General features: G+C 24.5%; 5 protein-coding genes and 4 long non-coding RNA genes across 10 annotated transcripts; 3 read left to right on the top strand and 6 right to left on the bottom strand.

The window, feature by feature from the left end:
- The first annotated feature begins 4,031 nt into the window (after window positions 1-4,031).
- On the top strand, window positions 4,032-5,499 carry LOC135121035 (uncharacterized). Its single transcript, XM_064045345.1, has 3 exons — window positions 4,032-4,066; window positions 4,159-4,379; window positions 4,443-5,499. The coding sequence occupies exons 2-3, from the start codon at window positions 4,165-4,167 to the stop codon at window positions 5,497-5,499; spliced, it is 1,272 nt and encodes a 423-aa protein (XP_063901415.1). The 5' UTR covers window positions 4,032-4,066; window positions 4,159-4,164.
- A 1,718-nt stretch (window positions 5,500-7,217) lies between these two features.
- LOC135121044 (uncharacterized) lies at window positions 7,218-9,611 on the bottom strand. 2 transcript variants are annotated; one of them, XR_010278835.1, is made up of 5 exons: window positions 9,364-9,611; window positions 7,907-7,975; window positions 7,762-7,824; window positions 7,634-7,700; window positions 7,218-7,332 (listed from the first exon to the last, which is right to left on the bottom strand). It is a non-coding gene; the product is annotated as an uncharacterized LOC135121044 (long non-coding RNA). The 2 variants fall into 2 exon arrangements; XR_010278834.1 differs by lacking the exon at window positions 9,364-9,611 and adding an exon at window positions 8,121-8,270.
- An 8,062-nt stretch (window positions 9,612-17,673) lies between these two features.
- On the top strand, window positions 17,674-19,124 carry LOC135121040 (polyamine-transporting ATPase 13A3-like). The gene is made up of 5 exons (XM_064045349.1): window positions 17,674-17,859; window positions 17,921-18,077; window positions 18,139-18,557; window positions 18,620-18,982; window positions 19,053-19,124. Exons 1-5 carry the CDS (start codon window positions 17,688-17,690, stop codon window positions 19,094-19,096), a joined length of 1,155 nt encoding a protein of 384 aa, XP_063901419.1. The 5' UTR covers window positions 17,674-17,687; the 3' UTR covers window positions 19,097-19,124.
- A 570-nt stretch (window positions 19,125-19,694) lies between these two features.
- On the bottom strand, window positions 19,695-21,653 carry LOC135121034 (protein lifeguard 1-like). Its single transcript, XM_064045344.1, has 11 exons — window positions 21,556-21,653; window positions 21,316-21,428; window positions 21,221-21,260; window positions 21,101-21,161; window positions 20,947-21,005; window positions 20,831-20,890; window positions 20,734-20,777; window positions 20,349-20,436; window positions 20,197-20,294; window positions 20,027-20,143; window positions 19,695-19,775 (listed from the first exon to the last, which is right to left on the bottom strand). The coding sequence occupies exons 1-11, from the start codon at window positions 21,620-21,622 to the stop codon at window positions 19,695-19,697; spliced, it is 828 nt and encodes a 275-aa protein (XP_063901414.1). The 5' UTR covers window positions 21,623-21,653.
- A 5,788-nt stretch (window positions 21,654-27,441) lies between these two features.
- Window positions 27,442-44,750, bottom strand: LOC135121041 (ubiquilin-like). The gene is made up of 12 exons (XM_064045350.1): window positions 44,670-44,750; window positions 44,454-44,606; window positions 44,258-44,332; window positions 44,027-44,207; window positions 42,496-42,592; window positions 39,768-39,858; window positions 35,299-35,372; window positions 33,707-33,818; window positions 31,427-31,550; window positions 29,111-29,239; window positions 27,776-27,816; window positions 27,442-27,628 (listed from the first exon to the last, which is right to left on the bottom strand). Exons 2-12 carry the CDS (start codon window positions 44,569-44,571, stop codon window positions 27,453-27,455), a joined length of 1,218 nt encoding a protein of 405 aa, XP_063901420.1. The 5' UTR covers window positions 44,572-44,606; window positions 44,670-44,750; the 3' UTR covers window positions 27,442-27,452.
- A 2,216-nt stretch (window positions 44,751-46,966) lies between these two features.
- Window positions 46,967-48,297, bottom strand: LOC135121019 (uncharacterized). The gene is made up of 3 exons (XR_010278827.1): window positions 48,225-48,297; window positions 48,032-48,100; window positions 46,967-47,030 (listed from the first exon to the last, which is right to left on the bottom strand). It is a non-coding gene; the product is annotated as an uncharacterized LOC135121019 (long non-coding RNA).
- A 92-nt stretch (window positions 48,298-48,389) lies between these two features.
- On the bottom strand, window positions 48,390-52,675 carry LOC135121033 (nucleolar complex protein 2 homolog). Its single transcript, XM_064045343.1, has 10 exons — window positions 52,509-52,675; window positions 50,636-50,714; window positions 50,468-50,571; window positions 49,994-50,125; window positions 49,665-49,783; window positions 49,497-49,608; window positions 48,988-49,101; window positions 48,608-48,778; window positions 48,443-48,556; window positions 48,390-48,395 (listed from the first exon to the last, which is right to left on the bottom strand). The coding sequence occupies exons 2-10, from the start codon at window positions 50,706-50,708 to the stop codon at window positions 48,390-48,392; spliced, it is 945 nt and encodes a 314-aa protein (XP_063901413.1). The 5' UTR covers window positions 50,709-50,714; window positions 52,509-52,675.
- An 891-nt stretch (window positions 52,676-53,566) lies between these two features.
- On the bottom strand, window positions 53,567-53,983 carry LOC135121013 (uncharacterized). The gene is made up of 4 exons (XR_010278823.1): window positions 53,943-53,983; window positions 53,857-53,887; window positions 53,749-53,800; window positions 53,567-53,691 (listed from the first exon to the last, which is right to left on the bottom strand). It is a non-coding gene; the product is annotated as an uncharacterized LOC135121013 (long non-coding RNA).
- A 2,491-nt stretch (window positions 53,984-56,474) lies between these two features.
- On the top strand, window positions 56,475-60,239 carry LOC135121047 (uncharacterized). The gene is made up of 6 exons (XR_010278838.1): window positions 56,475-56,615; window positions 59,004-59,067; window positions 59,149-59,213; window positions 59,766-59,874; window positions 59,929-60,092; window positions 60,154-60,239. It is a non-coding gene; the product is annotated as an uncharacterized LOC135121047 (long non-coding RNA).
- Window positions 60,240-60,532: the final 293 nt, after the last annotated feature.

Here is a 60,532-nt window from a genome sequence, read left to right as displayed (position 1 = left end):
TGTGCATACTTTATGGAGCTCTTCCCATACTTTACAATCTTTTGTTCGGTCCTGACAAGATGCTTGTCTTCTTCGCCTTGACTTAGGCTCATACTTTTTGGTTGGCACAACTGCTGGTGCTTGCTCGGGCAAAGGAAACGTTTCGTTCCAAATAGGACACACCATTCTAAGCCAATTCATTATCTTTATAAATAGTTTTAATACCATTAGTGTGTTCATTATAATAAATATTTTCATACAAATAAAATTTACCTCTTTCAAATCAGTACTGAATTTATTTTCCACTACTGCCATATCAACTTTATAAGGTTTTTTTGAAGTACACCCATGCTCTTCGGGGCAGGAGTTATAAAGTGGCAGGTGGCTATCCGATTCTATAAATTTTAAGCCCATTACATCGGGACCTCTTTTGAAAGGGCTTTCTTGAAAGTATCCCGGTAGCGTAGGCCTCACCTAGTTAACAAGAAAGAAAAAAAAAAAAAAGAAATGATCCCTGTTGCCCTGAAACCTCTATTATCCCCGCTATTTTATTAGTAAATATTAAATTTTTGAGTTGGGAGGAGTGGGGCGAAATTAATAGCCCAAAGTTTTGAAAAACAGAAATCTGTTCTTCCGGAGTCGAATTGCTGCTAACGGTCACGTTCTCATAGGATGTTATCCCTTCTCTTCTAAATGAACTTTCTAATTCCTTTAAGTGGTTTATTTTCTTCAATTACCCTTAAAATAAGTATAAAGTCTAGACCTCATAATTAATAATTTTTCTCAATCCCGAGCCTTCTACTCGATACAGCACCTTTACCACAGGAGGTGCGCACTCCATGCTTTCTGAAGGAGTATTATTAAATTGATACTGCTTGCTTGCAAAATCAAGCCATTCTTTATGTTGCATTTTATTGTAGAAGAGACGCTCCAATGAACCTATAAATATAAATGCTAAGTATCAAGAAGACTGGTTTATATAACAGCACGTGATAATGCTTACTAACCGCTTAGAGGGTATATAAAAATAGAGGTTTAATATATTTCCCTCGTAACATCCTTACTCGGATTGTAAAATAATATACATTATAACAAATACGTAATGTTTAAGTAATATTACAATTAACAATATTCAGCTAAAGTTAAATAAAACTAAAAAAGCGCATCTTTAGTAGAGTTTACGAAGTTTTTTTTTTAATAATAGTACAATGAAGCAGTTAATGTAGTCTAGGGTAATGTTGTAATCTGAAGGACCTTAAACTAAGTCAAAAGTTATACCCCAATCAAGTTCGACAGCTTTTCGCATGCAGATCCACTTTGCTTTCGTTTTGTTTTGCACTTGTTCGAGTAAATCCTTGGATCGCCACCATGAACTATTATATAATGGACCAGCTACCAACTTTATTAGCCTTTTTAAATGTTCGCTGGCAACTGGAAATTCCTGTCTGGAACTCACGAGGTGATCAAATTTTCCTACTATTATTTTTTAACTTTGTTTTCATTATTTATATATATAACATTGCCTTGTACAACGCTTTCCATAAAACCGGTATCTCTTTGTAGATGGAATAAATTTATTAAGCGATTTATCATATGCCCAAATTGTTCTACTTTTTGGTGGGTGTTCCACCAATAGGTACTTCCTTCTAACCAATAAAGGTTTTTATTGGTAACGTCTTCTTCCCTCCAAATTTTATACTCGTAGTCTTTGTTGGCTGCTAAACTTTTACATGACGCCTCTAGACCTAAAAAATTAGTATATTTCACCAAAAATTTGTTATACATTGCATTTTATAGCTCTTATCTAGCTAATAACAACAAAATTATTATATTATTAACCAACATCCTCACAAGATACATTATCTTTAGTTATAGTTGAAGCTGTCTCCAACTCAAACTGAGGGCAGCATAACTGCAATTGAGATAAATTATTCTCGTCCGCACCAATAAGACGCACTTTATCAGTCGTAACACATATATTTGGATGAATATGAAAGGTGGCGTTATAATGGGTTATAAACGTTCCTTTTAGTTAAAAAAAATTCAAAATAAAACATAAAAACGAGATCAAGAGGCAATTGTAACCTGAGTTGTAAAATAGCTGGCTATAAATGTTTCCGTTAGTAAATAGTTGAGGTAATTGATCGTCTGTGTTGAAGAAGTATGTTAAAAATATTAGCGATAGACATTTTATAATAATAATATTTAGTATTTAGTCTCTCTATGTGCACCTTGATCAGTCGTATTTTTTATATACTCCTCGCTATCCGTTTGATTAGTAATGCTTTCATTAAAACTACAATTCGTGAATATAACAACCCCTAAAGTAACTAATACGCCGAACCTTAGCATTTATTATAAAAACTTTTACACTAACATTTGACTTCCCCTTTAAAAATATCTTTTCTTTTATATTTTTCTACAAATGGAAATAACTTTAATATATTTTATTTTAACCTTATTGAGACAAAGATATGGTAGCATAATTTAATGTTTGGTTAAATTACTAAAAAACAATAATAAAATACACTTATAGTGTTATAAAGAGCGTGTGAGCCATTGCTAAGAGTGCTATCCTTCTGGCCTACTATTTCGAAAAAAAACGCTACAGTTAATTTATTATAAGAAGTTGTGTAAATTGATATATTAGAAGTATCGAATGATGACTTATTTAAAGAAGCTTTTTGTGGTCAGCACCTGAAAAACTTTAAATAACCAAGCAAAGAGCAGTACAATATATAAATGCGGAGGGCCCCTTTATTTTTTTTAATTTATAAATTGTATCAATACAATAAATTATCATTGACGCTTAATTTACTTTATATTTTAAATTAGGTTTTGACACCCTTTACAAAACAATTATATATACGATCCAACCAGTAGAAGACCCAATAGCAACTAAATATAAAGTTATAAAAAAAGTACAATTAAACACAGTTTTAAACACAACTTTAATCACTCAAAAGTTCGCTGTTTTTATGTGCTTATAAAAATTTTAATGAATTTAGTAGCCCTCCAAGTCTACTTTTTTTTGACTATAAAAACGCTTATTAATATTATAAAAATAGGTTTTATTAACCATTCTTGTATTTACAAGGTATAAATATTTATATCTAATATATACCATATGAGTGACTTTAAGACCGTAAATAGTATTCTTTAATAATAACTTACTACGCTTACTTGCGCGCTAAAGAGGGACAACAAACATCGAAAAAACTGCGGAATGATATGAGTTGGGCCAAACTTTGCACCCCCTTCCATAGTACGTGCGGTTAAATTGTAGCAAGAAACTTCGAATTTCTTTTACTGAAGAGCTTTAAGCCAGCACCAGAGTTTATGTTTTTATACGTGTTAACATACTTTACGTACTTCTTTATATTATCAATTTTATTAGTATGTTAACAAAGGAAAAAATTAGTCATCAAAAGTTAAATTGGTAAATGCTAAGGCTAGATTAAAAATTACCAAAAGGTATAAACGTAAATTTGGAATTAAAAATTAACATAATAGCAAAAGATTGTAGAGAGCTTTTCTGCGGGTTCTTTACGGTTAGTTCGTAAATGTATTATGAATGTGAGTATAGTTTCTCTTACGACATTTATTATTAACACAACTTGGGTTCACATTAACAATCTTGGATAGTTAAAAAGACTTGCTTGTTTAGATACGAAAGGGTCAAAAATAATTAAGAAAATAATATCAATATGTTTTGAAATGAAAAGAAGACCAAAGAACTTCAACTACTTTAATTTAACCCAAAATATTTTTGCTTTTTTTTCTAATTTACTTTTAAAGGGGAATCAATATAAGTGGAAATTTTTTTTAAATAAACATTTTTTTGCGCTAAATAATTAACTATTTGATATAAAAACTCTACAAGTAGCTTAAATTTGCGAGAAGTTCAAATAATATAATACAATGTTCACTTTTATTCGTTTATATAATTCTGGACTTACTCAAAATGCTTGGCTACAATTTAAGTTCTGTGACGCCCTTGACTTTGGCCCTCCTTTTTCGTTATAATCCCGGTCAGGGGCCCCACCATTTGTTAACTTTGATAACGACCTTTCTGTTTCATACTCAGGTTAGCTTTGGTGCATTTGTATACGTTTTTAGTATCTTAAAGAATAATGTTTTACGTACATATAATACTTTTATATAACTGTTCCATAATAGGTGAGAATGTGCTTGCCTTGTAAAACTGATTTTGACAATAACAATGAACATTGTGGGCGTTCACATATGAATTGCTATCAATATTTGCATTCTTCCCTTTCTGGGTCTTTGTTTAATAAAATAGAAAATTCTGATTATGAGCAATCTTTAAACACTGCTGCAGGGTCTTTAGTGCAACATCATTTAGATGCCGAGCCGTTGATACTTTCTTCTAATTTAAGGTCTTCTGCATTTAGTGAAAATTACAAACATTATAATTACAATCGTTTTAACAATATCTGTAGCCCTAGATCCAGCAAATATCAAAGAAGATTTGTTCCTGTTTGCCCTAATAATAAAGTTATATCCAGTCACAACCCATACGGTAGTAACATTAACAGTATAAGTACTACTTGTATCAAAAACTTTCGCAATAGTTTAAAAACTCCCGATATTTTTTACGATACAGAATTAAGAAGAAAAAATATTGAAGATGTCAATATAGCTCTAGAAACTATTAAGTCAGGGAGTGTTTCACTTGATAACCTCACCCAAACACCTGCCAAAGATGTTTTTTTTGGCTCTGATAATAATCTTTTAACTTTTCTTGGCAGTCAAATTAAAGATATTTGTTATAATAATGTTAATAATGTCAACTTGAGCATAAATGAAGAAATAAGTGAAGAAAGAAGTACTTCTCTCAAGTCACACGGAAAAAGAAAAAGGTTTAAAAAGAAAGCTAGCGACATGAAACCCGAGGAATTAGCCCATGTTAGGGCTTGCAACCGAAACAGTGCAAGGAAAAGTAGAGAAAAGAAAAGATTAAGAGAGCTTGCCCTGCAACATTTATGCGAAAAACAAATTTTGTTATTGAAAGCACAGGAGAATAAGATTATAGACTTGGAAGCAACGGTCGAGAGTCTTTTTAAAAAATTTAATCTATCAAGCAAAGATTTCAAGGCTCCGGGCAATGTTGGCCGCTTTAAAGAAAGTCAATGCATGAAAAAGGTGGGAGTTGACAGGGAACCATTTAACCATTTTAAATTTGAGGAACACTGTAATAAAAAGTCGGAAGAAAAACTAAAAATTAATAACGATAACTACCAGTATAACAATGCTGGTAACCACGAGGTTGCTAGCAGTAATAAAACTGATAAGGGGATTACTATAGAAACAAAAGTTAGCATAAATAGTGATCTTCAAAGTGACTTTGTTAGCCTAAAAGATCTTCAAAATAATGAATCGTATGGATCTGAAGGAATGGGAGTATATGCAAATAAAAAGCCCTTTGACGACAATGAAATGCTAGACTTGTTAACTAGTATTTACATGCCTGTTAGTTGGATCCCTTTTATGGACTAAACATTAAAACGGTAAAAAAAACGACCAGAGTTGGCAATTTTATATATATGTATTTCTATTTTTAGGTTTATGTATACCTACTATCCAATTTAAATAACTAATTATTTTAGTTACAATAAAAAGTTAAACAAAAGTTTATAGATAAGATTAATAGAAATAAAAATTATTGTAACTTTTACATAATTTAATTAATTTTTAATAACTAAAAACGTTAAAATTAATAAAGGTACTTTCCCTACTTTTTCTGTAAAATGCTTGAAATAAAGTAGCTCATAGTATATCGCGTAAAGCCTCTTGCTCTACAGTTCACAGTGTAATGATAAAAACAGCCAAGGAGACTCCTTTTTGTTCCAACTCATATATATGTATATTTAAACTTGCTGAAACACTTAATTCTTTACCTGCATCTAAAATTTTTAGCTGAAGTAAATACTACTATACGTGTCCAACATAAAACTACTGAGCTAAAACTTACAAATATAAAAACCTTTATAAAAAACTTTGTTTGATGTTATCAATAAGTTTTTTCAAAATATTTTAAGTCTGCTCATTAAATATTTTAATTTCCTACTTGAAGAGTTCCAAAATACCGCAATCCCGCAGACAACAAATAAAACGCCCTTTAAAATTGCTTCCCAAACCTTGAGCATGCACAGTCTTTAACGTCACGCATTATAAGTTAAAAGTGTTCATTTAGTATACACTTGGCTCGCGAGTATAGTAGGTTGTCAGGAAGTGATACATGATCTAAGTGGCGGTGCCAGGTTAACTATATCATAAGTCAAGCAAAAAACAGCAATAGCAAGAGTATATTTAATTTTACAGGAAATAATTCTTATATATCCTAATTATAATTTAGACTTGCTAAAAATTCGATTTCGATTTCTGTTGTATTAATTTTTTTTTTACGTCTAATTTATTTATTAGGAGAAGGGGTGCGTATACTTTTTAGTTTGTTATCAATTTAATTTATGCAAGGTTTGGGGGAAGCAGTATAGAATTTATTGACGTAAAATAGTTCTACAGTTAAGTAGAGATGTTAAAAATTTTTGTCATTTGCTCTATACTTGTCGGACAAACCAGGCCCGAAATTACGGATCGCGGTATACCGCTTTAGTAACTTTGAAACAAACGCAAACATATGTTACTGCTCAATTACAAAATGATCTGCTAAAGATCCAAGCTATTCTCGAGTCAAAAGACAAGATTCAATTAAAATGCTATAATGCCTTAAAAGCAGCTATCCTTTTAAACGGAAATCCAATACTAAAGGGTATAAATCCATAAGCATATTCAAGGCGCCAGCAGGTTAACTACCTCATCAACACTGTTAGCGGCTAAAAAACTTTCTTATCTTAGAAGTAGTACGGAGCAAAAATTAAAAATTCTCTAAAAATAATAAATAAGTCATAGAGCGGTCGTATGATAGTCATCTAAACATAAAGCGGACTCAAGCGATACGAAAGTGATTGTGGCAACTAAATACAGAAGCTATTTGCGAGATGCTCAAATGGAATGAGTCGAAAAGTTGAGGACGCTCTCTTATTATTATCAACACAGCAATAAAAAGCTATGAAATATACTTGACTCCTTAAATGAATTATTCGCTCAAAACAATATTATTTTTTATTCCTTATATTTATGTTTATACATATAATTTATTAATAAGCATATAAACTATACATTTTATTTCTGTTTCGTACATTAAGGTATATTCTATAACACAAGTGTTTACCTTCTAATTGCCTAAAAGTAAAAAACTTCATACTTGCTTCACAAATTAAACTAAGCAGAATTCTCATCTCTCATAAGAGCCCGGTCGTAATATGCCAACTTTGTTATTAATTAAATAAAAAATATATATACCGTAGTTATTTACTATAGCAACTAATAATATTTAATTAGATACTTCAGCTAGCATCTTCGACTGTTCCGAAAAATTAAGATGCTAGCCTGCTATTATCTGCAAAACTAAACTGAATATCAACTTAAAAAAATTAAAGCTTCGCTTTAAAAGTTTTTATTAACGTAAAATCTTTATTATTTTTTTAATTCTGTAAAAACCATAAACGTTAAGACATTGAATAATTAAAATAGTTTAATAATAAAAAATAACTCGCAAACGTCTAATTACTCTTCAAACAATTCCGCATATAAACCTGAACAGTCTAGAGACTCGTGCTGTAAAAAAATTTCCAGCTCTAAAAATTAAAAAAAATAGTTTAGGCGTCCTAAAAAAAATATATAACTAAAGTAAACAACAGGTTTTAGCCAAACTCAAAAGAGACTAAACACAGTTTTTTAAGATCTTAACACAAGCGTAACCTATTTAAAATATTAGGAGTAAAAAGTTACAAGAAAAAAAAAAGACGAGATAAAAAATCAATAAAAACACAAATATAACTACCTATAAATTGGAAAAAGGCTTCTGCTTTACATGTGGCCCAAATATGAAGTAAGACGGCCAAATAAGTATCTGTTAATGAATAACAAAAATATAAATTTATTTAATAACTTAAAAATAAGTTCAAGTAAAATTACTAAAAAAAACTGACAGAATAAGGTAAATGAATTATGCGTTACCAAAAATCGTATTAGAATAAAAAATTTTATAAAGCTACTTAGAATAGAGAAATGTCTGCAAGCTACTATCAGAAAACTATCCACGGTACTGGAAGCTGTCAGCGAAACTCGCAATAACTTTAAAAAATTAATTTCCGCCCTCAATGAAACAAACGCAGCATTAGCATAAATAAAGCGAGCGTTTGAGATTAACAGAAGGGCAGCGAAAAAGTAAAAAATAAAAGGTGCAAAAAAACGGAGAACCGCGAGAACCAAAAAAGCGCCAGCCACAAAGGAAACAGAAAATTTTTTTAATTAGTACATAAAGGAAAGGAGCACGTGGTAGCTCTTGCGTGCATTATTTATTGACCATTTAAAAAAAATAAATATGCCACCACAAAACATTGGAGTAACGTAGATTAAAAAACTTGTAATTTTACTTGTAACGTCTGTACGCCTGTAGCGTGGCATTGCAATAATACAATAATTACGTTTTTTGTTTTTCTCTCTTTAACTTTTTATTTTGTGTATCTATCTTAGATTATACTGGTTTTTCTTTAGACTTTGTTTAAAAGGACTGTAAAACGTAATTACAGCTTGAACGGTGCATAATTGAAATCGTTGCTATTATAGTAAGTATCAGATTTACTTTAGTGTTGACTTAAAATTTAGAACGTGTAAATTACTCTTCTGATATGTAGGATATACGTCATAATAGGCTCAGAGTTCTATTATAATAGCCTACTAGGAAACAAAGGGTTGTTATATTTATAATTATTGACTAAGCGAAAGCCACCCTGGGATGAATTTAAGTTTAAAGAAATTTATATTTCACTGGTCGAAAATTTTTTAGCTCTAGTAATTAATTTAGGCGGTGTCTAATATAATACGATATAGAAAACTCTAGAGGTGACCTTGCCAATTGCGACCCAGTTTTTCTCTGTCGGAATTTTTTTGCGAGCAATTAGGTCTTTCATCAGGCTAAAATTTATATTACCGCGAGGCGCCTTTTTTTCAATTTTCTTTATTATTAATGTTTTTTGAAAATAAACTTATCCAAATTCATACATGTATATATACACGCAACTCAATTTATATTTTATTGTACTCTTAAACCAGCCTCATTTTTTATAAAATTATTTATTAATTAATAATATTAAACCTATTACTTAACAAATGATAAAAAGTTTTTATAAGGATAATTACTGAAAAATAATAAATTTTGACTAAAATATGATGATAAAGTTTTTATAAAAAACTATTAATAAACAATAATAATTAATTAATAATTGTAAAACTGACCGGAGCTCTAAAAGATCTATTTATCGCCTCTCTTAAGTCAAGCTCGGTTAAGGCATTCAGTTTTACGTAGACCCTCTTCATCGGCACGGTGGCTTCTTTTTAAAACAGTTTCTAAAGATTCAAATAGTTATAGTGCTGGGCGGTTAGAGGGGAGCTTCACGTTCTAGCTTTTCATAGCCTTAGAGCGTAGTAAAAAAATTATATATAGAAAGTGCAGTGTACGCCAGCTATCATGCCTTATAGAAAAAGTACACAACACTACATATTTTATTTCCAGGCTTGACACAGTTATAATAATAGGTGTAATAGTTGTGGTTATTACCAAGTGAACGGCGCTAATATTAACATAGTTCGCGATGGTTATGTTAATTATAATTTTTAAACCTGTAAGAGAGTGTCCTTACTACCAATTAATAAAAGGTAAAGAACATAACAGAGATTATTTGTCGGAATACTCCAATAAGAGGAGATAATTAAGAGTTATCAAGAGAGTATGGGACTGGCAAAGGTGTATTTAAAATAGCACGCATACGCTAAGTTTCTGAAATGGAGACCTAAGTCAACGATCCTGTGTACATAGAGCTATAAGGCTACGTCAACCGGAGTCTTCAGTCCTTTGATGTCGGCGCAAGCTAACTTATCTTGCTTTCCCTTAAGTGTTACGTTAAAGACGCTACAGTTCATCACTGACAACTACGCGTATTAGAGCTAGAAATAACAAACCTAAAACTTTAAATATTTTAAAACCACACTTAATGAAAAACAGTTAGAAGACCAACAGGGCTTAAACCTAAATTAAAAATAATTTGAAAAGTAAATTTTAGGGACTGAATGTAAAAATATAATAAGGCTGAAGATGCTTACATCCATTGGTAAGGCGTAGCTTTCAATATTATGCTCTGGCTTAAGTCTTTACTGAACTAGAAATCATCCTAACGGTCGTTAGTAAAATAGAAAACATCAATTCTTTTTACAAAAAGAACTTACTTGACTTCAAACAATACATGCATTACATTTTATTTGTGTTAGAGAAGCAAACACGGTAATTGTCAACTTAATTTACTTTTTACTTCAATAGATTAAAAGACGTGAATTGAATCTTTAAAGACGTACCATTAGGAATTTACTTAACTCAAGTGGTGGCCTAAACCTATTCAAGACAGACGACTATAACACCTCTTTTCCGTCATTCCTGCGCTTTGTAGCATTACCCAAAAACTACACAAACACGAAATATAATATTTTCTTTTAAATGCTATATTACATTTTGCTTGAAGCCGACCCACCATCTTTTAATGAGTTTTTCTTTTCCATGTTCGTGGATGCTCGGTAAGTCAAGAGCAGAGCGCTAAGACTTAACGCCCGAATACCCCTCTTAAGATTACCACAACTGCCCTGCAGGACTTGGGAGTGTGCCCATCCGTTCTGAGCTCCTGCCAATCGGAGCAGGGAAGTGGAAAACTATTTAACAAATTTAACAATTAATACAGAGAGAGCGACCGCGAGTACTAGACCCAGGTTTTCATCGGCCCACATTACTGCCATTCAGGCTTCTGCGATTACGAACTCTACTCAGAGATGTGTCCTTATAGTGAGCTTTCTTACTAAATTGATGTATAAATACTATGACCTGAAGAACCATTTTTTTCGTTAACCACTAGAAAGCGTAGCGATCTATGGTAAATCGTCAAAGTATAGTTTAGAGTGCATCTTGGATGATACTTTGCTTCGCCTTTAGTTCTATAAAATTAGCTAGATTCCCGAGAACTTATAAATTGTATATATTAACATTTCTTTGCGTGTTCTTTTTTTAGACTAGTGTAAGGTACGCAATATTAACATCATTTAGCAGTGTATTCCAAATATTTTTATTGTGCATAACACTTTCTTTCTATAATAACTACTTCTTTTTTGTAATTGCGGTTGTTATTACCCGAAAAAAGAGTTTAATTATTATCTCAATTCACAAGTAATTTTTTAAAAACAAGGAAAGATTTAGTAAAGAAAAAATTAACTAACGTTCTGGTCTTAAAGTAAATGATCTAAGAACACTAGGAAGACTACTAAACGGCAGGTTATGAGTAGAACAAAGTAGCTAAGGAGACTTTTCACAGAAAAATCATGGTAGCCTGCTTACTAGAATTATCGGAATTTTGTTTGAAGGGGAGTTGTACGCGTAACTATCAAACCAGAAAAATGCAAGTTATCACCGACGGGAGTTGAACCCGCGACCTTGAAGCTTCGCGGCAAGCGCCCTAACCACTGAGGTACGGTGGCAACCCACATATCCGGTCGATAAGTTACGCATATAACTTTTGTTAAAAATAATTTGTTAGGGTATTTAAACTTTTAAACACTGGTATCAAACCTTTACTTGCTGGTATTTCAACCTTTAAGTCCTCCTAAGCACACACGTAGGAACGCAAGCAAAAAAAAACGATAACAAAATTGAACTTGACCTCGACTTTTTTTTTTAGCACTGGCATCAACTATGGCTGGTTTTCTTACTAAGGCCTTAATCTGAATTCCCCTTTTCTGCAGGGGTTGAAGCACGAGTGCCTACCAGTGCATGCTCTTTATAGAGCTACAATGAATGACTGTCCGGAAGGACTGAAAAAGCGGAAAATATCGGGCCAGACCTCCCGCCATTCGACCTGGTGGAGTGGAAAACCGCTATAAACCACAGAGAGAAGCAACCTTAGGCACAAGACCAGAAGCCGCCTTGGACACCGGCCAGTCAGGCCTCCGATTTGAACGGGACCTCAACGATTTTTATTGATAATTTAAACTGTTATATATAACGTTAAAATGGTTAAATAATCTAAGCGTAAACATAAATATGTATGCGTTTCTAAATTCTTAAACTAATCTAGTACTTAACACATTTTTTTAACTCTTTTGTACAAATTAAACATAATGATTTCTGGCGCTATAAAAGTGATATAAAAAATTTATACGAAAATGGTGTTTTAAAATCTTGGTATAAAAAATTATTGATTTGTTTAGATTCTTAAAATAATTTTTGGTTTTTATCATGGTGGGTAATAAGCAACGATCATTAAAAAAATCGGTTTTCTTGCTCTATAACTCTCACATTATGAACTTAGTTTTCTTTTCCGACACCGACGGGCCCTGTACTAAAGGACTTCAGCACAAGTAAAATTTTTAAATTTTTAAGGGCTTGGGTTGTACTGCAAGCCTTAAGCTTAAAGAGCGTTGAAAAACCGAGAAGTGAACACAGAGATAAAACCAAGGTCTTCCGAGAAAGATCTACATTGCTTACCATACTGGCATCACCGACACTTCATACCACTCTTAAAACTTTTCTTAATTTTACGTCATTAATTTGGAATATAAACTCAAAGATTTCGTTTAAGAAGTCAAACGCCATAATATATTTTCATAGTATGTCTTTTTGGTTGAGAATCATGCAACCAGTATTTGATCAGAGTAGTCAATCGAAATTTACAGAATATCATAACTAATGCTTTATTTATTTAGCTTTAAAAATGCCTTACGCAACCTACTTCACTATTTTATAAAATTTTAGCCCTAAATCTTTAATCATTAATATTCAAACTTCTCCGCTTGAGATCACCATAAATTGAAGGGAGGCCCCACTTCTGGTTGGTAAAAAAACCCAACTTTAAAAAAATTGTTTTGTATGTGCTCGCGATGCATTGGATGAAAGAAAAATTTAATAAAACTTAGTTACCTAATTAGCAATTAAAGTCGTTACTAAATTAGCAAAAATACTTTATACTGTTTTATTTTTGTAAAAGGGCCCAATATTTTATATGGAGCAGATAACTAGCACAGCCCTTAATATTACTTGCTAAGCGCAGTTTCGCCTCTGTACTGTCTATGCTTATGTGTATATACATAAAGTAGTGGTAAAAATTCTTTTTATAATGAATAGTTATTTAAGAACAATTTTTCCTTCACTAACACTGTCTCGTCCGCGCTATCTTTAAACTTCGTTAGTACTGTCTGTAATTATCTCCCAACTATTGGCCTTTACTACTCTGTAAAATGGCATAACTTCAGAGTAATTAGCTGGAAACCCATTCATTTGATGGAAAATCTTGTTGAATAACAGAAAATTTTCTTACATTCTTATATTCCTTAAATGGTAAATAATTTCTAATTAAAATACTTGCTATAAGTATTTACCAATAATAATTGTGTTAAACTATAAAATCTATATTAGGAAATTGAAGTAGACTTAGCACGAATAAAAAGCTTGGACTTCATCTTGATAACCACAAATTTATTCAAGTTTATTAGATACTCCTTCACGAGTTACTGCGGGACCCCCTCCATAAATAGCTTAAAAAAAATGAAAACATAAGTCCATTAATAGTTAACGTTGCTATAAAGTTGTAGGTGCTATAATTCTGTTAAGAAATTATAATCTCTTGTTGAGAGCTATGAGCGATGACATTAAATATTATCACATAAATCCTTTGGTAAGTTGAGTGTAAGGGTAATTTCAAAATTCAACAGAAATGAAAACTACATAGTAAGCTTATTCAATCTAATTTTAAAATATGTAGGATTGTAAAATATCTCCAGGCTGTACTCCATGGATTGAAAGTTTTTTAGAACCCGGTAACATATTAACATTGATTTTTCATCTCTGCTTCGTGCCCCACTTTATAAAAGATACAGTTTAACCTAATGTTTAAAATTCTTGCTTTTCAAAGGTCTAATTGCATTATACTCTTACTGGGGTGCTGTGATTGTTACTCTTTTGTTTTTCGCAGGTATTAAGTAGGAAAATAATTATCTTAAAAATATTCTAAATTGTACTTTTTTCTTTTTTTGGACAAATATTTTAAGTATGGAGAAAAAGAAAAGAAATATCTTTGAATGTTGTTCCTGTTGGAATTGGCAGAAGACAACCTACTCTATCTGAGACTTACCCATCTTCTACTTTTCGGGCTGGTTTCGATAAAATTGGCGAAGATACGCAGGCTGTTATGAGTGATTCTGATTCAGCAGAGGAAAGCTGCAATCGAAAAGTTTTATATATCAGCAAAAAAAAATTATCAAAAATCTCTAATTATTTTAAATATCACTTAGGATTCAGATAAAAATAAGATGGATGAAAAACAAAAACTGATTTTAAAAGCCATTAATATAAAGGTACTTTAAATAATGGTTAACATGAATTATCTTTATGATACTAATAAACATGATTTTAGGGCACAAAATTTTATCATAGTGATCTACAGTTGAGAGGTTTTAAAAATAATTTATTTGGGAATATTTGTTATTATATGGCCTTAAGCATTTCACTGTTGTGGGTCGCCTTGCTGATCCTTAATTTGGTGGATTTTTACCACAATTGTAGTATTACTGGAATAGATGACTTGTGTTTTTATGGTGACTTTTTTATATTTGGAAATTTCGAAGTCAATTCTGTAGTCTTTTTTATACTTTGGCTCGCTTCAACAATATGGTATTCAACGTGGCTAGTGTTCCAAGATGAGGTATTTTATTTAATGTAGAATGCGTATAAATATCTTTTACCCACAAATAATATAATTTATATAATTTTTACTTATTACTATTTTACAAAAAAAAGTATATTATTATAAAATTTATTATAAATTCCTACAGGTTCAAAATTGGTTCAGATTACCTTGTGTACCGAAAAGAGCAGATTATATATGGATTTGGGTTCATGATGACGAAGAATTACTGAGCTCAAGTTCTTTTAAAGCTGTTAAACTTTTAAGAAATTTAAAAAAATTACTTCGAATTGAAGGGCCTCCTGGTCGGACCACCACCGTAGAGGTTAATTCTAAAAGTTCACTAACTATATATTATTATTACCTTTATTTTCCTTTCAGGTGCGCAACATTGTAACTACTGCTGGTGAATCTTTTCGCTACTTTAATCACGAAGGCTCTCGCTTTGTTTTAAAAGACGATCAGTTTGAAGCACCTTCTATAAAACTTGGAACGATGTATTCCGAGTTTCACTTATTAAAATCAGGGTTACCTTCAGCAGTGGCCCTTGAGCGCTACGAGTATATTGGGCCCAATATAATACCTTTTAGCGTAGATTCAGTTCCTACTCTTATAATAAACGAGTTTTTTACTTGGTTCTATTTCTATCAGTGGGTCATGTACACTGTTTGGTAAGTGTATTTCATTTTAGGTTTGTGAAGTATATTCGTCAATATTATTCTTTATATCCAAGGTTTTGGTTTAGCTACTTATTCGTAGCTGCTGCAGAGGCAAGTGTAGTTCTTTTAAGTGCAGTAGCTAATATTATAGTTTCCTGGTCGAATCAAAGAACAGTTTCCAAGCTTACAGACTGCCACTCAGAAGTAGAGGTTTGTGAACTCTAGTTTTAACTTCTACTGACCCTACAGAATTTTCTCCTCGAAAGGTCCTGCGAAGTGGCAAATGGCTCTCGGTGTCGACTACTAAACTCGTTCCTAGCGATATTATAGCGATTACTACCGGGCTGAAATTGCCTTGCGATTTAGTGTTATTAGACGGTTCCGCTGTGTGCAATGAAAGTGCTTTAACAGGAGAGAGTATGCCCGTCCAGAAAGTGCAGGTAACTTGTCGTAGTTGTATTAATTATATATACAGTTAATTTCCGTTTGAGTGCCCAAACGAAAACCGTGTCTATGATAGCTTGCAGTCTGGAAGCCGTTTTACTCTTTTCGCCGGGACCACTGTCCTGCAGGCGCCCTTATATTTTGCTTTCACTCTTTAAGTATTCAAAAATTCTTATAAGGCTAAAGCGTCTGAGGATAACAAACCAGTACTGGCTGTTGTAACCAGTACAGGAATTAATACCTCTAAAGGTTTTTTTTACTCTGTGGATGAATGTTTGCTAACCGTCGAATTTTCATCTAAAATATATATAATTAGGGGACTTGGTATCAAGTATTCTTTACCCCCAGAAAATTTCATTTAAGTACGACGAAGAATTTGGAGTGGTTGTTTGTATCCTTTTGTGCTATGGCTGTGTCGTATTTGTACTCGCCATTATATTTCAGAATCGCTCAGGACTTAAAGTTAAATAACTCGCCTATATTTTATTCATTTATTAACTTTAGCTATAGAAGCTTACTTTTAAATTGCCTATTCTCAGGGAAACTGGGTGACCAAGTGGGCCTACGGCATTTTCACTATCAGTCAAGTGCTAACTCCGCTTCTTCCTGTAGCTTTAAAAGTTGGGCAGATAAGATCATGTCAAAGGCTTAAAAAGTTAGGTGTTATTACCGTCAATCCTTCACGCATTGCAATTTGGTGAAAAAGTTATAATTAATAACTTTTATATGTAGTAACTTCATAAACTTTAGTGGTAAAATAAAATGCTTTTGTTTTGATAAAACCGGAACACTAACTGTGGAAGGTTTAACTTTTTTGGGCGTTAAACAAAGAGAGTATTTTGAAAAAGAGAGTGAGTTGGAATCAGATCTTTACCTCCCTAACTCAAATAGTATGTTTTCGTTACCTTCTGAGGCTATAAAACTTATATATCCCATTTTAAATAGAGCTTGAAAAAAGAGTTATTGAAGGATTGGCTTCTTGTCACTCTGTTGCGCAATTCGAAAGCACATATGTAGGCAACGAAGTTGAACTTCAAATGTTTAAGTCCACTGGTTGGGTCCTCAATGATAGAGAAAAAGTCCCAATATTAAAGGACCCTACAGGTAAACACGTGTTGCGCCTCATACGTAAATTTGATTTTGATCACGGTAAGCCCACTGTTTTTTTTCTACTATATTGCCCTTCGTATAATTTTTTTCAGAACTACAAACAATGAGTGTAATTGTTAAAGATCAGGATAACGACCTTCACATATTTTGCAAGGGCTCTTTCGAAAAATTAAAAAAACTCTGCAAAACGCAAACTCTACCATCCACATATCTCAAAACAGCAGAACGCTTTGCGTTTAACGGAGCGTATGTATTAACATTGGCTTATAAACGTCTCGAGACCGATAAAGACATTAGTAATTTAACTCGTGCTGAAGTTGAAGTTAAGTTAGAGTTTTTAGGTAAGCTACCACTTTTGTTATATCAGCATGAGAAAAACGTAGTTCTTACTTTTTAATAAGGACTCATGATCTTTCGAAATGAGTTAAAACCCGATACTCCGAAGGCCATGCGCGACCTGCAACAGGGAGACATTACTCCCATAATAATAACTGGAGACAACGCAAACTGTGCGCAGTATATTGCCAGGGCGTGTAGTATTATTAAACCTCGACAGCGTGTGATCCTTGGACAGCTGGAGGGGGAGCAGGTCAGTTGGCGGTATTTTGGGGAGGGGGTAGAAAATAGCGAAATTATGACCAGCAGGGAAGTATTGAGGAAGTGTAACAGTACTCGTAAAAATTTATCAAACGAGCACGACTTCGTTCTAGCGCTAACGGGTAACGCAACGCTCAATGCTCTTGTCGAAAGAGGTTATCTGGAGTTGATGATTTTCCAAATTAGAGTCTACGCGCGCATGTCACCTGGTATTCTCTTGATTCTTTATTCAATATAATTACAATTCTGTATATGCACTGCTGTTTGTAGACTCCAAAGTATATATTGTGAAAGCTTACCGAGCAGCTGGTCTCATAGTTGGTATGTGTGGAGATGGCGGCAACGACTGTGGCGCGCTTAGAGCAGCTCATGCTGGAATCGCTCTTAGTGATGCAGAGGCGTCAATGGTTTCACCCTTTACTTCAAAGTATCCTACTTATTGACATTTTCACTTCAAATCTTATGAAAGTTAATTACTTTATTAATAGGGCCAAAACATGCAGTTCTGCTGTCGATTTGGTAAGGGAAGGAAGAGCAGCCCTACATACGTCCTTCGCGGTGTACAAATTTTTAATCTGTTACGGGCAATTATTCTCAATGGTTAAGCTCTGCAGCTTCTATTACGGAGTTCTAATGAGCTTGCTGGGGTATATTTTTGTTGACGCGGTAGCTGTTTTGACTTTGGGTTATACAATGACCATGGGAGGGCCCAAGAACATTCTCAAAAAGAAGAGACCTACCTCTAGTTTGCTGGGCTCTCAAATGCTAGTTTCAGTAATAGGGGTCATAATCATCAACTTCTTTATACTAATTACCGTAGTTTTGTTAGTAACGAATTCTAAAAACTACGTTCCATGGCCTTCAGACTTGACTACTTCCAAGTACTGGTGGTACATGAGCGATAATTGTAAGTTTTATATGATTTTTTATACGAAAGACATATATTTTAATATTATTAATTGGTTTAAGGGGAGTCAACAGCGCTCTATCTTGCCTTTTACTTGAATTTTATAACCTCAGCATTAGTTTTTAGTTTCGGAAGTCATTTTAGAAGTTTTGTGCTCAAGAACATCTATCTAGTACTCAACTGGCTAGTCCTGTTTGTGCTCACAATCTTACTAGCGTTGCTTCCTCCTTCCTCCTTTACTGATGCGTGGCACATTGCGTCCCGAAAAACCAACTTTCCTGGGACCACCCAACCCGTCTGGCGTAGGTATCAAGCCGAGGGCGGGAGTACTTCTCCAGCTATGAGTTTTGCTCTTCGACTAGAAATTGTTATGATCATAGGTGTGGGATTGATATGTTTATGCTTCTGGCAAGCTTTGTTTGCAGGTGAACTTACGGTCTATTACTTTTATTTATATTATTACTAAGCGCTATATTTTATTTAATAATACTATAGAGGGTCCCGTCGCACAACTTGTTTATAGAAGGTACAAGAAGTAATTTCTTTTTTTTTGCCAGCTATTCTTGCTCTCAATACAAAGTTATATTATTTAAAAGTTATCTAATAAATAAAATTTTAAAATTCTGTTTATTGTGAAAAGACTTCTACGTTATTTCAAAAATTAATAGGAAGGGATAAACGAAGTAACAAATTTTAATAAAATGTTTGTAGCTAATCTGAGAGTGTTCCTTTCCCTTCAACATAACGTATATAAAAAAAATTTATTCAAAATGAAGTGTTTAAGTACGACCTAAAAAAGTATTATTTTTTTCAATTGCACACAGTAATTTTAAGAGTCAGCCCCCTTGTCGTTCCGGTAAAAGCTACTCTTTATATTTATATTAGCGCATTACTCGTATAATTCTTTTAAATAACGTGCTTACTTTATAAAGTTATTATTTTATTACCTTGACGTTTAAATTCTATAACGATCTCTGCGAGTTGTTTTAAGAAAAATCTTACCTAAAGTAAATTTCTATAACTTTTAGGCGATAAAGTCTTCAGCTAAATAAGCAAAAGATGGCAGAAGAATAATAAAAAAAGTTGTACAAATTTAAATTTTATTATAAAAAAAAAGTTTAAAAAGCACGGAACGTTTCAGTTATCGTTAAGAAGTCCCATAAAATACAAAATTCTAACAAATAAATTTATAATGTCCAGATATAGTACCAAAGCAGCCTTAAACGTTTATATATATAATAAAACAATAAAAGCTGTAAAGTGTCGAGTGATGTGAATGTTAATATAAAAAAAAATAATTTTAAATCTTCTAAGATTAATTATTGTTGTTATTCAATATTACTGTAGTATAATTATTTTCACTAGTAAATAAAGAAATCGTCACTTTTTGGTAAATATAAATAATGTTATACTAATTAATAACATGATATAAAATTATAATTTACATAAGAAAACTAAACGATGCTTACAAAGATGTGTTCCTTTTCTCGCAAATTATGATCTCCTTTTAATAAGCATTGAGTGTCGTAGACGATAAAGAAAGAAAAGAGAAGCATAAAAGCAAGTGAAACTATTAAGTGGAGAATCTAATTTTTATTTAAAATTAATAGTTCTAAAAATAATAGTAATAAAAATAAACTTTAATCTGTGCGTAGCTCAAAACGTTTGTGAACGATATAAGAGATATAACCAAACTGAAAAACAGGAGAAACAAAATCAGAAGCCACAAATAAGGCCCTAAATAATTAATATTAAGAATAAGTATTAGTAATAGTAATAGTAATAACTGACCTGCACCAAGATAACTATATTTCGTTTGCAATGCAAAAAGCATGAGAGAAGCCACGAGAGCGGTGGTGATCCCAACGGACAAAAAAACCTTACAAAATTTTAAATAAAATATAACTAACAAATAGATCGATTATTAACTTTAAGATATATTAATTTATTTAAAGTTTATATTAATACTAATAAGCCAAAAAACTTTATATAATTAAGTTCGCGGACTATATTACATTAAAGCAAATGAGTATTGGGCTAGTAGTGTTTACAGTCAAGTTCTTTAAAAAAATAAAACAATAAAAATAAGTGATAGGATCTAAATTTACAAAATTAATTTTTTGAAACTATAATATAACCCTTAAAAAAAATTAAAATTTATTTTAAAGAGAATCACCACTGAAGCGTTGTAAAAAGAGCATAAGGCACCGACTGTAAACCCTTCAACGCACTAAATGTTATTGAAATTTATAATTCTTAAACCTTATAAGTACCTTGAAAAAATGTTATTAAGCTTAGAAAAATGATAGACCCTTTAGTATGTCTAACTAAATCTGTACAAGGTTTAAAAAAATGAGCAACTTAAATTTAAAAGGAAGAAAATAAAGACCTCCACACCACGTGAGAAGAATTAAAGAAAAAGTTATAACAGAAGAAAGTAAGAGCAACCTAAATATACGGGTAAAAAGTATATTCAGTATAAGTTTTCTCAGTATTAAATAGTTAGCGCTAAAAATTAAGCAAACATAAAAATATAAAAATACCATAAGTTATGAGCGACAAAAATGGAAAGAGGTTTGCAGGAAACGAAAAGTATTACAAACGCTATATTTTATAAATGATCAGTAAGTGTATATAGTTAATATTGGATTAAAATTAGAAACCCAAAGTGACCAGCAACTGAATTGTTAAAATCCCAAATACCTAATTCAAATCCATAAAAAAATAATAAATTTAAGATTTTTTAAAAAAACATTACCTTTCTTATAAACTTTAGTTGATCGCTTTCATCTTTTTCTTTTATGAACCCACCCTTTAAGTAAGAGTATTCTGTTTGTGCTTCTTCATCAAGTGTGCTGTAATCACTATAGACTGGTGAGTAAACAAAAGCAATATTAAAAAAGTAATGAAGAATTACAGAAGTATATTTATAAAAACAATAGTGCTGAAAATGCCTAAAGGTTAATTAGAAAAACAATAATGTTGCTAACAAACTAACTTTGTGTATAAGGCGGAGGAGAAGGATAATCATTCGCTCTATGGTAATTGTTTTCTCTGGAAGTCATTTAAAGACTTTTTAAGATATACCGGAAAAAATTGCTTTTATGTCTAAACTGTATTCGCTTTAGTGTGGAAAACAGTCTCCCAAGTTGTATAAGAGTTGTTTTGTTGTAGTCAAATAGTTTATTCTAAAATTTATTTATATCGATTGTTAACGTTTACTGGCTACTTTTATACCACTAACTAAAGATGACGCAATCAATTTCCTGCTCTTTCAAAATCATATTCTTTTAAGTAAATTACAGTACGGCTTAATTTAAAACCGTATAACTAATATAGTGCGAGGTTATAGAACTTCTTAAGCAAGTATAATATAAAATTTAAGACCTTAAAAAGGTTGCTCACTTTTTTAGTTACGTATCATTTTATAAAGCTGGCCAACTCTCGATTTGTTCGTCCCCTTGCAATCTGTGTATATCGATACAAAACTAAATAAAAATACAAGTTGACCAATAAAGCTGATTAAATTTAGGAGCGTTTAGTCGCTGGACAGTTAAGGTTTATAGTTACAAGTAAATCCACCTTTACAAACTTACTCTAAAGACGCAAAGTTTTAGATTCTTTCTTACGAATTTAGATATATACCGTTTTCCGGTCCAAAAATACTTTTTAAGGTTGAATGTGACTGCCTTTTATTACTTGAAAAATAAATTAAAAGAAATATTTTTAACTTAATTTTTATTTTTTTTTTTCGTTTTCTAAATCGCTTTCAATGTTTAAATTACAACTCCGTTATCGTTTTATATAAATATTTTTTAATTTTTCAAAAATAAAGATTAGAAAATTTAAAAGATAGGCTACCGTATCTAACATTAAAGCTTTGCCTAATAATTTTAATTAACCTAAAGAAAAGCTAAAACTGCGTTGTTTCTTTGTTTTTACTTGGAATTTTTATTTAAATTAAGAGAAGAGGAGCCCTAAATTATTTTTTATATTTGAGCCTATAGTTATAAAAGAACGAAAAACGACATGAATTAGTCATCTAGGCCGTTGATTCGTTTTGTGATTTTATTTGTTATATATTTGTTCACTAAATATTTTTACAAAGTTAAATGTAAATTATCAATAGGTACTTTTATTTGTACATAATTTCTTCCTAAAAGAAAATAATAGGCGAGGGCTTATTGCTAAAAATGTTAGCTAATCGCTCACAACCTGAAAGAAAGAGTTAATTTTTGATGGAATCGAGAAGAGAAGACTTTACGGGTTTCACGGTAAGTACAAGCTATCCATACGCCACCCTTCAAAGTTTTTAGAGCATTAGTAAAAGAACTAAAAAGCTACAAAAACTGCACAACTATAATAATAATACTATTCGAATTCGCGATGATAAGACTATATGATATAATGACAATGCCTTCTAAACTGAAATACTTACCTCGTTAAGTGAAACTTTTAAAGAGGGACCTTCCAAAAATTCGATAAACCGAAACAGTGCTATAAAAAGATTTCTCCGGAAGAAAGACTTATTGCCTAGCTAGTTGAGAAACTTGGCAAAAACGAATTAAATATTATAGATGTTATCAATAATTCACACGGGATTAAATTATAGTCAGACTACACATGACTATTGCAAACTAAGTAAACTATTTAAAATACGAAAAAATTTTCCTACAAGCTCCCATAAAGGAGGGCGGAAAAGGAAACTTACATTGTGGCTAATTATAAAAAGCTTCAGTTTTTTACTGCTTGCGGTTAATGCTGAAACTGGAGGCTTTATATCTGACTTTATCTACAAAAAATGCAGTGGGGATGAAGAATATTTTAAGAAGTTCAATGCTTCACTGAAATGAGGGGTTTTCCCTGAGTGGAAGGTTGCAAAAATTATCCCCTTCACTGATATGTGAGCCTATTTTCCCATTAGTTTACTATTTCCACTTGGAAAAGTATTGGAGACCTTAATTTCTACATGACTAAACTATATGGTTATTAAACGCAACCTAATTCTAGCAAAACAGTATGTTTTTCGAAAAGGTCATTCTGCACAATACAGACTTTACGCGTAGATAAACTTATTACTACATAACCAGAAAACCGCAAATCTCTTCTTAATTGATACTGAAAAGACATTTTACTACCTTTGACGTGTAACCTTTCGTTTAAGTTATCCGCAAATATTGTTGAACTAATTCAAGAAAGCGGTGCCGTCTCAACGAATATCTCCCCTTCATTCAGGGGAAGTCCTCAAGCCTCTGCACTGTTCCCATTGTTTTTTTTCAATTTGTGTAAGACTTACTTATAAATAGCGACACAAAAACAGCGTCAATGTGCAGATGACATTACTAGTTTCTTTTTATAAGGCTTTTGCTTTAATACAATTGATACTAGTTCTTCTCTCAAAGAAGTGATAATTTAGTACCCAAAATGAAAATATAAAATTTAATGCTATGTAGGCAAGGGTTTATTTACATCTACGCGCGAAAATAATTCGTAAACTTAACTGAGACGATATCCCATGGTTTTTAGATATTAAATAATAGGAGTCTCACTCGATAAAAAATTGAGCTGAAATGTAATAGAGCTTATGTTATTATTAAGCTTATAACCCTGTTTATTCTCTCTACACCTGTTTAGACTGAAAAGTAAATTTCCCTAAAGAACCTTTTCTAACGTCCAAAAGTAATCGGCCCACTTTAGCATATGAATCTCCTGTCTGGGAGTACTGCCCGTCTCAGCTTCTTAGGAAACTTCAGTGTTTTCAGAACAAATAAGTTTAAAATTTTTAAAAGCGCTTCGTGATATATTAGCAATGCTCAACTGCATAAAGAGCTTATATTTTAAATTATCAAACAATTTATTGGTTATTTAGTATAAAATACCTAGGAAAATGGAATTACTGTTGGCTACATGCCTTAATTAATTTACTATTCTAGAGAATTGAAAGCTACAACGAAAAGGATCATGGTCTAAGCATCTTCAGATTTTTCCGTTAACTATTATTGATTTCATATAAATGCTCAAATGCGACTTGCTTCCTTGTGCTGACTTTAATTGTAAACACACAAAATGAAATAAATAGGGTTGAGAGCCAAAATTGAAGAAATACTTGAGAACGCGTCTAAAAGCAAATTTTGCTCACGAATAAAACGAGTACTTCCGGTATGCCGACGCTACTACTATAAAGGAGCACTTCCTGTTAAGGAAGAGTCACTCACGCAAACCATAGAAAAAACTTAATATTTCTAAACTGACTATTGAAAAGCTGTTTTATGTTTTTACGTCTTTGGGAGCATATACGATGTATTAATTATATATTCTATTATATGATATGCAAATGGGTCCATAATGTCAGGATTATCCTAAACGTACCATTAAGTTTATAAAATGCAATTATTGAATAAAAAAAAAAGGTGCAGCAAACAGGTGGTTATTTAAAGATTGCAGTGCGCATTCTAATCAACTTTTGGCCAAAGCTTTAACTTACGATCCTAACCACAACGTCCAAAAGTATTCTCACGTAAACCTTCTAAACTAGTAATAACAATGATTTAAAATACCATATATTTGTGCTTCTAACAATAATTATAATATTAATAAAATTTGCAGTAATAATTATAATAATAACATTATTACAAAATAATAAGCGAAAAACTCACTTTTATAGAATCTAAATTGACCTTACATACTCCCCCTAAGCAGTTTTGGGATTCCACGGTGGCATATCACTTCTATTAAATATATAAACAATATTTATACAAATTTTTTTTTTTTTGCTTCAACCTCCCGTTTGTTTGTTTGTTATTATCTCAGTCTATAGGTCTTGATCGGTTGGTATTACAGATAAAAGTGTCATTTATTGATTCTAGCCTATGAGCTAGAGCAAAAATATATAATCATCTATAGTGTGTCATATAAATAGTGTTAGTTTAATAAAGTTAATAGTAATTATTTAGTTGTGTTATTGATTCCAGTCTAAAGGGCTAGAACACAGGAATAAAATATATCATCTACAGGGTGATCGTTTAGTAATAATTAGTTTTTGGATTAAATTATTATTAGATAAAGGCTTAGTTTTTTCTTAACAAAATATTGATATTTCCGCCCTCTACCATTGTGCACATAGCTGAATAAGTTATGACGCCGCGTTATATACTGAAGCTCCTAGCATCACCTCTCACAAAATAGACACCTACAGGCTTATCTTCCCTTACTCGAAAAATGGTGCACAACTTGGCCTTTTTTAACTATCAATGTTGGTAAACTAAACTTAACCGTTTGAAATTCTAATGTCACTTTTCTGTTGCATGGGTTCGAGAAGAAGAAAAACTAAAATTATTATGACAAAAATTAAGATGGGCAGTTCACGCAACTTTCATATCCCAAATAACTAATTTTTTGTTTAAATTTTCTACACTCTATCAAATACGCACAGTTTGATGAATATGAAGAACAAACTACTTTTTTATAAATCTTTCCAAATAGACTGAAACTTAAAACCCATTAATAATAATATTAAAAAACTTTCTATCATCTGGGAAAGTTGCCAAAAACACTCGAATAAGCTGGCAACAGAGAACCTTTCATATTACCCTCAACTGTTTTCAAAATTTAAAAGGCCACTGCACCTTATAAATATAAACAATCAGAGAATGACCTGAATCATTGTGCACAATCAAATTTATAAGACAAGCAGTTAACCGAGCTTGGAAGATAACTCCGGTGTGTGCTACTACCATGCGCATTTAACCCTCATTAACGAGGGGAAATCGATTAAGCGGGGGGTCTATTAAATCCACGAGATCAAGTAAAAAGTTGGGAACAATAATAATTTTTGCAAAAGGAAAAATATAAATTTAAACTAGTAAAATAAAACATGTGTGTGGCTGTTATTTCTTCCCCTCTACCTTATCCCCTCTTTCCTCCTTTCTGTCCATTAATACCCCTTAGAATTTGCTGTTGTATGTCAATGCTCATAATGAATTAACGCAGTAATAGATAAAGCGATTTGTATCTGCTTCATTTTTATCATAATTAGTTACTTTAAAATTGATAATCTCGAGCATATACTGTTTTTCAAATAGTTGTCCAAAGTAACTAACGAACTTTTGTGTCTCCCACAAATAATATGTTATCTGTATAAATTTCGCATCCTTTAGAATTATTATTAACCCATTATAACAATATATGGCACTTAATAAATGTTTTATTTGTTTTGCTTTAGTGGAGTTTTTGTTCAGGTTGTTTTGTGGTGTGAGGTTAACTAACATTTATGCAGTCCTTAATATCTAGATTAATATATGGCTCCAGGACTTCCCATTTAAATATTTCTAATTTATTGTTTAGCACTAGACTTTTGTTTGTTAACAAAGGTACGCTTACAATAACATATGCTAAGTTTTTAACGTCTACGTATACTGTACTTTTATGCGTTTACAAGTAAAATTTACAAGAACTTCGAAAGTTATATATATTTATATAAGCATGACTTTGTAGCCTTCTTCAGAAGGGAATTAAGAACTCTTTAAAGTTTTATCCCTAAAACTTTTATGCGCTTACAAGTAAAAACTACAAAAACTTTAAAATTTTTTAATATCTACATAGATAATGTTTAGCTTTCATTACAATGAAATTATAACTCCTTAAACCTTTTTGCGTTTTTAAGTAAAAAAATAAAGATTACCAAAATCTTCAATACTTTTGTGGGTAAATTTATTCTACATTTTTTATATGGTCTGTAGCTTTTTCAAAACAATATTTGTAATTCCATTTTCAACTTTCACGCTTTTAAAATAAAAACTACAAATCAAAAAGATAAAATTTTATTATAAAAAGGGTAATTTCGAATAACATTTATTTTTCTTCACGAAAAAAAGTTTTCCCAGCGTTCCTTTTTATTTACATAAAACCGTTTAAAAGACGATCAATAGCTAAATTTAAATTTCCGTTCGTCGCACGGAGTGCCGCTATATTACTTTCATCATCACTGAAGCCCATTTCCCGTAGTTTTTCTAGTTGAAGGGAGTACCGATCTTCTGGAGGCGTGTTGCCTTGAGAATCAACAGCAGTAGAAACTTTAAAAAAGAAGTTTATGAAAAGTTTAAAATCATAATATTAAAATTTAAAATTGTATAATTTAAAAAAACAATTATAAATTTACTCTTTTTTAAAAAATTAAAAATTGTTTAGTAGTAATAGTAATAAATAGTAAAAAATGTTACATCCTTCTGGAGGTAAAAGATCTTGACTGGAAAGATCCGAGCTGTAATAATTATTAATAATAGTTAAAATATTGTATGCTTAGATAAAATTATGAAATATATAAAGTTTCTTATTAGTTAAGCGTGAAAGATTTTAAAAATAAAGAAATAAATTCAATTGATAATAATTATAAAAATCTAAAATGAAAAAAGGGAGGGTTAATAACAATTAAATTAGTTTAAAAAACTTTTAAAAAGTTATAAAAATAATTAATTTCAAAAAATTTAAATTAAAAAATAAGTATTCAAATATAATATTTAATATATAAATAATAAAAGTTAAAAGTTTTAATAACAAAATTTCTACTAAAAAAATTAAAATTTAGATGCAGATTAAAATTATAAAAAAAATTATATATACATTTTCGATATAAATTAAGAACAATTTAATATAATTTTATAATTCCTAAAGTAAAAAATTGTTAATCAAAGTCAACTTAATAAAATTCATTAAAAAATTTATATTATAAAATTAATAACAAAATAGGAATTATAGTAGCATAAAAATATAAATAATAAAAATGAAATAGCTTTTATTTGTATAAATAAATAAATTAATTATAAAATATTATAAAAAGTAAAAATTTATTATAACAATTTAAAAATTAATATATAATATATAATTTTCTTAAGATAATATTTTATATATAACTTTATACGCAAAATAGTATATAAAAAAATAGAAACGTAACAATTATATATCAAATAATAAAAAATTTATTAGATAAAAGATAATTATTTTTATAAATATATAACAAATAAATAATTATTTCTAGTAAACTATAAAAATAATAAATTTATAAAAAAAAGTGATAAAATAAACATAATTTTAAAAGATATAAATAATAAATTATTATTTATAATTTTTATAACGTTTCAGAATTTATAATTTTTTATAAAAAAAAATATAAAATAAAAATATTATAAAACTTAATAATATTAATAATAAAAAATAATTTAATGTTAAATATAATTTTTATAAGAAACAAATTTATATATAAAGTTATGGATTTTATGTGTTTAAACAATTTCTATACAATAAAATAAAAATATTATTTTATATAAATTTCTAATCAAAATTTAAATTGCAAAAAAAAAACATGTATAAAAAGTAATCTACAATAAGAATATAATAAAAAATATAAAGAAAAATTAATATTATTAAAAGAAAGTAATAAATATACAAAAAAAAATTATAAATTTTAATGCAAGCGAAAACATTAAAAAATTAAAAAAAAAATTAATATTAATGAAAAAATAATAAATAATCTAAAAAATATAAAAAAAGAGGAGCACGGAATAAGCCCGGAGCGCGTCAATGTTTGTAATGATTGTTGGTACTGCGCCATCGCGCGAAAAACTTCGGGGTTAAACACGCGCCGCATCGAGTCCGGATTAGTCAGGAGCCGAGAAAGTTCGGGATTGCTGTGTTATTTTATAAATAATAAAAGAAGATTTTTTAATATAAAAATTATAAAATGTTATTGAAAATTTTATAATAGAAATCAAATTTTTTTAATTTTTTTATTAAATATCAATTATAATGAAGATAAAAATAAATAAAAATTATAGAGAGTTAGATATAAAAATAATAAATAAAGTTTAAATATAAATTTTATTAAGAAGATTTTAATATTTTGTATAAATTAATAATTATAAAATTTTTTTATAAGCATTAAAAAAAACGGAAAACTTTATATAAATATATTTTACAATAAAAAATTTTGAATTTGTTTTATAATACAATAGAAAATTAGAGAATTATCATAATAAGAAAAGTTAATATTAAATTTTATTTTACCTGGTTCAAATTTTTTCTTTTTCTTATAGATTAAAAATTATAAACTAAAAAAAATTATTTTTGGAAGTAGTGAAAAAACGTAAAACTTCTCATAATATTTTACTACTAAGAAATTTAAATTATGTTTTACAATACATAAAAAATTTGAATTTGTAACAATAAAAAAGCTTAAATTTTTTATATAAACTAATAATTACGAATAAAAAGTAATTATTATTTTTCAAAAACTTTTCAAATAAATATTATACTTTATAAATTATAATTTTGTTTGTAAGTCCATAAAAAAAATAATGAAAAAATATAATATTATATTTTGCAAAAGAATAATTAAAATGTTGCAAGCTTTTTTATTAATACATATTGAAAGCAAATAAAACGGAATATTATGAAATTTTCTATATTTAAAGTTAATATAAAAAAGAATTGTTTTAAAAAATTTACAATAATGAAGAAATTATATTAAATAATTAATGGTAAAAGTAATATATATATATAGTAAAAAAGAAGAAATAATAATAATGAATAATTAATTATATCAATAACAAATATAAAATATAAATTTTCATACGGTATAAAAATTGTAAAATAATTAAAATAATAAATATAAAAATTTAAATAAAAGAATCCCCGCAAAAAATCATACAAAACTTTTTTAAAATAGACAAAATAATAAAAACAACTATGAAAGAATTAAAACTTTAATTATTGAAAAAATATTGAAATAATAAAAAAACTTAAATATATTTATAATATAAAAGTTATTATTAATTAATAAAAACACAAAATACATAAAAAAAATAAAACTTAAAATAAAAAATAGTAAACATATTAATACGCGAGATAAACTTTTTCACTTATACAATTTTTAAATTTATTAAGTAAACCTTTATTCATATTTTTATTATTATTTATATATATATATGTAGTAATAAAATATAATAATAATTAATATAAATTAAAATAAAATATAAAAGAAATAAGAATAAAAATAAGTATTTAACTTTTTATTAAAAAAAATTTAAGAAAAAGGGTAAAAAAAAAGTTAACATAAAATATATTATTATAATTTTTAATTCTTAAATGAAAATATAAAAAAAACTTATAAAAATTTCTTAAGTAAAAAATTGATAATGCCAATAAAGAAACTTATCAATAAAATTATTACATTTTTAAAAAACAAAAAAAAATTTAATTTAATAGAAAATTAAAAAATTCCAAGTTAATAAAAATTTAATAAAATAAAATTTTATAAGCAAAAATAATTAATTAAAATATTTTAATAAAAAAATAAAGTTTTAAATTATAAATAAATTTTATAGAGCAAATTAGCATAAAATAATTATATTTTTATATAAAATTAATAAAAAATTAAATATCAAGTAAATAATAATTATATTTTTGATAAGTATATTAAAAAACTTTAGTAAGTAAGCAAAACTATTAAAGCGATTTACATATTAATAAAACTGTTATTTTTATATAAAAATAAAAAAAAAAAACAAAAAAAAATTTATATTTGATAAAAAAAATTAATAAAAAAAAAGCGTTAACATAATTTATATAAATAAGTATGGTACTTTAATAAAAAATAATACTTAAAAAAAAATAAAAAATTATTAAGCAAATAACATTTTATAAAAATAATTATATCTTAAATAAAAAAATTAAAAAAAAATTCTTATGTAAAAAAAAAGTAAATAGAGCGATTTACTTAATATACAAAAAGGAAATAATAATCAAGTTAATAATAATTAAATTAATAAAAATTCTTGAAAAAAAAATACAAGAGTCAAAAACAACTAATTAAAAACCTTTGGAAGTAAGGATTACTATTGAGTATGCGAGTAACAAGCTCAGGATTGGACGAAACTTGCCGCATGGCCTCTTGAAATGCAGAAGATTCTAAGAGAGAACCAAAATTTCCTGCAGGATTTACTTTTATATAAATAAAAAAAAAGTTGTGTTAAAAAGTTTTAATAATTTATAACAGAATTTATATAAAAAATAATAAAAAGTTATATAGTGATAAGTTATAAAAAAAATTCATATAAAATTAGTAAAAATGAATAAATAATAACAAAAAAAATTAAAAGAGAAAAGTTTGAAAAAAACATTGTTTAGAAGTTAATTATTTAAAATATTTTTAGTATAAATATTTAAATAAAAATAAATTCTGAAAAATAAAAAAGCGAAAAACAAATTTATTATATACAAAAACTTTTTTTATTTAAATTGAAATAAAAAAATAAAAACATTAAGAAATCTAATAATGCTTTAATATAAAAAAAATCTTTCACATTTTAAATATATTACTATCTAAAATTTCACAGAAATTGCAATAAAAATAGTAAGTGTATACATTTATGATGTTTATAAACAATTATAAAAATATAAAATTATTTTAATACTAATACAAATGCTTAATATAAAATACATTTTTCAAGAATAAAAATATAAAGTAATAATTTTTAATACAATTTATTTTTTTTTTTATTTTAGAAAATTATTTTTTAAAAAAATCAAATATTTGCATAAAAAAAGTAGAAACATAATAATAAGTAATTTAAATTAAAATAACGTATAAATTTTTCATATAACAAATTATTTTTATATAATAAATTGTTTGAAAATTAAAAAATTACAAGAAAAAAGTTTTGATTATTTAAATTTAAAAATTATTTGTTTATGCTTTCAAAAAAAAATAAAAGTATAAATTAAACAAAAAAGTAAATTTTTTATGTAACAAAAAAATTTTTTTTTTAAAAAATGTATAGAAAATTTAAGTGTATAAATTATAATTATTTAGAAGAGTATAAAGTAAATATGCTTACATAAAACCACAAAAATTATTTTTCAATTAAGTTGATTTTAAAAAAAATAAAAATTTATATTCGTTTCTTGTATAATTCTTTATTATAAAGTAATAATAACAAAAAAATGTAAAAATATTATAAATATTTTATTTTTAAAATATATATTATCAAAATATTAATAAATAAAAAAGTTTATAGTAAAAATTTATTAATAAAAAAATTTAAAAAGTATAAAAATTTATAACTTTTAATTTTGTGTAACAATTAATTAATAAACATTAATTCATTTATAAGCAATTTACGTATAAAAAAATAAAAATAGGATTATTTTAAATGTTTAATTTAAGAGCAGCAAAATATTAAGTTTAGTATTAATACTATTTATTACCAAAAAAAGTAATAAAAAAAATGATACATAATATTTATTTTTTAATAAAATGTTATGAAAAACAAGAAAAAATAAAAAAAATCGAAATATATTTTTTACTTTTTGTATTCGTTTTATGAATATTAAGGTAAAAAATATAATTGTAAATATCACTTATAAGAGTGCTCGTTAATTAGTACATATAATAAAACTAATGAATATAAAAAGTTCGACTATTTAATATTTATATTAAAAATAAAATATTAAAAAAAAATAAAACACAAAAAGTATAATTATTATAAGTGTTGTTAAAGATGATTAACAGAAAAAAAGTTTTTCATAAATTTATTAATATAAAAATAAAAATATTTAATAAACAAATTGTATTTTTTTATTAATTACTATCAACAGGATACTTTTTTTTTAGTATATTTAATAAAATATTGAAAAAAATTGAAAAAAAATATTTTTTTATTTACTGTTTATATTGAGGTCATCAGAAAGAAAATTTTTTATACATATTTATTGTAAAAAATTTATAAAAATATATTTTTCAATAGTGTTTATATTGAAATCAGCAAAAAAACGTTTTTTTTAAAAAAAAATAAATATGAAAATGTTAGGGATTATCAGAAAGAAAGTTTGTTATATCCATTTTAAAAAAATCTTTTAATTTATTCAGCTGGAATAAAGTTTTTAAATATTTGTTAAAAATAAAATAATAAAAAATTAATATATATTATCTTAATGAAACAGCAGAATTTTTTTTAAATATCTAATATTATTAATAATCTTAAAAAAAAATAAATATTATAGTCAACATTAACTAGAAAAAAGTTTGTATCTAATTATTATAATATAAAAATAATAAAACTTAAAAAAAAAATTAGAAAAATATTTTTTTAGTAAACTGTTTGAATTGGGATCAACAGAAGAAGTATTCGAATTTCCCGCCCACGGATTGGGCAAAGGATGCGTCGGTATAGACGAGTTTCCTTCATTGGTAGAAAATGAATTGTTTTCCTTTTTATATAACAGTAATATCAACATTTATAAGAATAATGTTAGCAATAATAATAATAACTACAACAACAGCAAAGATATTAATAATAATAATAATAAAACTTTCAAATTTGATGTAAAAATTTTTTTAAACTTTAAAATATTCATAGAAGTAGTAATCATAAAATAATATTAACAACCAAACATTCATTAAATTTAAGTAAATTTAAAATTATTAATTAATATTAACCTAAAGTATATAATAAATATTTAATATAATTAATTTATTTAAAACATTTTAAAATACTCTTAAATATTACTATTAAAGATAAAAAAAAAATTAATTTTGAATTTATTATAAATTTTAAATATAATAATAAAACTTTAAAAAAAGTTTTAGATATTAATATTATCTGTAAAAATAATAACATTTGATAAAACAATATAAAAAAATTAAAATATATAAACTTAATTATAATAATAGTTATAATAATAAAACTTTCAAAGTAGATTTTTTAAATTTAAATTATTAATATTAAATACTATAAAAATATAAAAAAAGACAATCATAAGTAAAAAAATTTAATGTAGATTAAAAAAACTAATAAATATAATAACTATTAAAAAATAATTTACTTAACAAAAAAAATAATAATAAAAAACAATCATAATAATAATAATAAAACTTTCAAGAAAAGTAAGAAAACTTATATATTAATATAAAATATTAAAAAAAAAAGTATTAATAAAATATAATTTACTTGTTAATAATGATAATAAAAACAAGCACAATAATAATAAAAAACTTATAAATATAAAAAATAGATTACATTATTAAAATATACTTAATTTAATGATAAAACATTCAAAAAATTTAATACATTTATTAAAATATATTATAAAATTATAAGTGGCATTTAAAAATTATAATACAATCAATAATGATAACAATTACAATCATAATAATACATTTAAATAATATAAAATTCAAAATATTAATATGAAGTAAGATATAAATATAATAATTAATATTAAAAATTAATAAAAATAATAATGAAGCTTCAAATAGTAAAAAAAAACTTTAATACTAATTGTAAGAAAAGTATTAAAAAAATTATAATATAAAAATAGGTATAAAAATATTAATAAAACATTTCTAGTAAATTTATATTTAGTTTCAAATGTTCGTATTAGATAATATTAAAAAAAATTAAAATTATAATAAAAGTGATAATAACTACAACAACAACAAAACTTTTACAACAGACTCAAATGTTTTTTTAAATAATACTGTTAAATAAAAATTATTATTATAAAAATATAAATAAGAAAAATAAGAATATAACGTTTATAGAAGATTTATATATATATTTTTTTAATAAAATTAAAATTAGAAATTTAAAATCAACAAAAAATAATAAACTAAAAATAAAATTTTTAATATCCAATATTATTTAGTAATCAAAATTTTTTATATATTAATTTATATTAAAACTTTTACAGAAGTTGCATCAGAATTAATATTTTCAAGCGGAGAAATAACGTCCGTATACAACCTGCGCAGTGCGTTGTAGCCTATTTAAGTTTATTAATAAAATTATTATATTTTGAAAAAAAATAAAAAGTTTAATTATAATAATATAATAAAAGTATAAAAATATGAAATATATAAAAATATTTTTAAAAGAAATAAAATAAATTTATTTATAATATTAATATGTAAGAATTTAAAAAGATAAATATATATAAGCGTAAAAGAAATTTGGTCAAAATAATAATACAACCAAAAATATAAAAAAATTCTAAAAAAAATTAAATTCTAATACAATTAAAAGTAGAAAAAATATATGAATTTGAAAAAAAAAGAAAATTAAAATATAATAAAATTAAAAAATATAATTTTTAATTAATAAAAGAAAAAATTAAAAAAAAATTATATAAAATCATAAAAATTATAGTTCAGATTTACAATAATAAATTAACAAAATACAAAAAATATAAATTTTTAGCAAAAAAATAGAATATAAAAAAAACATTTAATTTAAGTTAAATTTATTATGAGAAAATAAAAATAAAAAAAGTAATTTTTGGAATAAAATATTTTAAGTAACAAAAAAACTATAAATGAAAATTTTTTATATCGAAATAATGAAAAATACAAAAAAATATAAATTTGAAAAATACAAAGGATTAAAAAAATTATTTTTAAAGTTAAAAAGAAATTTAGAAAATAATAAATTAAATTTAAATATAATTATTGATTTATGAAAAGTTTCAAAAAATATTATAGTTAAGTTATTTATGTAGTAAATAATATAAATTAAGTAAAAATAATAAATATAAATAAAAGGTTTATGCGGAATAAAAACTTTTTTATAAATAAAAAATAAAACAGAGCAAATTTATTTAAAAAATTATAAAACGTAAATATTTGTTAATATTTTTTTAAAAAGTGTAATAAAAATATTATAATAAATTAATAAAATATGAATTAAAATAGTAAAAAAAAGGGATAAAAAGTATTGAAAATATTATTTTATTATTAGGATATGATTAAAAAAAGTATAAAATAGTAAATAATTTTATGTTTTAAAAAAATATTCAAATATTTTAAAATTATAATAAAAAAATTTGTGAACAGAGTATAGAAAAGTAAATATTATTACTATTTTTAAAAAAATAAATTGAAACATTTCAAAAACTACATAATAAATAGTAGAAAAATATAAATATATTTTCATAAATTAAAAAAAAAAATTCAAATAAATAGATAAAAATTTCTATTAAAAATTAGTAAAAAAAACTATAAAACTATAAAATATTATTATAAATTTAAAAATATATCCAAACGATTTTAAATAACATATAAAATAGTAAAAAGTATGATATATATTATCATAAATTTTAATAAAAAATTCATATAAATAAATATAAATTTCTCATAAAAATTAATAAGTATGAAATATAAAATATTTTAATTAATTTAGTTGTCAAACAATTTTAAATAATAGGAAAATAGTAAAAAGTATAAATAGTATTTTCATAAAATTTAAAAAAAAAATCTCAACAAATTTTAACTTCAAATTCAATAAAATTAAAAATTCTTATACAAAAAATTAAGCGAAATTGAACAAAAAAAAAGTAAAAAGTATAAATTTATTTTTTTTTAAAATATTAATAATATATACAAAAGTTTTATAATATTTTTACATGTTATTCTATTATTACTGTTATGCACAGCCCGTCAGTGGTTTAACATCCCTAAGGTTATTTCGTAACGATAATATGAATGACTTAATTGACCATTTTTATATATAAATATTATGAAACAAAATTTTAAACAAATTTTAATTAAACTCTTTTTATATTAATAAATAAAAAAAGGATAAAAATGTAAATATTATAATAAATTTAAAAAATACTAAATAAAAATTATTAAAATATTTTAGTCGGTTAAAACCAAAAAATTTTATAAAAAAGTTAATTTTTTTATATTATATAAAAAGTAGAAATGTAAATCTTTAATAAATTCAAAAAATTTAATTATATCACACAACATTAAATAAAAAACAATAAAATAATATCAAAAAAAAAGTAAAAATTATATTAATTTAAAAAAAATTGTGAAACGAAAAGAAATCCCATAAAGTATGAAAATATAAATATAAAAATAATTTTTAAATAATATAGTACAAAATTATAATAAAAAAAAAACATTTTTATTATATATATAATATGTAATTCATAAAAAATTTCAAAAAAAAATTAACGTAGAAAAATTAAACAAAACTTCCAAAAAAAATTTACTATTATTTTATTTTTTATTTTCATATCCAATTTTTTACTTAAAAACTTAAAAAAAGTATAAAAATATAAGAATAAGAATATATAATTCATAAAAGAGTTCAAAAAAAATTTTCATATAGACTTATTTGTTATTCTATTCTGTAATTTTATTTTCTTACTTAAAATTATTAAAAAAGTATAAAAATATAAAGAAATATTAATTATTAAAAAAGTTTAAAACAAATATAATGAAAAAGTAATAATTATAAAAACATATTGAGTAATAAAAAATTTCCAAAAAAAAGTAGAAAATATAATTAAACCGAAAATTTCTTTTAAATAGAAAAGAATATAAATTTTTTTTAATTTTTATTATTTCCATTATTATACGTAATATTATTAAAAAAGTATAAAAATATAAGAAATATACCAATTAAAAATATTTTACAAAAATATGAAAAAGTAATAATAATTAATTATATAATATAGAAAAATATAATTCATAAATAATTTCAAAAAATGATAATCTAAAAAAGTAATTAAAATAAGTATTTATTTGATTTTATTCATTATTCTATTCTATATTTTCCTATATGTTTTATTTTTTAATTAAAAATCAGAATTTCTATAAATATGAAAATATAATAATTTGCTATAAATTTAAAAATATAATTAAAAAAGATTTTAAAAATTAAATAATTCAAAAAAGGCAATTATTAAAACTTATAATAAAAATTTACTTATAATTTTAATTTTTAGTATCTTCTATTTTTATTTTTTTACTTAAAATAATTATAGAAGCATAAAAATATAATAATTTATTATAAATAAAAAAATAAGGAAAGCGTAACCGAGCAAAAAAATTTAAAGGAAAGATAGAAAAATTTTTTCATTATTATATTTTTTTATAAAAATTTTCTATAATTTTTATTTTTTTCCTAAAACTACATTAATTAAATATAATAAATAAAAAATTAAAATTATAAAATATTGCAACACAGTATAATTTTTTTTAAAAAAATCTAATGATAATATATATATAAAAAACAAAGAAACAGAAAAAAATAAAAATTCATAAAATAATAAAAAATTATAAATAATTAAAATATAAAGATTTTAAAAATATTAAAAAAAGCATTAAAAAATAAAGTAAAAATAAATATTAGCAAATCAGTAACTTAAAAAATTAAAGATATTAATAAAATTTATGTATAGAAAAAAAAACTTTTTTTAAATAAAAATATAATAACTAAGTAAAATTTCAATATAATAAAAATTATTAAAAATAGAAATAATAATGTTAGCAAATTTATAATTCCAATAATAAAAGTGTATAAAAAATTAATACAATCCAGTATATGTATATAAATATTAAATTAAAAGTTTTCTTTACGATAAAATATATATAAAAAATTATATACTTAATAATACACATTAAAAATGAGCAGTAAAAAAAATGTAATAAATAAAATATGTAAAATATAATAATATATATCAAAATAAAAATATATAATAAAAAAAAGATAATAAATTAAAAGTTTATAAAGAAGTTATACATAATATATATATAAATAATAATAACAAATATAAATATATATTAAAAAAAATGAGAATTAAATAAAGGAAATAAAAAAGTTAAACAAAAAAATATATATAAAATATAAGGATAAATAAAATATTATATATAAAAAGTTAGAAAAAAAGGTTATATATGTATAAAGATAAATATCTATGATAAAATAAATATTAAAAAAAAAATTTATATTGAAAAAAATAAAAAATATTATACATATGATAAAAATATATATCAAAAGATGAAAAATATATACTTAAAAAAATAAATAATATTATATATATATATAATAAAAATATATATGAAAAAATAATATATATAAAAAATTATACATACAAAAAAAATATTATATATATATAAATGTAAAAATATATATATAAAGAAAAGGAAAAAAAAATTATAATATATTTAAAACTATAAAAAGTATAGAAATAAGAAGATAAGGGAAAAAAATAAAAAATATTATATATATAAATTAAATATTTATAAAAAGATAAAGAATAAAAAAGTCATAAGTAGAAAAAAATATATATACATTATAAAATATGTTATATACAAGAAAATAAAAATCACATATACTTTTATATATTCAAAGACAAAAGTGTGTAGACCTTCCGGATGGCTTTCAATATTTTGCATGGCTCTGTCTTGTGTGCGCAGCATTTCCTGCATCAACGCGGGATTACGCATAATTTCAAGTGACTATGGAAAAAATTTCTTAGAAAAATAGAAATGAAGTAAATTATACTGAAGGTCTTAAAAAATATAAAAATATAATTATTTTCAATATAACTGAAGCACTGCAGAAATTTATTATAAGTTGCGATTGTTTATAAAAAAAATTTTAAAAAACTTTAAAAATTTAAAAATGTTTGTTACAAAAATAAATAATAAATTAATATAAGTATCTAAATTATAATTGAAGTGCTAAATAAAAATTATGAGTAAAAATTGCAATTATTTAATAACATTTTTTAGCAACTATAATAAAAAAAAAAAATTAAATAAAATTTTAATAAAATAAATATATTAGTAAAGTTTATTTAAAAAAGTAATATAAAGAAATTATAATTATTGAAGCGCTACAGAAAACTTACATAAAGTCATAAATAAAAAAGAATTAAAATACCACAAAAAATTATTATAAAAAAAAATGTTTCTACTAAAAAATTAAAAATTTTTAAATTCTAGTAAAAATCAACAGTTGTACTGTAAATAATAAGTTTTTTTAAATACTACAGAAGATTATTATTAAAAAACTTTAAATATTAAAAAAATCTAGCCAGAGAAAAAAATAAATCCTAAAACCAAAATTTTTATATAAAAAAATAAATTTTATTATATAAAAATTAAAAACTACAGAATAAAATTATAAAAAGTTGTTAATTGTATATAAAAAAATTATTAAGTATTATTTGATTATTTTATTTGTATTTGCTAAATTCTAATAACTTTTATTATACTTATTATTAATAGTAGAATTTTCATAAGAATATTATTATTATACATACTTATACTTATTCAAAAGAATAAACTTTATACATATTTTGTTTATATTCATATTTATGTAAATAACTTAATAAAACCTATTATAAATATATATAAAAACATTTTGTATTTATTATATATATTAAATATAACTTTTCTTTGCTTGTTCATCATAATAAATATATTTTTTACTTTATTTTTATCGAACAATATATATTATAATAATATTTTTACTTTGCTTATATACATATATATACTTCTTGTATAAATTTTTTTACTTATTATAAAGACTATATAAACGTATATTTTTGTTTACTTGTTATATATTTATTTCTGCCAATGTATAATTATATATTAATTTGTTATAATTATTCTAAATTATATATATCAAACTTCATTTTTTATTATATTAGTAAAAAAAACTTTTTTAACTTAGTGTATAAATCTATTAATTTTTATATTTTTATTGTGTATTATCTATAACTTTTTATGCTTATTATCAATATAAAAATATAAACGTTATTTTACTATAATAAACTATTAACTTTTTTTTTAAAAATAACTATTTTCCTTTACTTTATAAAATAATTATGTAAAACTTTTTTTTAACGTGATAATTTTAATTTTTATAAAGACCATATTTAATTATAAATTATGATTAAATAAAACTTTTAATAATTTATTAAAAAATATTTTTAAAAAAAAATAATAAAAAAAATAAAATATTTCGCCTTACATTTAAAATTACTTTTACAATATATATAAATAGTCAAACTAAAATCAAAATATAAAAAAAAAGGCAAACCTGCTTTTAAAAAAAAAGATTGAAGCTCTTAGAGTAACAATGACTTTTATAAAATAAAAGTGAATAAAAATGAAATTGAAAAAATATAAAAAAGACAAACTCTCGCTTAAAAAAAATAAAATAAAAATTTAATAAGAATTAAATTTTTTATTTATAATTTACTTTAACGAAAAATATTCAGCATTAAACTTGAGATAAAAAAATAAAAAAAAGACAAATTCACTTTAATAAAAATTAAATTCGATATCAAAAATTTATATAAAAAATTAAACTTTTTAACTTAAATTTACTTTTCAATAATAAAATTATTGGAAATTGAGATTATAAAAAAAAACAAACACATAAAAGAATTAAACTTTTTTTTTCTAAAATTACTTAAACGAAAAATATTAAACAATAAAAATGATATCAAAAAAAATAAAAAAACAAATTCACTCTTCAAAAATATAAATTCACCTATCCGGAATTACTTTTACTATAAAAAAAAAAAAAAAGAAAAATAAATAATTATTAAATTTTAAAAAATTTAAAAGATTTTCCAAATATTTCATTTGGCCGAAGTAATTTAAACATAAAAATTAAAAAAGAATAAAGTATATAATTTTTATAAAAAAATTTCTATAAATTACAAATTCTAAAAAATAGTTTCCTATAATAAAAAATACATATAAAAGAAAAACTTTACTTGAATTCATATAAAAAAATCCTTTTAAAATAATTAACTTTATAACACTACAAAAAATTTACAACAAAAAACTTAAATATATAAAAAAAAATAACTTTTCCAAAATAATATTACAATAAAATTATATAAATAATGAATATTAATTATATATATAGTAACTATTTCAAAAAAGTAAAAATAATTAGAAAAAAAATAAACATAAAAAATGTTTAGAAGAGATTCAGTTTAATATAAAATTATTTTTAATATTAAAAAAAATGAAATAAAGTAAAAAATAGAAATAATAAATAGTAAAGTACAATATATAATATAAGTTAAATATTAATAATAAATACTTAGAAAAATAATAAATAAAAGTTACTCTTCTAATAAATTCGGGATTCCGTAAAGACTGAGAGATTTCGGGATTTTGCTCTAAAAATCGTTGCATTTGCGGATTCATCATCCCCATCATAGAACTTAAAAAGAAGATTTAGAAGATTTATAATATATTCTATAGAAAAACTAAAAATTATAACAAATAAAAAAAATTCAAATCTTAAAAATCCGTAATTTGCATTTTAAATCTAGAAAATAAGTTTATATATATTTTTTTAAAAATTAAAAATTATTAAAAATAATTAGACAATAAATACTCTTATAATAACTGAGTTACGTAAAATAAAAAAATTAACTTATTCTAAAATTATAAATATTTTACAGATGTATAACATATTCTATAAGAAAAATAAAATCTTTAATTAGAAAATTAAAATTAAAATCTAGAAAATATACATAACATATAAATTTACTTTAAATAAAAAAAATATATTTCAAATTAGATGGTAAATTTTCTTATAATAAATGAGTTACATAGAATAAAAAAGTAAATTAACTAAAATTTAAAAAAAAAGAAAAAAGCTATTAAAAAAAAAGAAGATATTAGAAAAAATAGTAAACAATAGAAATAACTTGATTAAAGATTAATTTGTTTAATTTAATTTATTTGAATTAAATTTAAATCGAGAAAAGGAACAAATTAAAGGGCTCAAGCAGGGGAACGTAATAAAACTTTATTGATATAAACCAATTATAAATTTTATTAAAATAAAATTAAGTATATTCTCATAATTAAAAGCAAATAAGAAAAAAAAGATTAAAAAATTAAATAGAAATTAAAAAAATTGTATTTATAAAGTTAACTTAAAAAATTGATTTTCAATTTAAAAATCTTTGAATAAGTTGTAAAACTAAATTGAATCGAAAAAAAATTGAAACAAATTAAATGACGTAAACATAAAATTATGAACGTCCAATAACTTTAACAAAAAAATTAGTTATTAAACAGTTAAATAAAAACATAATAATCTTATAATTATATATAAAATCTATAAGTTTTTTTAATTTTTTTTTTAAAATATATTAACAAAAAAACTAACTGAAAAAAAGAATTAAAAAGAAATCCATAAGTATTGTCAAATTTTTATTACAAAAATTATAATCAAAATCTTGAAAAGTAAAAGTTTACATAAAAAATTACTCATATTTAATAAATTGATTTCAAAATATAATTAGTAACTAATATTAAATCATATAAATAAAAATGAGGAATAATCACTAAAATTACTAAAATTTAAATTAAATTTTAGTAGAATCCAAATCTGAGCGTTTCAGGACAAAAAAAGTTAAAGTACGTAAAAAGCTGAAGTTAAAAAAATTAATATTAAACTTCTCAATTCGACAAGTTATATATATAAATATATTTTCTATGAAACAAACAAGAATTAAATACAAATAAAATTAGAATTTTACAACTAAGAGGTAATTAGGAAATAACATCAGTAAAAATAAAAAACATAATAAATATAAATAATATTATATATTTATATAAAGATTAGCAGTGCTAAAAAAACCTAAACCCATCCGGACTGCTTATAAAAGAATCCAAAAAAGAATTGAGATCGACAGAATTCAAATCGCCAGTCGAATTATTATTTTCTGTCGGCTCCGAATTAACAGAATCAGATTTAGAAGATTCAGGTTTCGATGGTGAAATTTTATTTGCTTTACTTTGAACTAAATGGACGGAATGACCTATTATAGATTGTTTTAAAAAAAATCTAAATTAATTAAAAATTATAAACCATCTTTAATTCCATACTGGTTTATAGTTTTAGAATCGTTTAAAATTTGACCAGCGTATATTAACTTAATATCTTCTAAAAAAAGTTATTAATTTAGTGTATAATTGATTAAAAAAAGTTAAAAGTTATTATTTATAACCATAAAGCGATTTTCAATCTTTAAAAAATTAAAAAAAATCATAATGAAGTTAGTAACCACTAGGAATGCCTGAATCTGATGAAAGTTTCTGTTTTATATTTAAAACGGTATCACCTTCCTCACATTCAAGTACCCATTTCTCTTTACGGGTAATTGTCTTAATAGTCACTTTCATCTCAACTATAACTATCACGTTATATGATTTTATCCCTATAAAAAAAAATTATAATATATATATATAAATAGACTTAAAGGTGACTAAAATCAAAAAACCTTATAAGCGCTGAAAAAAAAATTAAGAAATTCAAGTGATATGAAATATTATAATAGTGCTAAAAAGAGAAATAAAAAAAATTTTTCGACTAATTCTTATAGAATTATTCAAGTAATAACAGAAAAGTTGCAAAACAGCAAGCTGGGGACTGGCAAGAAAGTTTTTTAAAAAAATGGAAGAGCAGTGCGTGCTAGCTTGAAGGGGCTGGAGCCTCGTCTCGTTAGGAAATTTATTACATTAATTTTTTTTGTATATAAAATCTTTGGGCAAACCCATTCGTCAACAATATACTTTTAGCCTTGCCTACCTGCTTTAGTATTTTTACTTTGACTGTAGACATTTTTTGTGAATCAAAAATTTTTTAAAAATATAGTATAACTGTGGAAGTGTTGTTCGCTATAAATTATATTAAAACTTTGGGCCTTGCTTATCAGCTTTAGTATTTTTACTTTGTAATCATTTTTTTATAAAACAAATTATTTTTTTTTAAAAGCGATATAACTTTGGAGGTGTTATACGCTATAATTTATATAAAAACTTTGGGCCTAGCTTATTTAACTTAAGTACTTTTACGTTAACTGTAGTCATTCTTTTTGTATTCTTAAAAATTAATTACAAATATAATGTAACTTTGAGAGTGTTGTCCTCTAGAATTTATATAAAAATTTTGTGCTTAGCTTATTAACTTTAGTGTTCCTACTTTAACTGCAGTCATTTTTTTTTAAAATTTATAGATTTTTTGGAAATTGTAGTGTAACTCTGAATGTGTTTCTGCTAAAATAATTTAATGACTTGGTCATAACCTAATTACTTACGTATTTTTGCTATGACTGTAGTCATTTTTTTTGTATTAAAAAGGTTATTATAAAAAATATAACTTTGGAAGTGTTGACCGCTAGAATTTATTTAAAAACATACCCTACTTACTTTAGTATGTTTATTTAATCTGTAGTTATTCCTTTTAAAAAAGGAAAGGTTTCTTCAGACAATATCACATAACTTTGGGTGGGCATAGCCTTTTTACTTGAAATTTTTTACTTCAGTTATTCACTCTTTTTATATTCTTAAAAGTTTTTTTACAATTGTAATTAACTGTAAGAGTGTTGTTCACTAGAATTTATTATATTAATTATAAAGTTACTGGTTGAAGCACACCTTAGAGGACTTTTTGTGACCATTATTTTTTATCCAAGTCAAACAGATCAACTTTGTAATGAAGGATACTAATTATTAGTATAAAATTTTTATTATTATTATTTTTCTTTAATTTAATAGTAGGTTTTATATAGTAACTATGTTATAGACTGCAGAAAGTGGATTTGTATTTATTCAATAATTTGGTCATAACGTAAAACCTTTAAAGATATTGTCGGAAAAAAATTTGTTTTTTTCTGTCTGAAGTGTAACAGATGCAATTTTATTAAGTGCTTATAGATGAAACTTTAGATCACAAAGGAAATGTCCCAAAAGCTATTAATATTTTTCTGTCTGGAAGAAAACCAGATGTAAATAATATACGCCTTGAAAATTTTTTAAACCTACCTAAAACTTTATTTAACTTTTTAGTTCCGAATATCTCTAAACTACGCTAAATGCAATTAAAGAGAACAGATAAATATCTACTTTGCTTTACTTTCAAGGGCTTAAAGATGTAACTTTATAATAAGAATATATTATATATAAACTGTTATATATTATTTTATAACTTTATTTATAACACCAAATAGAGAGAACTTTCTTAATTTGAGTTGGCAAAGAGACTACTTCGAATTTGTTATATAGTGAAAACAAACGTAACTCTTACATTCTCTTTTAAGCAGGACATAGGAGTAATAAGAAGTTTACAAGCTAAAAAAGGTTTGCCTTGTCAAATAAAAAAAAAATTTTAATAACTTTCTGCGAAATTTAATAAAGTTCACACCGATAAATTATTTTATAAGCGGGCAGATTTTTTTAAAAAAAGTGCGCAAATACGTGATTATGTTTATATTTAAAAGTTGTTTAACGAATTTTTATGTATATAATTTTTATTTTAATGTTAAAGAAACCTTACATCCCGCAGGAAGTATGCAAATCCTTAGCAGAATACGCAGTTGAAAAAATTTGTTATAAGGAACTTTTATAGAAATATAATACTTTATATTGATATTAGATGATTTAGTGGCTGAAATGTGAAAAAGATTAGTTAGAATCTATCAATTAATTAAAGTCGTCAGCGACGCTACTACACAACTATGTTCAAAAAAATAAATTACGCACTAGATCAGTGTAGCAAGGTAGCTTTGTGAGAGACCCAAGAGTTGCTTGGTCAACACGTTGATTGAGCGAGGCACTTGAGGGATAAATCTCTGTTTAGGAACCTATAAAACCACTTATGAGTTGTTACGGTATAAGCCTCACAAGTTTTAAAAAGTTTATCTAGGCACGTGCGCATACAGTTTACTTAAAAACTTCTATAGTACTAATTAAAAAATTAATAATTATCAAATTAAATTTAATAAAAAAGATTCTGATTAAAAATAATTATTTTTTCAAGTTACGATTTCTAAACTTTTTAATGGTTCACTCTACTGGCCTCTTAAATATTATTAAAGATTCCAAAAGGATTTGAATGCTATAAACAAACAATTATAGAAAAGGAGTAAATATTAAATAAGATTTTTATTAAAAACGGTTCTAAGCACCGAACGTCATTATTTTTATGTAAATATTTAAACTCGTTTCATAAAAAGTAAAGCTTGTCTCCTTAAATTTTTTTTACTTTTGTTGTGTTTACTCTCACACGTGGTTCAAATTAAACCTTAGCGGTCAATAAAAGGTAATACAAGATGCTTAATTGAAGGTGGAACAGCGATTCACACGCTCATCATGAAGGGCAAACCTAAAAGACTTCCTTTTTTTTTTTAGAGTCTTTGCAATTGGTCGGTAAGTTGAGCACAGTTTGGCCTATATTGTACACCTCCAGGGGAGTATCATGACAACTCCGTTTTCTAGGGTGGAGTAGGTGGATAGCCTTCTGTTCCACCGTAGTACTAACCAAGTCCCTGGAGATTTGATCTCAGATCGGACGAGTTGAACACTAACCCTTAATTCTAAATTCATAAGAGGAGCTTATACATGCTTTTATCTGGTACCGGCAGTTTAGAATTGATACCAATACCCACTCTAATTGCACACTTTTTAAAACTACCAAAAAAAATTATAATATGCAAAAACTCATTAGTGTACAATGAAAAAGAAAAAAAGTTTAATATTAAAAAAAAGCGGTCAATTAATAAACACTGTATACTATTATATTTTCCATTTAATATTAATTAAAAAAAGGCTTATTTTAAAATAAAGTTATTCAGAATCACTAAACAAAGTTTCCAGTTCAGCAATTGTATCCGGCTCGTCTGCAGGATTTCCAGAAAATTCTTTTGCAAATTCACTGATAAATATACATATAAATAGGACAAAAAATATTATTATAAAACAAAAAAATGCTGAAATTAAAACGAAAGAGACTCATATAAATATAAAGATATAATACTTTACTTTATACTAACTAAAACCTTAAAGACTTTGGGCGGCCACGGGAGCTGAAGTCGATTTGTATATCTTCAATATCTTCATTGTCGTATAATGACTGATATTTTTCAGCAAAGGATAGTTTATTATTATTATTATTATTATTAGTAGTAGTAGTAGTAGTAGTATTAGTATTGATATTAGTATTATTAGTACTATTACTATTATTATTACTATTATCAGTTATAAAGTTTTGGTTAACAGAACGCCATCTATAAAAAAACTCATCTATCGGAGTTTGTTTAGATGTAGAAGTCATATTTGCTTTCAAAACATTAAGTCGCTCGAAGCCAATAAAAACTATAGTTTTTTTAATCTGTCCAATCATAGCATCAACTTTTATAACAATTACGTAAAAAACGCAAACCAGAGATAACAACTGCTTCAGTTCTCTAGAAAGACGAAGATTTTTAGTGTTTAACAAAAAGTGCTTCAGCTGAACCATCACCGGCAAAGCAAGCTCTGGAAAAGCCACGTGATAGGACGATTCAGAAAAATATGCGTAAAGCTCGTGTATAACCGAGTTTATAACAAAGTCCTTCAAAGTATTTAATGATAATATATATATAATTATTATATATTATTAATATATTAAATTAACTTTTAAAAACCAGGATTAGCCAAAAAGTTACTAGTAGAGGCGTATAAAATTAAACTTATGCAGTTCATAATAATGATATGTAGAAAAAAGTATATATATAGAAAGAAATAAACTGTAAATACAATATAAAAAAAATATAAGTAAACTTGAAATAGTTTGCTCCCAAGAAAGTTTTTCTTAAACCGTAGAGTAAATTCAGTATCAGTTGCTTTAGAAGAAAAGTTTTGCGGTTTATTTTTAACGTAAACGGATCCTAAAACCTGCAATAAAATAAAAAAACTTGATAAAACTTAGTCATTAAACAAATAAAATAATATAAGCATTTATAAATATTTTTAAATGACTTGAGAATACTCTCTAACATATTTTTAAGTAAAAAAAATTTTATCAGCACTTTTGAAGAGTAGACATAAGCATAACAGGGCTATCGTAAATGTTTTAGCTACATTGATGGCCATACAAAAATGACTTCTAAATTTATACAATGCAAACCTTTAAAACTTTAATAATAAAAGTTTTTTACGTATTTGTAATGCCCAGAAATGTATAACTGCATTTAAAATGTTATAAAAAATATTAATTATATACAAATTTCCCATTGTAAAATTATAAAAGACATAAGAAAAGGCTATAAAAAAAAATAAAAATCACGAACTTCCGTTATAAAATGAAGCATTGGTATAAAAGGGGATCCCGAAGGCGACAATTCTCTTAAAGCTTTTAAACAGTGAAAACGAAGGGGAAAGTACTGGGCAGTAGGAATCAATCTGTAAAGAAAAATAATAATAATAGTAATAATAATAGGTAATATAATAGTACTAACTTTATAGTTGCGATTAAAACTTGAGCTGCAGGATAGATCAACTCTTTTAAAACTTCTTTATAAGTAGAAATAATACGGCAGAGTAATTTTATGGAGCTTATGTATTGCCAGTTATAAATCTAAATAAAAAAAATAAATAGAAGTAAAACTATAATAAAATAAGTTAAAGTAATTTTTATAAAAGTTGCATTAAAAATTAGCATGCGCAAAAGTGTATTATATTATAAGCTATAATTATTACCAAGAATAAAAAATGATGTAAAAACTTTTGATGCTCAATAATGATTAAGTTCTTTAAAAAAAGCTAAAAAAAAAAAAAAAAAACAAACTTTTTGGACGGTCTCCTTTTTAGTGGTAGTCATTGCAATGCGCATCAATACGGCAAGTTGACGAATGTAGCGAAACACGTGTTCATAAGCTCCAGAAATATGCAAACCAAATATCTCAACACAGCAATTTTCCTATAGACAATAGTAAATTCTTAATACTGATATATATAACATTCAGTACGTTACATATAACAGGATATACATAATTATTAGTTATAGTAAAACTATATATAACCAATATACTAAACATATTAAAATATAATAAAATAAATACTTGTAAGTATTAGTAAAAGTATAAAATAACCAAACTAATTATTACACCTTCTCTTACATATTAATAAAAATATAAAATATGCCCCTATTGTTATCAGTAAAACTATAATATATATATATATATATTACAGTCATTACTTTTTATATATAAAAAAATAATAAAACATATACTTGTTGATATTATTAAAACTATGAAAGAACCATAAACTGTAAAGCCGAAGAAGTGTGTTTTGATAGAAACTTTGAGTTTTTTACGTAAGTGGAGTAAAGCCCTTTCAAGCAGAATTTCCGCATATGCGGATTTTCTGGCGAATGGACGTTCGTGGTTAAACTTTTTTTTTTAGCTCAAACCATTCAAAAATGGCAAACCTTGAGCAACGCAGTGAATGCATAAATAGGAAAGGACGCGAACATGGGCTTCAGAGGACTCCCAGCTGCTCATGCAGATCTATTAATGATATACGCAACGATTTAGTGATAAAAAAAAGAAAAACATAAAAATTATAAGTAAATTATTAGAAATACAACAAAACTTTCTAAAAAATTTCTATATAAAAAAGTTAAAAGAAAATGAAATTACATTAAGTATTTTCCTTTTTCTATTTATTATATTACTTCAATATAAAATATAAAAAGTATCGAAGTATATAGAAGCCTTAAATATAAATTAGAATAATAAAAACTATACAAACACAAAAAAAAGAATATAAGACACATTTTAAAAATTAATGAAAAAAACCATTTCAAAAAAAATTGTATAAGAAATATAGTAAACAATAAATTTTATGATTATAATAACGAAGATAATAAAGAAAAATGGTTTCTAATATATTAAAAGGACTAGGCGAGAAGTAAAAAAAATAAAATAAAAAATTTATTATGCGGACCCCCAAGTTTATCCGTTTAAGGTAGTCAACTTATTTTTTAATTAAACTAATTAAAAGCTTCGAATTTAAAATCTAGTCAATGACCTGTCTTTTTTTTCTAATTGAGCAAAATTTATTGGTATTATTGCTAATTTTTAAAATATTAGCTAATAAAAAAGTTATCATTATAAAAAAAAACTAGTCAATTGTACGTTTTCAAATTTTTTTTAAAGTATACTTCGTTTGTTGGTCTACAAAAATGACGTAAGGTTATTAAATTTTAGTTAATCTTGCTATATATTAATTAGTAATACAGCATTAATAAAAATATAAAATTATAAAAACATTTATAATTATAAATATATAAGATAAAAAGAGATCCAAAAAGTATGAACAAAATAATAAATATTAAAATAAAAAGTTTAATTTAATTTTTTTATAAAAATAAACTTCATATAACAATGCAACAAAATAAAAAAAAATTCATAAAAAGTAAAGAAAGTTTTATAAACAAAAGTGATTCTGTATACAATTCCAAACTAAATATTAGTATGATTATAAAATTATAGAAAAAAAGGTTTAAAAACTACTGAAATTTTTTGAAAAAATATGTAATCCTAATAATAAAAATATTAACGCCAGTAAATAATTATTATGTTAAAAATATTAAAAATTCTATAAATTAAATATAATTCTAAATCGATTCCAGACAATTCCGAGGAATGCAGTCAAGACTAGAAGCTAATTTATAATTTCGTTTATAAAAAACAAATTCCAGAGGGAATGGAAAAAAATTGATATTATTTCGATTTAATATAGGATTCCAGGAAAATAAAAGACAAACTGTTATTAAAAAAAATATTATTTAAAAATAAGTAGAGCATCTAACAAAACATGTTCAAATTTTTTTTAAAGGTCATAAATATATATTATATATACTAAATATAATTAATATGAATTGCAGAAAAATATAGAAAAACTTTTAAAATATAAACTAAAATTTAATCGAGTGAGTTTACTGCGAGTTATAACTTTAAATAATCTAAAGAAAAAACAAAATTATCTTTTCATAATAAAATTGTTGTATTGAAAAATATTAAAAAATTAATTAAATCGTCAGATTATTATTGAAATTATTAAAAAAACTTAAAAGATTAATGTTTATTCAGATCGAAATTTATAATAAAAACTGAGAAAAACTAAATTTACTTTATAAAATAATATTAAAACAAGATTAGGAATAGTAAAATAAAAAAGAAAAAAACTAAATAGAAGAACAATACAAAATACTAAAGTGTAATCAAAAGATTTATAAAAAGTTGATTTAAATTAAAAAAATTAATTTATTTATATTACAAAAAGAGTTATTATAATACCTTGACAAGAACTCTCTGTAGCTTCGGAAAGCAAAGATAATAGGTAAGATACAAAGGAATACGACGAAGTATAAAGGCTAGAATGGTGGGCTCACAGTTCGTCTTGAGAAGATGTAAAAGATTGGATAAAAAACTTTTTATTACAGTTTTGCATTTGTGCCATTTTTTGCTAATTGTTGGATTCTTTTTTTCACTAAATTATGTGATAGTAAAAAAAGTATTATTAGTTCAATAAAGCGATAATATAGATGCTCAATATTATTTCTTATAAACAAAAAAATATGCATTCTAAAAATATATTTTATTTTTTTAACTATTATAAAACAATTAATAGTCATTTAGTTTTCTAATTTATAACTTATGTTTATTAATAATTATTATATAAAAAGGTAATTGTTATTAATATATAGTATAAAATAGTAATTTATTTAAGTAATACTACAAAATATAATATACAAATAATATCAAATATTATATATATAAATATATTTAACAAAAAACCTATTAGAAATGCAAAGATGGTAATCAAAGCTGGAACAAACATGGTCCAACGTAAAGGTAAGAACTTTTTTAAAAACTGCGGGATCGTTAATGGTATAATAGCAATCAACTGGCTCACTTAATAATATAATAAAAAATAACTAAGAGAAATTATAAATTATAAAACCGAAAAAAAACTTTAATGAAATATAAAAAAGAACAAATAAAAAAATTTGAAAATTTACGTTAAAAAAAAGTAAAGTTAATTAAAAACATGAATTTCAACCTTATATGGCATATATCTTTAAAAATTCTAATAAATTCTTTAAGTGCAAAGAAAGAATGTTCTTCAAAAGCTCTTCTAATCAAGTAATTAACTTCTTTAAGATAAAGGACTTTCTAAAAAAAATAATATGAAAAAAATTAAAGGATTATATATAAAAGAAAATAATTTATATAACAAGCAGGAAAAGTACATAATAAAAAAAACTTTTTATAAATTATAATATTTAGATAAAAAAATCAAATATAATTAAAACGTTAAAAAAAAAAGGTAATTTTTGAAAAACCTTCTCCAATTTAACTTTTCCATCCGATATAGAATCGTTAACCGTTTCACTCATAGTCTTATCATTGCTTTGACCTTTAATAACTTCTTTTCTTTTACCTAAAGTATGTTCAACTTCCTCTTCTGTTCCACTAACTGGTATCAAAACGAGATAAAAAAAATTGTTATTAGAAAATAATTATAAAATTTTACCATCCTCTCCTTCTGAGGAATATGAAAAATTAAGTAAATCCGGATCGTTTTCCTGAAGATATTTATAAAATTCAGGATCTTTATCAGCTAGTTTCTTGGAAGAAGAACCAGATTTGGAAAAAGAAACACATTTTTTCTTCTTAATTACATAGTATTAAGTAAATAACTTATTAAATATAATAATTTTATAAAACCTTTACTGTGCTCACTTGATTGTTTAACTTTTTCCTTTTCATATTTACTTATAATATATAATTAATAAAATAACTCCAAAACAAGACTAGAAGGATAAAAAAATATAAAATTATACCACCCCATAAGCGGATAATTGCTGATGCATCAAACAATGATGATTAGTATATTTTTAAATTAAGCACATGCTTTTACGCAGTTATAAATGCGGAACACAACCCGCTTAGTAGTAGGAGCTTATTAAGATTGTGCCTTTGTTTTGTTTGTCATTTAATGTAAAGTTGCTTAGAAGTTATATAAACGTGCATTTTTTTACTTTTTTCAGATACAATAAATAAATACTTTTGAGACGTATTATTATATTATTTTTATCTAACCTTTGGCTTGTGAAAAAGAGGATTAGCGATAAGTGTTTTAAAAGTGGTTGTTATATACCTAACCTAAATTTAATAAAATGGCGCAGAGAAAGTAAAGGCAAGAAAAAATATTACAAAAGGAACCGTTAAGAAAGCAAACTGTTATATATGTAGTATCATAAAATAATTTAAGGCAAGTTTATAAATAAAAAAGTAAAAAATTTACGCAATTATTTTGCAACTTGCTTTTCTGTGACCACTATAGTTGTACAACATGGATTATTTGACGCCATAATTAAAATAATTCATCAAACTTTTTTTTTCCCCAATGTTTTAAAAGGGCTATGCTAGTTATAATTAGCTTATTCGTATATATTAAGTTCAAAGTTCTGTTGGTAATCAGCTGTAATTGTTATTGCTTAAAGTCTTAAGTTAATCTGCAAGCTAAATCGAATGCGTCCGTGACTATTTCACTGATAAATTGTGCAACTTTTTTATAACCTCTATTTAGTATATCTGTCTGTATACTATATACATAATTCGCAATATTATTTTTCTCATAAAAAGTACGGTCTTCAAGTGTTCCGAGAATATAATAGAAACGCGTGAGAATAACTAAAAATAATTTAATTTTTTTACTGCCCCATATAAGTTATTATCTATACCTTCACAAAGAATTTTAGTTATGTACAAAAAATAAAACAAAAATTAAAAAAGTTATTTATCATAGTTCATCTCAGTGTAAAACAGTTCATTAAACAACTCACAATTTAAGAAAAAGACACACCCTACACTAGTTATTGGTACAAAGATCATTATAAGACGGTAAAATCACATTTCATAATATGTACATAATGAAGACAGTTGCAGTATTTTGTTCTAAAAAAATTGATAGTACTAAAAAAACAAAGAAGTTTGCAAAGTCTTCCACTTTTACCGTAAGCTATAAGTCTGTTACTTCCCTCTAACCGAATTGTACCGCCACGCGAGGAGATGTGAGTGGCACGTACACCAGTTTTTTAAATAAATTTTTTAACGATATATTCTCGCTCAACAGAATTTTTAGTATGAAATTATATACATAATAATATTTCATTTAATGTTTGTTTGAAGTATCCTGGATTTCACAATTTTATTTTTTTTATTAGTCTTTATTTAAATGGTTTAAAACTTAATTACTTTCTATGTGATAGTATTATTTTACTTGCGTAAAGCCATGTTCACTTTCACTAAAACCATATTTATTTATAGATCTTTTTTCATATATTAGTAACTTCCTCATTATATATCCTTGTGTAACCAGTTAGCGATTACCTTAAATTATTACTAATCACAGAATTTTACTATACTCGGACACTGAATTACATCTGTTTTTCTTCTTTTCTTTAAAGTATATGGTAACTTTAGTCTCTTTAAGCTTATATATATTATAAGTCTTTGTATTTTTAGGTTTCACCTGATAGTCAAGACTTCAATTACTCCGAAAGATCCACAGAAAGTTCAATTTTTATTATTTATAACTAGCTATTATAAGGCTTTCCTCTTTATTGCGATTACTAATTTATAAATTACACAGAGAAGAAGAGTTATGAGAATAATGAAGCAATTTTAAACAACTCTACTGAAAACACTGATATATCTATATCAAGTTTCTTTTATAAATATTAATTTCTTTTTTTAAATTATCTATTTGTTAGATTTTTCATGTCAGGGTAATACAGCTGAAAAAAGAAATCATGAACCGCTTGATGAAGAAGAGAAAAGAAGCGAAAAACTTAGTAATCCGGAAAATAAACTTGAAACAAGTAAAATATTTAAATCTACTGTTTTGGATGACGAGAATGAAAAAGTTACAAACGGTAACTTATATAATTAAGATTACTTTTTTTTACTAGTAAATTGATAATCGAACAGTATTTATGTAGATTATTATTTTTTTTTAGAGAAGCAATCTCTTTTTTCTGCTGCCGCTAATAAAGCGAAAGAGTCTGGTTTGGTAGAAAGTAAGTTCTCCGGAAGAAATTTACATTTAAATTTTATTATTTAATTTAATTTTTAATTTTTTTAAACCAAAATTTTATAATTTTTAATTTTAAGGGTTTATAATTTTTCATTATAATAAATCTTTTTTTTAAATTTACTAAAGAAGGCGGGTTTAGTGGCGGCCTCTTTTGCAAAGATTCAGAAAATTTAATTTCTTCCTGTTCGAATATATTTAAATCTCCGAATTCCAGATCAATCTTTTCAGAAAGCGCTAACCTTTTAAGCGCTGATAATAAAAGTTTAACTAAATCGGAAGAACTAATTGATTTTGAAAAAGTTTTTTATATATATTATATTATAAGCTATTTCTTATCTTTTTGTCTTTATTAATTTAAAATTTAGTCTAAGGAAGTTTTATAATATTTATTTTTAGAAAGTATTTACTATTTGATTATATTTTCTATAATTTTTAATTTTGATAAGTAGATTTTTATTTTTGGCCTAATAATTATTATAAGACAATTTCTGCTTATTTTTTATATTCAAAACTGTCAATTGTTAAATCTAATTTAAAGAGTAAATTAATTATTTTTATTTTTAATTTAAATTTCTTTTATAACTTTTAAATGCATAAATTATATTTATTTTAAATTTTTGGCATTTTATTAATTGAACTTTTTTTTATCAATTTAACTAACTTATTATTATATATAAAGTAAAGTTTTTATATTGTATATTGTTTGAGAGTTTGAATTTAGAAGAATTATCTTTTAATTGATGGTTATAGTGAACTTTTGGCTAAACATAAAAAGTTTATATTTCAGTTAATAAAAAGAATTAATTGTGGATTTTTATATGTAATTTTTAAGGTAATTTATTAATTTTTATATATTTTTTTACCTTTTTTGAAATTTTTAGTGAAAATTTAGTTTTATATTAAAATAATCAACCTTTTTTAGATTAAAATAAGAACTGGTTAAATTTTTTTTAAAGTCTAGATTTTACTTTTCTTACTTTTTATATAAATTTTATAAATACTTATTGTAGTTCAATTCTATTTTTTTATTTTTTATTTATAAAAGGAGTTTTAGTTATAAAGAATGTAATTTTTAATTTTTTACGAGGAAATTTAGTTTTAAAAAATAAGTAAATATAGAAATAAAAATAAAAAAGAATTACATGAAGGAAATATATTAAGGAAGACGTGATAGATGTTGATAAATATTATTTTAAAATTATTATAAGCAGTATTAATAAAAGTTTATAATACTAATAAATATATATTAACTATAATAAAAAAATCAATTTAGCCGTTTTCTATCTTTTTTTTAAAAATCTTCTGTAAATAATTATTTTTAGTAAAATTTAAAAAATAAGTTGTAAAAACTAACAAGTTTATAAAAAGATGGTATTGCACAGAAAAGATTTTTTACTAATTTATTTTTAGTTAACATTAATATCATAAATATTAAAATTTATATTTATTAAGAGAAAAATTATACTTAATATTGAAAACAGTTTAGTAAAAAAATAATAATTTATTTTTAGGAATATATAAAATAATTTTAAAAGTTACTTTGAAAATCATTTATTTTTTTGTACTTAAAATATAATTATATTAAATTTTAAGAAGAAAAGAAATTAAAAGTATAATACTCTACGTATAGATAGATTTTAATAGTTATATTATATATAATTAGTTTTTTTTAGATTTAAAGAAATTTAATTTATTATTATTAATTTATTTTAAAAAATTAAAAATTTAGGTTTTTCCTATTTCTATGTTTTTACTTTCATTATAAATTTATTTTATAATTATTACATTTAATTGTTTATATATTTTTTTTATTAATTTAAGAAGAGAAGTTTGTTAAAATGAGTAATACTATATTGTTAGGCATTTTAGTATAAATGTTTTTTTGCCTTAAAAAATATAAATTACTTTTGATTTATTTTTTGAAGTTATCAATTTTTTGTTATTATTTTTAATTTTTTTGTAATTTTCTTTTAAAATAATTTTGCAAATTTTTTTTTTTATAGAAATTAATTTTTGCTTTTTTAAATTTAGTTTTTAGTTTTATATTTTTTATTATTAATATTATATTAGATTTAAATTTAAATTCTTTTTTAAGTTTAAATTTTTTTATTATAGTGATAGATATTATTATAATTATTATTTTTGAATTAAGATTGGTAAATCTTTTTTAAGTTCGTAAATTTTTTAAATTTATTAATTTGTTTTTATTGTTTTTTGATTTTAGTTATTATTTTTTATCAGTTGCCATATAAAGTTTTAAATTTTTGAATCTGTTTATTTTTCTTTTGATTTTAGTTTTAAATATTAAAAAAAACAAAACTTATTATTATTTTTGTTGTAAAGTTTGTAAATTATTAAAGTTATTTATTTTTTTTATAATTTTAATTATATATTATGCAAATTTCATATTTTCATCGTAAAACATTAACATAAGGTTTATTTTCTTTTAAAGAAAATTGCTTAGCTAATAATTATATTTTTATTATTTATAAAATTTTCCACTTATTTTATTAGTATTATTATTAGTACAAATTTATTGTATATTGTTTTTCAATCTTTATAGGAATTTATTATATATTAGTAAATAGTTCACTCATGTATAATAAATAATTTTTATAATTCCCCGAATTGTGCTTTATATTTTTTATATAATAAAAAAATATAAATTTATATATATATATAAAAAGTATTCCGAAGCGAATAGTAAAGCATCGAAAGATACAGAACCGACTTCCTTTCTTTACGATCATGGTAGTCTCTATAAATTTATTTTCGATTATTAAAAAATTATATTGCACTTTTAATTTTTTTTATAAACATTATTATTGATAGTACTAAAAGATGTTTGTAAACAAGAAATGAAGACCGGAGAAGAAGACGAGGAAAGTTTATTATCGGTTTTCATATTGTTTTTGTTTACTTATTATTTTTATTAATTATAATATATATACATATTATTTATATTATTAAAGTTTTTTCCACTTCTCCTAATTTCCACAAAAAAAATTTTTTTACTTTTTTTTTATATTATTTTGTTTTGTTTTCAAGTAAATTTTATTTACGGTTTTAATATTGATTATAATCATTTTATTATAAGAAAGTTACATATATTTCTATTATATTTACTTTTTAATCATTTAAAACAAAATATAACGTTTTATTTTTTTAATATTCTTTACTTATTTTATTAGTATATTAATTTTATATATTTTATACCGCACTTGTTTCGTTTATTATTAATTGAAATAAATTAATTTCATTTTTTTACTATTTTTTATAATTATTATTTTTTAATAAAATTTATTGTTTTCCATATTGATTATAATATTTTTATTATTAAATGTAACGTTTTTATCAATTATACTTTATATTTATGGTTTTATTTTTTACTTATTAATATTACCTTAATTTACCTTTATTCTATTACCATTATTATTTTGTTTTTCAAGTGTTCCTGTAAACTTTTTCGTTTGAAAGACGATCAAAGTTGGGCTTGTTTGGGCGACTGCATTATTAAAGTTAACCGAACTAAAGCGCTTCCTTTTCGCTCGAGAATTGGTTTCTGCTATAATATATTTTTTATTTATTATTATTTTTTATATTTCCTAACAGTTTGCCGTTCTAAAAATGTTAAAAAGTTACTGCTAAACGCTAACATCTGTGCGGGAATGGGCGTTCGGAAAGCGAATCTTCGAAACATCGTATTAACTTTATTTGAGTCGACCATCGAACCCGGCGCGACTGTCCGATATCGCCTTCAGACTTACCTTGTTCGGGTGTTTTTTTTTTAATGTAGGAAAGAAAAAAAATTTTAGTAATATTTTGATTATAATTTAGGCAAACGCGCAAGATACTGAAAAGTTTTATGATACCATTATAACTTTAATTTCAGATAAAAAAGAAAAAGAAAAAGAAGAGAATAATAAACACGAAAACTTTGAACAATAATAAATAGAAGTAGTTAAAATTTATAATAAAGTTTATTATTATAAGTTCGTAATTTTGGCAAGGACGGGAGAACACTTTTCATTGGTGGATGCTTTTAGGGAATCTTTTATTACTGCGATCACTTCTTTTTCTGAATGGCTGGCAGCCCATTCGATATACTTAAGCAAAGACCACCCGAGGTGCACGTGAGGCGCCGTATATTTTTCTGGCGCTCGACTCAATATGTAATGCGCCACGTTGACCGCCCCGAGCGTCTTGCTTAAGCGGC

Source organism: Zophobas morio, unplaced genomic scaffold, assembly GCF_036711695.1.
Source record: "Zophobas morio isolate AGI-343-1 ecotype UQ-CSIRO unplaced genomic scaffold, CSIRO_AGI_Zmor_V1 ptg000478l, whole genome shotgun sequence".
In the NCBI taxonomy this organism is placed as follows: Eukaryota; Metazoa; Arthropoda; class Insecta; order Coleoptera; family Tenebrionidae; genus Zophobas; species Zophobas morio.
This window is presented reverse-complemented; position numbering and strand designations above follow the sequence as displayed.

Excerpts from the sequence above, each read along its gene's own strand:
- LOC135121035 (XM_064045345.1), top strand. The coding sequence starts at position 4,165 with ATGTGCTTGCCTTGTAAAACTGATTTTGACAATAACAATGAACATTGT. Across the intron at positions 4,380-4,442 it reads ATACTTTCTTCTAATTTAAG|CCCTAGATCCAGCAAATATC; the intron begins GTCTTCTGCATT and ends CAATATCTGTAG.
- LOC135121040 (XM_064045349.1), top strand. The coding sequence starts at position 17,688 with ATGACCAGCAGGGAAGTATTGAGGAAGTGTAACAGTACTCGTAAAAAT. Across the intron at positions 18,078-18,138 it reads GTTTCACCCTTTACTTCAAA|GGCCAAAACATGCAGTTCTG; the intron begins GTATCCTACTTA and ends CTTTATTAATAG. Across the intron at positions 18,558-18,619 it reads GTGGTACATGAGCGATAATT|GGGAGTCAACAGCGCTCTAT; the intron begins GTAAGTTTTATA and ends AATTGGTTTAAG.
- LOC135121034 (XM_064045344.1), bottom strand. The coding sequence starts at position 21,622 with ATGACTTCCAGAGAAAACAATTACCATAGAGCGAATGATTATCCTTCT. Across the intron at positions 20,778-20,830 it reads CTTAATAACATTTTTTCAAG|GGTTTACAGTCGGTGCCTTA; the intron begins GTACTTATAAGG and ends AGTGCGTTGAAG. Across the intron at positions 20,144-20,196 it reads TGAGCTACGCACAGATTAAA|ATTCTCCACTTAATAGTTTC; the intron begins GTTTATTTTTAT and ends AATAAAAATTAG.
- LOC135121041 (XM_064045350.1), bottom strand. The coding sequence starts at position 44,571 with ATGAAAGTGACTATTAAGACAATTACCCGTAAAGAGAAATGGGTACTT. Across the intron at positions 33,819-35,298 it reads TTAATTCTGATGCAACTTCT|GAAAACAATTCATTTTCTAC; the intron begins GTAAAAGTTTTA and ends TTATATAAAAAG. Across the intron at positions 31,551-33,706 it reads TGTTGATCCCAATTCAAACA|TAAATCCTGCAGGAAATTTT; the intron begins GTTTACTAAAAA and ends TTTATATAAAAG.
- LOC135121033 (XM_064045343.1), bottom strand. The coding sequence starts at position 50,708 with ATGAGCAGCTGGGAGTCCTCTGAAGCCCATGTTCGCGTCCTTTCCTAT. Across the intron at positions 50,126-50,467 it reads CTTCGGCTTTACAGTTTATG|GAAAATTGCTGTGTTGAGAT; the intron begins GTTCTTTCATAG and ends TATTGTCTATAG. Across the intron at positions 49,609-49,664 it reads GTTTTAATCGCAACTATAAA|ATTGATTCCTACTGCCCAGT; the intron begins GTTAGTACTATT and ends TTTTCTTTACAG.